Genomic DNA, 72089 nt, shown 5'->3' on the forward strand with positions numbered 1-72089 from the left:
GACTCATAGTGACCTCATGTACAAGAGAACAAAACACTGCCCGGTGTGCGCCATCTTCAAGATGTTATGCTTGAGCCCATTGTTGCAGCAACTGTGTCAATCCATCACCTTGAGGGACTTCTTCTTTTTCACTGACACTTTACTTTACCAAGCATGATGTCCTTCTCTGGGGACTGATCCCTTCTGATAACATGTCCAAAGTACATGATACCAAGTCTCGCCATACTTGTTTCTAAGGAGCATTCTGGCTGTACTTCGTCCAAGACAGATTTGTTCATTCTTCTGGCAGTCCACGGTATACAGTGAAGAGCTCAGTGGCTTTGGCATCTAAGGCTGAGCACCAATTCCAAAAAGGCTGCATCCTTCCCTTTCTCAGAGTCAGGATCTAGGGCATAGAGATTTACAGGGATCCTCACATTTGTTCTCACCCTGGGAGAGCCCCCAGCACACATCCTGCCCTCCCCAGGCCCAGCCAGAGCATGGATGGCGCTGCTCATGACGAGATAGGTCAGCACCTGTCCTCCCAACATCCTACACAACCTCTACTCTGTGTCCCTCTCCTGTTGGACACCCTTCTGTCTTATTCTGGCTCTGAGCTTATATCTAAGGAAACACTCACGCGGCTGCTCTTTGCTTTAGAGTTCCTTGCAGGGAAGTGTCATTCAGGATGAGCCCAGGACACCTGAGGCCATAGTTAAAGGTACAGAATCCTGAACCTGGTCTCCCCTTAGAGACACTATTATCATGTCACCTGTAGGACAAGTGACAGTGTCTGCGTCTGGGGCATCTCCAATGAGAAGCAATTTTTATGTCCAGTCCAGTCAGGAGTAGCCACCAATGGTGATGAAAGACAGCTGTTGGCCATAAATAAGGAGATCCTAATAAGCAGCCCAACAGCTGGGACAGAAAGTTTTCTATGTTCCCTGTGGAAGAATCTAAGTTCAGAATCAAAGTTCCATCAAGGGTGGAAGGGTAACTTGAAGGTAGGTCAAGGGCTCCCTTTACTTCATTTCCAATTGAATATTCTCCTCAATGCTCCATCATGTGTCCAAAATCATGCTGACCCCATGATTGGTTCATACAGAGCATCACTACTTGGGCAGGAGTCTGTTCTCCCCCAGGACCTCAAATCCACAACTCTTGCTTCTTGTGGCCACAGGTCATTTACTACTGATAATGAAGTCTTAAGTAGAAGCCTCTCTATGCTAGCTCTGAATCCTCTTGAGATTCCAAAAATGGGTAGGTCATAGCATCCATTCATAAATTCAATGTATGTAAAACATCTGTATTACAGACCCTTAATGTATTTGAGATTTTTTTTTTTTGGTTAAGTATTTTCCCACGTTTTAGGCCCTTATTCTTCAAATATAAAAAGCCTAGATTTAGTTTTTGAGTGACTGTTGTAAACAGATTTAATAGCATTTGAATAATGAAGTAATAACAAAATTGTTTCTGGTTATTTCATGGCCATTCTCCAGGAGGCGCTATGTCCCCGTCTACAGTGTTGGATCCACACCTCCTGCCTCCATTTTACTCCATCGGGTCTAGGATGGATCTGATTCCGTCATTGCTTAGGTTTAGTAAACGTTTCGGTCTCTTATAACCTAAAGGTATTCTGACTATCATCTGCTCAGACAGTATTAAAAAATATAGCAGTTCAAATTCATAGATAAATGTTCAGCCCTTCCTTCTGCCTGGCAACCTTTAAGTCTGATTGACCTGGCAAAAACTCCACCAAACTAAAAGACCCTCAAACTTCCTGGAGAAACTTTTCCTTTTGTCTCAAGACAAATCATTTTTCTGTATTGTTCTGCTAGGACAATTTGTAAATACTTGTAAAACAACTGGTTTCTATTTTTATTTAGATTTGTGTGGACTTGCATTTTCTTTGAAGAGACAACTTTAGGTAAGAGCTGAGACTACAGCCTTGATTTTGCATATTAAATAGAAAATGTAACAGGCAAAAAGTAGACAGCTAATAATTACTATTGAATTTTTACACAATTTACATGAGGACTTTGGAATCTGTTACGTACGTTTTCTATATGCTGTCAAATCACATCTGATTCTGTAGTGTTCTTAACATACATATATGTAAGTCGCTATCAGGTGTATTTCAGTAATGCTTTTTTCACCGTTATGATGTTTGTATAATGCTTTGAAACACATATGTATAACTCACTTACAATGTGAAGTTCTAAATAGAGAATTTCTTAATTTGGAAATAGAAACATATAGATTTGTACAATTTTCTCTAACCATTAACTGTAAGTTGTTAGAAAGTTGTTTTAACCTTGAAAATAAGATAATAGAGGTATGTGAAGTAGGTCATAAATAACTACCCTAAACTGGGCTGTGCACCTGCAATGGAATGTAACATTAATCAAATCTCTATAAATTAGCAAAATATAAATATATCACTAAACATGTCTTATAATTTTTAATGAATTAACTCAGTCTTGAAACATACGTAGTAAACAAGAATATCAATATGTCATACAACAATTCCCTAATTGGCAATAAAACATAATTTAAATCAACAAAAGATAAATATGTCATATAATAACAATTCTTTAACTGGCAATAAAACATACCAATTATACTTGAATATGACAGTACACAGGGTATATAAATTCATGGATTTCCACTCATTTTTGGAGAAGAAGACAGAAGCAAAAGGTGTCTCTGACTCTCCATATGAAGACTAAAAAGCCTGCTAAGATACTTCTCATCACAACCAACCTCAGGCCTTAGCTATGGGGACCACCTCTGAGTTCAAGGGGTGATCAAGTCTCCTCTCTAAGACCACTTGTTAAAGATAAAGGCCTGAAGTCTAAAGATTTGGACTCAAACATTTAAACTGTCATTGTAATTTTTAATTCTGATTTTCCAAGGCTTAACGAATGTCTTGAGGTCTTACTTGAGCGTCTTGCCATGACTACCTTGTGATAAACTAAATGAGTTTATGCATGACAAATCTCAACATTTCATTATTTTAATATCCTCCAGGACAGAATCACTCTGGGTTCTTTCTTTTTATCTCTTGATTTTCATTCACCCTGTACTTCCCCGGGGAGTCCCGGGTGGCACAAAAGTTAAGCACTTGAGTACTAACTGAAAGGTTGGCAGTTCTAATTTACCCAGAGACTCCTTGGAAGCAAGGCAAGGTCATCTCCTTCAGAAAGGCCACTGCCTTAAAAATTCCATGGAGCACAGTTCTACTCTGCTCATATAGGGCCTCCATGAGTTGGATTTGACTCTACTGCCACTGGTTTGGTTTTTGGTATTCTTCCCTGATCCTCTAGGTTTATCTAACACAATCATATACTGTAATTGAAGAGAGCAAAACTGATCTTGAATCATACAAAGAATAAAACAAAGAAAATTTATCTGAGTTGTGGTCTGGCATCAAGAGGGAAAATATTAAGATTATATACAAGTTATTTTTTATTTCTTTTCTCAGATATAGAGACCCCAATGGTCGTTATGTAAATTATACTTGTGCACTTCCAAATGTTTCCAAACTTGAGATAAGCAAATGGAAGATAATATGAAACACAAAATGCTAATAATGATTGACAGCTGTTTCACGTGCCTGTGCGACCTATCGTTTACTCTGCTGTAAATGCACGGGGTTTACACTTTTGTCAAACCACCAATGGAATTTTAAATGCATATACTCTGTTAGGATAACAGGGCATAAAAAAATGAGTAAAATTAGCTACTAGGTAAGAATTTTTATGTATATGTGAGTTCAGGGCTTGGATAAAACACACAGCATATGATTGATTGCAGCTTTGTCTGTTTTTATTTTTGCTAAACATTTAGCAAAACAAACAAAAAAAGGTGATTTCAGCCTCAGATGGTCTCAAGATCAGTTCTAGTTTGTTTAACAAACCTATGAAAATACATCCTTATGTTGGGGAAATAAACTTAAAAACAAAACTTACTCCTAACCCTGAAAAACTCCACAAAAATAAATGAGAAATAAGTTTTATGATTGAATAAGCATTAAACCATAATGTGATGCATCACAGGCAATTCACTAAAGAGATTTCACAGACAGAAAGGAATCTGACCCTTTCTGTGCCAAAGTGGAAGCAACCCATTACATTCATTTTTTCAAGGTAAAATTGCTAATTTTCTAGTACTTTACTTCAGGATGGCTGAGGTTATGCTGGGAGCCCTGGTAGTGGAGTGGTTAAGAGCTTGGCTGCTAACCAAAAGGTCATCAGTTTGAATCCACTAGCTGCTCCTTGGAGACTCTATGGGGCAGTTCTACTCTGTCCTATAGGGTCACTATGAGTCGTAATCGACTCAGTGGCAAGGGAAATGAGGTTATGTTAATCACCTTCCAGGAAACTGGGATGTAGGGGAGGATGACCTGAAATTACTCTTTAAAGAGGTGGCTGCCAGGTTTTTGAGTTAACACTTTAAGTTTGCATACTTTTCAAGAGACAGAAACAATTTACAATGACAAGTTGTTGTTGTTAGGTGCTGTTGAGTTGGTTCTGACTCATGGTGAACTTGTGTACAACAGAATGAAACACTGCCCTGTCATGCGCCATCCTCACAATCGTTGCTATGCTTGAGCCCATTGCTGAAGCCACTGTGTGAATCCATCTCACTGAGGGTCTTTTTTTTGCTGACCCTCTACTTTACCAAACATGATATCCTTCTCCCAGGACTAGTCTCTCCCGATAATGTGATGTAAGACAAAGTCTCCTTATCCTTGCTTCTAATGAGCATTATGGCTGTCCTTCTTCCAAGACAGATTTGTTCATTCGTCTAGCAGTCCATATTTTTGCCCAACACCATAATTCATAGGCATCAGTTCTTCCTTGGTCTTTCTTATTGATTGTCCAGCTTTCACATGCATATGAGGTGATTGAAAACACCTTGGCTTGGGTCTGGTGCACCTTAGTCCTCAAAGTGACATCTTTGCTTTTTAACACTTTAGTGAGATCTTTTGCAGCAGATTTGCCCAGGGCAATGCATCATTTGATTTCTTGACTGCTGTTTACATGGGTGTTGATTGTGGATCCAAGTAAAATGAAATCCTTGACAACTTCAATCTTTTCTCCGTTTATCATGATGTTGTGTATTGGCCCAGTTGTGAGGATTTTTGCTTTATGTTGAGGTGTAATCCATACTGATCTTCATCAGTAAGTGCTTCAAGTCCTCTTCACTTTCAGCGAGCAAGGTTGTGTCATCTGAATAACGCAGGTTGTTAACGAGACTTTCTCCAATCCTGATGCCGCATGCTTCTTCATATAGTCCAGCTCCTCAGATTATTTGCTCAGCATACAGATTGAATAAGTATGGTGAAAGGGTACAACCTGACACCCACCTTTCTTAACTGTAAACCACACAGTATCCCCTTGTTATGTTCGAACAGCTGCCTCCTGGTCTAAGTACCGGTTCCTCAGGTGCACAATTAAGTGTTCTGAAATTCCCATTATTTGCAATTTTGTTCATAATTTGTTATGATCCATGCATTTGAATGCTTTTGCATAGTCAATAAATCACAGGTAAACATCTTTCTGGTGTTCTCTGCTTTTAGCCATGATCCATCTGATATCAGCAATGATATCCTTTTTCTATGTCACCTTCTGAATCTGGCTTGAATTTAAGGCAGTTTCCTGTTGATGTACTGCTGCAGCCACTTGTGAATGATCTTCAGCAAAATTTTACTTGTGTGTGATATTAATGATACCGTTCGATAATTTCTGCTTTCTCTTGGATCACTTTTCTTTGGAAGAGGCATAAATATGGATCTCTTCCAGTTGGTTGGCCAGGTAGCTGTCTTCCAAACTTCTTGGCATTAAAAGTGAGTGCTTCCAGAGCTGCATTAGTTTGTTGAAACATCTTAGTTGGTATTCTGTCAGTTCATAGAGCCTTGTTTTTCACCAATGCCTTCAGTACAGCTTGGACTTCTTCTTTTAGTACCATCAGTTCTTGATCATAAGCTACTTCCTGAAATATATGAATGTCGACCAATTCTTTTTGGTACAGTAACTCTGTGTAGTCTTACCATCTTCTTTTGATTCTTCCTGCATCGTTTAATACTTTCCCCGTAGAATCCTTCGATATCGTAACTCAGTGCTTGAATCTTTTCTTCAAGTCTTTCAACTTGAGAAATGCTGAGCTTGTTTTTCCCTTTTGGTTTTCCAGGCCTTTGCACATTTCGTTATAATATTTTGCTTTTATGTCCTTTGTATTAATAACAAGTCACCTAAAGTGAATTCTGAAAGAACAGGTGGAGAGGTGAACCTCTTACTTTATTTTCAAAAGGGAGAATGGAAACCTCTTCTTCTTAATGTGTGTTTTTCCTTGCATTTGTCATCAACGACAAAAGTATTTTGGTAAAGATGATTGTGTCCACTGAGTGAGTTTTGAGAGACTTTGCAGGAAGTATCATTTGTTTTTCTGATATAAAAAAGAAAAGATTTTTATTCCTTGTTCACCAGCGCAATCTGTGATTACATTCCATATGGAAACCTATTGATTGTTTAATATTTGGTTGAAAGAGACCAGAAGAAATCCCCATTTCTCCTAAATATACCTAATAGGCATGTCGTCAGCCGGGATTTCTGAAGCTGAACATCATTGACTTGGACAGGATGATCTTGTTGTTAAAACAAAAATCATGTTAAGCCAATAACAGAAGTTGATTTAAGTTTATTTAATATTTGATTTGCAGGTCGGGGTAACATTTTGACTAAACCAAACCAAACCCACCGCCGTGAAGTTGATTTGCACTCATAGTGACCCCACAGGGTTTTGAAGGCTACAAATCTCTACGGAAGCAGACTGCCACATCTTTCTCTTGAAGTGCTGCAGGTGGTTTTGGACCACCGACCTTTTGGTTACCAGTCGATTACTTTAACCACTGTGCCATGACTAGAGAGTCAAAAATTTTCCAAAGATAAAAAAACTTCAAAAAATTCCATTACCTCACATTATCGACACTGCCATGGAAAAGGGCCAGAACAGTGTTTTTATAATAAGAATTTACCCCAAAACACAGCTTTCTCTCCAACCCTGGAGTTTCTGTTACCTGAAACTGACTGAATTCTTCAAAAGAGCACAAAGTCCAAGGCAAAAGGATCTTTACTAAGTAGCGAGACTTCTGTTTGACTTAAAGGTGACTTTTAGGAAATAATTCTGCTCTAGGCTCAAGGTTGTAAAAATCACCTCAGGGCAATGGCCTGGGTAGGTTACCCTAACTCCACGGACCTCAGAGATCTGGATTCCAGGAGAATTATAACTGATTCTAATTGTGCAAGTCTCTGTTTTGCCTTCTAAGATGCTTATTGGCATCCCTGACCTCCAGCCACTAGATGGCAGTAGTACCTACTGTAAACAAGCAAAAAAGTCTCCAGACATTGTCAATTATGTCTTCTGTGGGGCATAATGGTTTCTGGTTGAGAACACCTGGAAGCCACATAATGTGTTTCAGTTACCTAGAAAATATTATTTCATGGTGTAACATTCTACTTTTGCCTTAAATCAAAATAATATCGAATTAAAGAGGTATGGCAGGGTGAGAGGAGGGAAATTCTCTAATGAAAACCCATTGTGAGGCCATTTAGAACCAGAACTGAGCTCACTGTGTAAACACCAGGAGGCCAGAGATGATTAAAAGAGAAGAGTGGTGAGTCCTCTATAAATTTAGTACAAAATCATAATAATAATCTCAAGTTTTAGAAAATGTGGCTAGGAGATAGCAAGATGGAGACTGTAGATATCCATAACTAAACTGATACCGAGTGCCAACTGTATACATGGAAATATGTGTGTAATTTGTCACATGTTGACTCTGTATTTAGGAGTAATGGACATAGATGTAATTTTCAATACTCCACCTAAGGAAGTGGAATATTTCATTATTTTCATCAACCAAACTACAGCCTGGGATACCCTGAACAGCACTGTCCAGTGGAACGTTCTATGATGGAAATGATCTATATCTGTGCTGTCCAATGTGGCTATTGAGCATGTGAATTGTGACTGATGCTACATGCAGAAATTAGGAAGTTTTGATATATTGTGTTAAAAATATATTATTAAAATTTATATCGCTTTTTTGTTTTCATTTTTAATGCACTTATTAGGAAATTTGAAATTACAAATATGCCTTGCATTATGCTTTCATTGGAGTGTGCTGTTCGAGAAGATGGCAAATTGTGTAGCCCTTTACTCCTTAAGTGCTCAGCTACCAAGAAAGATTGGATGTTCAAATTCATCCTGACACACAGGAAGTAAAGCCTGGTGATCTCCTTCTGAAAAACCAGCCATGAAAACACTGTGGAGCACTCTGCAAAATATAGGATTGCCATAAGTTGGAATCCACTCAAAGGCTACTGTCTTTTTTTTAAAGAATTCTTAATTTTTTTAAATTGTACTTTAGATGAAGGTTTACAGAACAAATAATTTCTCATCAAATATTTAGTAAACATATTGTTTTATGACAATGGTTAACAACCCCACGACATGTCAACACTGTCCCTTCTCAAGCTTGGGTTACCCATTACCAGTTTTCCAGTCCCCTCCTGGCTTTTAGTCCTTGTCCCTGGACAGTCGTGCTCCATTAGTCTTGCTCCATTTTATGGGGCTGTCTAATCTTTGGCTGAACAGTGAACTTCGGGAGTGACTTCATTACTGAGCTGAAAGGGTTTCCGGGGGCGATACTGTTGGGTTTCTCCTGTCTCTGTCAGACCAGTAAGCCTAGTCTTTTTTTGTGAATTACAATTTTGTTGTACATTTTTCTTCAGCTCTGTCCAGGACCCTCTGTTGTGATCCCAGTCAGAGCAGTTAGTGGTGGCAGCAGGGCACCATCTAGTTGTACTGGACTCAGTCTGGTGGAGGCCGTGGTAGTTGTGGTGCATTAGTCCTTTGGACTAATCTTTTCCTCGTTTCTTGTTTTCTTCATTCTCCCTTGCTCCCTAAGGGGTGAGACCAGTGGAATATCCTAGATGGCCGCTCACAGGCTTTTAAGACCCCAGACGCTACTCACCAAGGTAGAACGTAGAACATTTTTCTTTATAAACTGTGTTATACCAACTGAGCTAGATGTTCCTGAGATGATGGTCTCCACAGCCCTCTGCCCAGCAATTCAGTCCTTCAGGGAGTTTGGATGTGTCTTTGGAGCTTCCATGACCTTTCCTTGTACAAGTTGTGCTGGCTTCCCCAGTATTGTGTACTGTCTTACCCTTCACCAAAGTTATCACTTATCTATTGTCTATTTAGTATGAAATATTGATTTTTATCTTTTTATGTTAATGTAAAAATGGCATGGCAGAAGTGTCTGACCCCCTGTAACTTCACAGGGTGAAGGAGAATCAAGATCAACAGCCCAATGCTGATTCCTATGAGGCAGAGGTCAGGCATACCTCCTCTCCATCTTTTTACTAATTCTGATGCCATTCTCTGCAGCCCACACTCCTTCCACACACTTATCTCCATTGGAAGGAATCAGTATTCCTTGGTGAAATGGCTGACACCAAGCCTGAATGTGGGTTGGTACAAGATGAGCCTGGGATATCTTCTTGTGTAAGAATATGAGAGATTTACAGGTTTGCTACTGGCCAAATCTGGGACAACATGAGCATGAAAATAAATAAAGATTGTATCAGAATGCAACCATTTTATAATATAGTATTTATTTAATAATAAGAACGAATAAATAAATAAATGGGGTCAATGGAAAGTAGTTGCCAACTAATCAAAGTTGAGGGCTGCCGTTAGGCAACCACCCTGGGGTTGGTTGATTCAGATGAAAGTTGTCAATAGAAGTCAAGGCTGGTTAGGGAAGTGTAATGAACAGCACAGCAGCAGCATCTCAATGTATCTCCCCACAAAATACTAATACATTAGAAAGATGCAATGGTAAATTTAATGTGGAGAAACTTGGCTGATGCCAACACAACTAGGTTATTGAGGTTAACCTGACAAGTGGTGGGACAGGTAGACACAGTGTGGTTCCTGGTATCCTGCACTGAGAGGAGCACAGCATCATCTCTGGGGTCTTCGTGAAAAAAAGCATGAACAAGGTCTAATCATAAGGAAACAACAGACAAAACCAGTGGGAGGATCTTCTATAGAATGTAGAAGTTTGAGAACCTGAAAGTCAAGGAGTGATGGAGGAAAAGTTTGAGAGTGGAGAATGAAGAGGTTTGAGAATTAAATGCAGCACATGTTTCTGAATGGGGATCCTGGACACGAAATGAAAATGAATTATTATGGGTCAATTCGAAAATTTGAATAGGGTCTGTGAATTGAGCTTTTATGTTTTATCAGTGTTGGTTGTCTGATTCGAAGGAGAGTAGAGTTGTTTTGTAGGTGTCTTTGTTGTAGAGATAATCACACTGGAGAATGTATGGATGATGTATATGTTTTCAAGCAGCTTGCTCTCAGGTAACCTAGAAAATGACTAACGATAATGGGATACTAGAGAACAAAGGTGATGGAGCAAATGAGGTAGCATGTTAAGAGCTGGGGCATCAGGGTAAGGAGGATGTGAGAGTCTTTGTACTATTCTTCCAATATTTCTATATAGTTCTAATTATTTCAAATTTTATTACTTAAAAATTAAGAGCGATTTGTTGACATGGCATTCCCTTGATTTTTAAAATGTGGTGGAAATGCTTACGTAAATTTTTACAATTTATTTTCCAAAATAAATTGGAATTATCTGTCTATGATCTGCACTCAACTTTCAGTTGTGTGTTCTAACTATCTTAATCACATTGCATTACCATTAAAAAAAAAACCCTTTTGTCCAATTTGCCAGAAAAATTGCAAGTGTAGTTAAGCTATTTTAAGAAAAAATTAAGTTGAGGCAATTCAAGAACAGGGCCTGCACTGCAAGAAGAGTAAAAGGAAGTCCTTCACAATGAAGGAAAATGACACCCAAGGTCACATTTTTACAATAAATATTAACAAACACTAGAAATGACAAACATGAATAAATATGTGATCTACATGTTATTTTAATTTATTAAATTCTGTAAGCACAGTTGACTCACAGAAGCAAAGTTAATATTATTTATTGTAGGTTATAGGCATATGTATATTTTCAATATATAAAAATAAAAGCATAAATCATGGGAGAAGATACAGGGAATATACTACTTAAGGTTCTGATATAGTCTGTGAAATGGAAGATAGTAATTCTAAATAGAATGTAATATGTTAGGTATGCATACCATGACGACTACTTCACCACTAATAAAAATTTTTTCTAGTTTAAAGTAATTAAATAAAAGTATAATAAATTAACATAAAGATCTAGACTAACCTAAAGGAAGACAAAAGGAGATAAAGAGGAAAAAAAAGTAAGATAGAAATAGAAACCAAAGTCTCCGGTTTCTGTCCTTTAATGATGAAAAGTAAAAATCCAAATGACAAATCTTATGGATGGCAGCTTCTCCAAACTCCCTAATTTGCCTTCATCCATTTAATCAATAAAATTGAGAGTCAACCAGTTAAAGAAAGTTTGCAAGTTTCCTTGAGGAGGATCCACTGGACACCATTGCTTTCCTGTATGACACCCCAGCATATTGCAAGAAATATGAGTGAAACAAAGACACAAAATACTGTACATTAACACATTCTCCATCTTCCAGGTATCTTTTCTACATCTATGAAATAAAATCTCCACCCACTCTTGAGTAAAAATTATCTAGATCAATATTGAATTCTGCACCAATATATGTCAGGCTTTAGCCATATCCACATTGAGATAAAATTTATGGAAACTCTTTATGAGGATACTCTTGTAAGAAAGGAGATTTCTTCTCTACAGTGGTACTGGTAGAGGGGAAACTAGTTTCCCCAAAAAGGTTGTGGGTCTTTATATTAGCTCATAATTTCATCAATAGACTGTCAGCTCCCCAATACAGCACAGGTATCAAATGGACCTCCTGTCTTAGTTATCTACTGCTGCTATAACAGATATACTACAAGTGGGTGGCTTAAACAAACAGAAGTTTATTTTCTCACAGTTTAGGAGGCTAGAATCACAAATTCTAGGGGAAGGCCTTCTATCTGTTGGCTCTGGGGGAAGGTCCTTGTTTCTTGACTCCTTAGTGATCTTCATGTGGTATGGCATCTACCTTCCCCATCTCTGCTTGCTTGCTTGCTTGCTTGTTTTAATCTCTTTTATAGGGTTGCTATGAGTCGGAATTGACTTGATGGCAATGGGTTTGGTTTTTGAATATCTCAAAAGAGATTGACTCAAGACACACCCTACCCTAATCCTGCCACATTAACATAGCAAAGACAACCCATTGCCAAATGGGATCATAACCACAGGCATAGAGATCAGGGTTTACAACACATATTTTTGGGGGACACAATTCAATCCGTAACACCAACTAAGATCATTGAGAAATTTTAAGTTAAAAATTGGTACTGAGTAAATGATCACTTAATACAAAGATTGTGGCTATACAGGAGCAGTGATTTACAAAAATTCAAGAGCAGAACCTAGGAGCTCTAGGATCCCTGAGGATCAGCAGTAAGGGACTGACAGTGGGAAAACATGAATCAAAAATATGAAGAGCATGTATCAAATACAGACGTAAATCTCCAAAAGTACTTACATAAAAAGTAAAAATAAAATTCAGTGTAGAGAAGATAACAAAGGTGACCACCAGCATCTGGATGGTGTGGGTGGCAGTGGTCTCAGAGAGACATTTGCGGGAGTGATTGGGGGTGTGAATATGCTGCACTCTCTGGTGGTGTCTCTGCAGGAGAAGCACCATGGAGACACTGGCCCAGAACATGAGGCCAATAAACATGGCCTCTGTAACAAACAACAAGGTGTTAATGCCTGCATTAAGTTGCAGGGATGAACAGAACCACTTGTTGTGGGTGTGAGTATCATTGTGCATTTCCTGTGGACCAGTGATTTTCACAGGAAGAAAGCTATTCATCAAGACACTGAACATCCAGCAGGTGTAACAAGAAGGACCAATGACCTTGCGTGTTCTCACTTGGATCATCACCCACCCTGATCTCATGGGGATGAGAGTGACAAGCTGATAGGTGCTCAGGACACAGGTGGAGCACAGACTGGTGCTGTGAGCAGTTCGGTGGTTGAAATAGACAAGTTTACACCCAAGACTTGTCAGGGGGTTCCTAAAATCAAAAGCCGCCATCTTTTAGGGAATCCCAGTAGAGAAGAGAACAAAGAAGTTGGCCATGGCCATGTGGGCAAGAATTGTGTGTGGGGGCCTCATCCTGTGGCCAAGCAAGATTGGAGAGACATTATGGAAGAAGAGAAGGACATTGGCCAGAGTCCCAACCACGATCAGGCAAAGAAAGAGATTTTTCAGAACCACTTTTCTAGTGGTTTTCAGGGTATGGTTTTGAAAAGACATGGCAAGGATGCCAGGGTGGCCTGGACAGAAAGCAGGACTATCGAAGTGCAGGTATCAGCAGTCTTCCTAGTTATCCAAACTCGGTAACTTATTCTCGGCCTTTTCTTTTCCTGAAGAGGTAGACATAGTTATATTCCACAGGAGGGGCTCAATCTAGAGAACACAAGTCTAATATCACTTTCACAATCATTATTTTGAATTTTTAAATTCACATTAAATTTTGACTCTCCTGCAGAATGTTAGGTCCATTCTCTCAGTAACTATATCTTGCTTGTTCCCCAATATGGTTGACACAGAACAGGTGGTAAATAAACATGTACCAAGTCAATGAATAAGTGAAAGACAAGGATTCACTGTACCACAGTTAGAATTCATGATCATCCTACCTGTCCTAATAATTCATTAGTCTAAGAAAATCAAACGGAATAATCACAAATAATGTGCAAATTAGAAGATCATGTAGCTTAATAAAATTGTGAAACAATCAATAGTTGTCATGGATTGAGTTATGTCCCCCCAAAAAATGTGTACATCAATTTGGCTGGGCCATGATCCTGGTATTGTGTGATTTTTCTATATGTGGTAAATCCTGCCTCTATGATGTTAATGAGGAAGGATGGGCGGCAGTTGTGTTAGTAAGGCAGGACTCAATCTACAAGATTGGATTGTGTCTTGAGGCAATCTCTTAGATATAAAAGAGAGAAGCTAGCAGAGAGACAGAGGGACCTCATACCACCAAGAAAGCAGTGCCAGGAGCAGAGTGAGTCCTTCGGACTGGTGATCCTTGCGTGGAGACTCTCCTAGTCCGGGAGAAGATTGTTGAGAAGGCCGACAGAAGAGAAAGCCTTCCCCTGGAGCTGACGCCCTAAATTTGGACTTTGAGCCTACTTTACTGTGAAGAAATAAATTCCTCTTTGTTAAAGCCATCCACTTGTGGTATTTCTAGCAGCACTAGATGACTAAGACAATAGTCAGTCTTGGTGAACTCATAATATTATTCATCAGAATGATTAGATACAAAATGTCTTTCAAAAACTCCATGGCCCACTGAATACGAAGAAATCAAACCAAACCCGTTGTCATCGAGTCGATTCCAACTCATAGCAACCCCATAGGACAGAGTAGAACTGCCTCATAGGGTTCCCAAGGAATGGCTGGTGGATTTGAACTGCTGACCTTTTGGTTAGCAGCTGAGCTCTTAACCACTGCGCCACCAGGGCTCCTGAATACACAAACCAAAAACCAAATTCACTGCTGTCCAGTTGATTCCTACTCATAGCCACCCTATAGGACAGAGTAGAACTGCCTCATTGGGTTTCCAAGGAGCACCTGGTGGATTCAAACTGCTGACCTTTTGGTTAGCAGCCAAACTCTTAACCACTACGCCACCAGGGTTTCCCCTGAATACACAAGGTAACGCTAAAATGTCCTAGGTACTCTATTCAGTATAGAAAAGATCCCCCGGGGCAAACTATTATAATTCTTCATAAACTCCCCTATCTTAACTTGTAATGGGGAGAAGTCAGATCTTGGTCTCCAGCCCTCCGGTTCACACCAAAAATTAAATACCTGATCATTAGGCCTAGTACATAGTCAGATTGTTTTAATTCTTCATTAGGTTTTGAGTGCCTACGTTTTGTCTGACTATTTGCTTGGTTCTTAATCTTACAAATAAGAATCAGGTTAGGTCTCTGAACTCAAAGTCACCCATAGCACAAATGGAGTCCCATTAAAGTTTGATCAGGATCCTTATGAGTGAGTAACAAGGTTCTGTGGGTACAGCACAAAGATTCACTTATCCTGGTAAGGGGTGATGTCTCCCTGGTGCCAAGGTCCTTAATTATTGCTGAGGATTCAAAAGGCATTGTGAGGTGCAGAAAGGAGAAATGATTTCAAAAGCAAAGCCCAGGGTTAACAAAATTCTCTCTTCTTTAGGAAAATTGGTCCCAACTCGTAAACTACTGTATATACAACACAGGAAGCAGCCCTGTGATGGGTTTAATATCATCCACTTTGCATTCACCAGATCTGAGTCCTCGTCCTAATTCCCACTCACGGCACTGGGACATTAGAACACGGACTGGACCTCTCAGAACCTTGGTCACCTCTTTTGTAACATGGGGAGAAAACCAGGACTTTGGTGAGAGGCAGCAGAGCAGGTTGTCACAAGTCCAACCTCTGGAGTCAGGTCATTTGGTATCAAGATCATCCTTTTAAAGCTCAGTATAACCTGAGGAATTTTACTAATTTCTCATTGAAAATTTCTAATTTTCTAATTACTAATTTTTCTAATTACTAATTTCTCATTGAAAATGTAAAGTGTGAATTAAAAGAGAGCATAATCATAAAGAGGTGTGAACATACAATTCAGATTTCATGTCAATTACTGATGACAGTGGCTGAAAGAAATTCTCATTTAGTAGAAGCAGAAAGTAGTGTTATTGTAGCCACCGTTTGTTTCCTTGTTTTGATGCCTTATCACACCATGTACATGAGGGAAGAAAAATAATGTAAAAATGAATGAATAGATCAGTCATATTTCAACAGTGACACTATTTTGTCAGACACAAAAATTAACTACAGTTCATCTCATTAACATTTTTTCTTTCCACTTTCTGCCTCAGGTTAAAGAAGGAAAGAGGGACCCTTGCCCCTCACATAGAGAGGTACAAATATGAGCAACACTCACACACAGAATGTGGAAAAACCACAGAAAGGACCCAGAATATCTTTGCAGTGATACTGACAAGATTGCATTATCCTGCAACAGCATTAGAGAAAGGAAAACTAGATATGTTATTAGACCATAGGCTAGCACTCCATGTATTTCTGTTCCTACATATTGTGTGTGTGTCAGTGAATCTTGTTTTATGTTTGGAATACTTGAGTCCTATCCCAAACACTGCACAGAATTTGTTCTCCTGTATTCATACTCAAGCCTCAGTATGTTAGATCTGAGACAATTAGCAGACTCTTTATTATAAGAGTGAAGAGCTCAGTGTCTTTGGCGCCTAAAGCTGGCAAAGATTCCAAAGAGAACACCTCTGTCTGTCTGTCTCAGAGTCAGGGTCTAGGGTAAAGGAATTTGCAGGAATCCCTACATTTCAACCCACCTGAGAGACTGCCCAGCACAACGCACCCTTGCCAGGCTCAGCCAGAGGATGGATGGCGCTGCTCGTAATAAGGCACATCAGCCCCTGTCCTGCCCAATGTCCTACACAACCTCCACTGTCCATCCATCTCTTGGGCACTCTCTATCCTATTCTTGCCCTGAGCTTAAACCTAACGAAGCACTCACCTGGCTGCTTTTTGCTCCAGAGCTCCGTGCAGGGAAGTGTCATTCAGGATGAGCCCAGGACACCTGAGGCCATAGTTATAGGTACATGGTTCCTGGACCTGGTCTCCCCACAGAGATTCCATTATCATGTCATCTGTAGGACAAGTGACAGTGTCTGCATGGGGACTCTGGGACATCTCCAACGAGGAGTAATTTTTATGTCCAGTCAAGTCAGCATAAGCCACCACTGGTGATTAAGTTCAATTCTTGGCCATTAATAAGAAGATGCTAATGAGCAGCCCAACAGCTGGGGCAGAAAGTTTTCTGTGCCCCCTATGGAACAATCTAAATTCAGGTTCAAACCTCCATCAAGAATGTAAGGCTAGCTTGAAGGTGGTTCAAGGGCTCCTTTTACAGTATTTCCTATTGGGCGATCTCCTCAATTCTCTTTCATGTTTCCCAAGTCACACTGACCCCGTGATTGTTTCCTATTGAGTATCACCATTTGATCTGGAGTCGGGTCTCTCCCAGGACTTTGAATCCACAACTCTTGCTGATTGTGGCAACTGGTCTTTAATTCTATACATATTTTTACTGTTTTTTTCCTTATTATTTAGAAAAGCACATGATCTGTCGGGTAAATCCAAAGATTTATTTAGTTTATAACCTCCATAACACATCAAGTTGGTGTTACAGAAAAAAAAAGGAAATATTTGGAAATCTAACAGAGTGTTGAGGAGATATTTACTGGAACAGAAATACAAATGTAAGGCCCAAAGAAGACAACCAGAACATATAATAATTGTAATTTGTAATAATTTAACCTATCACTTTTATGCTTATGATTCATGAAGTGTTCCATATTTTTCTGCTATAACTTTGTAGCATGTGTGCACCAAGAGAACACTTTTAAACTGTGAACACAAAGAAATATTTTAGAAAACTTTTTTGGTCTATGGTTTATTTTTCTAGCTCAGGATATACTAGAGGACCAGCCGTGCCCAGATCCATCACATCTGAGACAGTCAGGAAGCCTTGATCATTGTTAATTTGTATTTCTAGGAACGAAAAATGGGAGCAGAGCCCCACAGCAGAAATTTTGGTCCCAGTAAAGGTATGAGATCTATTGCTAATGTCACAAAAGAAAATATTTCCAATATCTATATCCAGGAAACTCCATACTCAGTGTAACCAGGATTCACCCAGAGGTTAGTTAGAGATAATCACACTAGCGGAGCAGACCTCCCCATTCCTTAAACCCACAGTCCAGAAGTCAACTTCTGAAAACAAGAAAAACAGCCCCTCGTGGACTAATAGATTCTCTGCAAACTCCAGATCCCATTCTTTGCCTGTTCCCATGTCCACCTTCCAGTAATGGCGGCCAGAGGCGAATTGAGGGGAGCCCAGGACACAGATGGAGTAGTTTAATCTGTCAGTTAGCTCTTTTCAACTGTTTGAAATACCCACATTCAGATAAAGAGATGGTCATAACATCCATTCATAAATTCTACATATGTAAAATGTCTCCACAACTGAACCCTCAAGAAATTCGAGATTTTTTTGGTTAAATATTTTCTTATTTATTTTGGTTTTTATTTTTCAAATATAAAAGGCCCAGGTTTTAATTTTTGGGTGACTATTGTAGATATAAGGAGCCCTGGTTGTCCAGTGGTTAAGCACTGGCTGCTAACCGAAACATCAGCAGTTAGAACCCACCAGATACTCCACGGGGGTAAGATATGGCGGTCTGCTTCTGTAAAGATTACAGGCTTGGGAACCCTATGGGACAGTTCTGCTCTGTCCTATAGGGTCGCTAGGAGTTGGAATCTACTTAACAGCAATAGCTTTTTTTTTTTTAAATTGTGCTTTAGGTGAACATTTACAGAGTAAGTTAGTTTCTCATTAAAAAATTAATAAACATATTGTTTTGTGACATTGGTTGCCAACCCTTCGATGTGTCAACACTCTCCCCTTCTTGACCTTGGGTTCCCCATTTCCATTTGTCCAGCTTTCCTGTCCCTTCCTGCCTTCTTGTCCTTGCCCCAGGACGCTGTGCCCATTTAGTCTTGTATACATGGTTGAACTACATGTTTGTTTTATAAGCCTGTCTAATCTTTGGCTGAAGGGTGAACCTCAAGAGTGACTTCAGTACTGAGTTAAAAGGGTGTCTGGGGGCCATACTCTCAGGTTTCTCCAGTCTCTGTCAGATCTGTAGGTCTGGTCTGTTTTTGAGAGTTTGAATTTTGTTCTACATTTTTCTCCAGCTCTGTCTGGGACTTTCTGTTGTGATCCCTGTCAGAGCAGTTGGTGATGGTAGCTCGGCATCATCTAGTTGCGGGGGACCCAGTCTGGTGGAGGCTGTGGTTGTAGTGTTACATTAGTCCTTTGGAGTAATCTTTCTCTTGTGTCTTTGGTTTTCTTCATTCTCCCTTGCTTCAGATGGGGTGGGATCAGTGGAGTATCTTAGATGGCCACTCACAAGCTTTTAAGGCCCCACACGCTACTCACCAAAGTAGGATGTAGAACATTTTCCTTATAAACTGTTATGCCAGTTGAGCTAGATATCCCCTGAGACCATAGTCCCCAGCCCTCATCCCAGTAACACAATCCTTATGGGAGTTTGGATGTGTCCAAGAAGCTTCTATGACTTTGCCTTTATCACACTGGGTTGGCTTCCCCAGTATTGTGTGCTGTTTTACCCTTCACGAAAGTCACCACTTATCTATTGTCTAGTTAGTGTTTCTCCCTCCCTACCCTTCCCCTCCCTCGTAACCATCAAAGATTGTTTCTTTCTGTGTGTAAACCTTTTAATGAGTTTTTATAATAGTGGTCTCGTACAGTCATTTGTCCTTTTGTGATTGACTTCACTCAGCATAATGCCCTCCAGATTCAACCATTTTGTGAGAAGTTTTGCAGATTCATTGTTGTTCTTTATCTTCGCATAGTATTCCATTGTGTGTATTTACCATAGTTTGTTTATCCATTCATCTGTTGATGGGCACTTAGGTTGTTTCTGTCTTTTTGCTATTGTGAACAGTGCTACAATGAACATGGATGTGCATATGTCTATTCGTGTGATGGTTCTTATTTCTCTAGGATGTATTCCTAAGAGTGGGATTGCTGGATTGTATGGTATTTCTATTTCTAGCTTTTTAAGGAAGTGCCATATGGTTTTCCAAAATGATTGTACTATTTTGCATTCTCACCAGCAATGCATAAGAGTTCCAATCTCCCCGCAGCCTCTCCAACATTTGCTATTTTCTATTTTTTTTTATTTGTGCCAGTAATGTCGGGATGAAATGGTAAATCTCATTATAGTTTTGATTCACATTTCTCTAATGGCTAGTGATTGCAAACATTTCCTCATGTGTCTGTTAGCTCCCTGAATGTCTTCTTTGGTGAAGTCTTTGTTCACATTTTTTAATTGGATTATATGTCTTTTTGTTGTGGAGGTGTTGGATCTTCCTATAGATTTGACAGATTACACCTTTGTCTGATATGTCATAGCCAATTTTTTTCTCAGTCTGTAGGTTCTCTCTTTATCCTTTTGGTGAAGTCTTTTGATGAGCATAAGTGTTTAAGTTTTAGAAGATCTCAATTATCTAGCTTATCTTCTGATGTTTGTGTATTGTTAGTTATGGTTTGTACCCTATTTATGCCATGTATTAGGGCCTCTAGCGTAGACACTATTTTTTCTTCGATGATCTTTATAGTTTTTGGTTTTATATTTATGTCTTTGATCCATTTTGAATTAGTTTTTGTGTGTGGTGTGAGACACGGGTGTTGTTTCATTTTTTTACAGATGGACATCCAGTTTTGCCAGCACCATTTGTTAAAAAGACCGTCTTTTCCCCATTTAAAGGAATTTGGCCCTTTGTCAAAGATCAAGTGACCACGGGTGGATGAATTTACACCTGGGTTCCCGATTGTGTTCCACTGGTTAACGTGTCTGTCATTGTACCACTACCAGGCTGTTTTGACTACCATAGCTATATAGTAGGTTCTGAGGTCAGGTAGTGTCAGGCTTCCTAATTTATTCTTCTTCTTCAATAGTGCTTTACTTATCTAGGGCTTATTTCCTTTCTATATAAAGTTAATGATTTTTATCTCAATAAAGAATGCTGTTGGTATTTGGATCTGGATTGCCTTGTATTTGTAGATTGCTTTGGGTAGAACTGACATTTTCACAATGCTGAGTTTACCTATCCACAAGGATGGTATATTTTTCAATTTATGTAGGTCTCTTTTAGTTTCTTGCAGTAGGGTTTTGTAGTTTTCTTTGTATGTGTCTTTTACATCCCTGGTTAGATTTATTCCTAAGTATTTTATTTTTTAGGGGCTATTATAAATGGTATTGCTTTCCTGATTTCCTAGTTCTCTTTATTGGTGTATAGGAATCCAAATGATTTTGGTATGTTTATCATGTATCCTGCTACTCTGCTGAACCTTTCTATTAGTTCCTGTAGTTTTCTTGTGGAGTCTTTTGGGTTCTCTATGTATAGTATCATATTATCTGAAAATAGGGGTACTTTTACTTCCTTACCAATTTGGATGTCTTTTATTTCTTTTTCATGCCTTATTGCTCTAGTTAGGACTTCCAGCAGAACCTTAAATAGGAGTGGCGATAAAGGGCATCCTTGTCTTATTCTTTTCTCAAGGGCAATGTTTTCAGCCTCTCTCCATTGAGAATGATCTTAGCTGTTGGTTTTGTATACCTGCTGCCATTGAGTCGATTCTGACTCACAATGACCCTATAGGACAGAGTAGAACTACCCCACAGGGTTTCCAAGGAGTGGATAGTAGCTATTGAATTGTTACACAATTCAGTGAATACTCTGCAATCAGTCTGGTTTCCTTCTTGTTTTCTCTCCATTTTCATTCCTTCGGTACTTCCCTGTTAAAAATAGTCAAAGCACAAAGAAATAAAAACATATAGGACTTTTTTGTGCCCTCTATGTGCTTTATTATATATACGCATATACATGGATACAGTCAAGTACCTGCATATACGTATACATATGCATACACCTATATATGCACACATATGGTCACATATACGTACCTATACACATATATGCCTGCATACGTGCGTATACACCGCACGTATAATTTTTGCTTTTGATTGCTGTTACTTAAAGCATAGAAGATCTATTCAAGTGCTGCGTTCATCTCATTTTCTACTACACTTACTCTTGTGAGATAGTACTTTGTGTCATTTAATGACACAAAATGACTTTGCCAACTCATATTCTTGTGCCACAGATATCATTTTACTTAATGTGAGCTCTCTTTTAGAGTTGAGTTTAGAGCCTGTAGGAGGCTTCCACTGCTAAAACTCTAAGAATGAGATATTACTGGAGAAGCATCACTGTGGTACAGAACGAGCCCCAGGAGCTGGGGTATTCATTGTGCCCCAAGTGCTCTATGTTCCCTCTGAAGAACAAGGTCAAGCCCAGTTTTCATCTGGGGAAGATAGTTTCCCAGATCCAATGGATAGAGTCCAGCTGAACACTGATCTTTGGATGAGTGTTGTGCTGATGCCCAAGGTAAGAAATACAAAGTGTACCCTCTTCCTACACAGAGATGCCAGAAATTGACAACATTGCCATGTCTTACTGAATAGTATGTGAACTGCCTAAATTCTGGCCCTTAAAATGACTCAGCACCCAGTACTCATTAACACATGGCAGCTATGGGCTCATGTAATTAGTTACTGGGCAGTGCCATTTGACCCACTCCTCACCACTTTCTTCTGATTTACTTCTGTCTATCCTCACCCCTTCACCTCAACTGCCTGCCCCCGGCCCATTTGTCTACATGGTTTCTGTCCTTGGGATGGAAGTCCAACACACTAAGACTGAGTTTCAGTATCTTTGTACATGGGCCTTCCCATTCTCTTTGGCCCAAGCTCCTTCCACATACTAGTCTCCGTTGGAAGAAATCTATATTCCTTGTTGAAATGGCTAATACCAGGCCTTTAGTGGGTTGGTACAAGATGAGCCTGGAACATCTTGTTGTATAAGAATTTGGAAGTTTTATTGATTTGTCACTGGTCAAATCTGGGACAACATGAGCAGGAAAATAATGACTGTATCAGAATGCAACTATTTTATAATATAGGTATTTATTTATGAATAAATAAATAAATGGGGACAAGGGAAAGTAGTTAACAACTAATGAAAGTTGAAATCTGCCATCAGGCAACCACCAGGGTGTTGGTTGATTTAGATGAAAGCTGTCAATAGAAGTTAAGGCTGGCTAGCGGAAGAGTAATGAGGACCAGTATATTAGCACCATCTCATAATAGCTCACTGTGAAATACTAATAAAGTAGAAAGAGGAAATTATGAATTTGACTTGGGAAGATTTGGCATAGCCACTTCACCAGATGATCAACGTGAACCTGATCAGTGGCGGCACATGTAGACAAAGTGTAGCCCCTGGTATCCCATACTGAGAGGAGCACAACATTGTTTCTAGGGTTTTCATGCCAAGCAACCATGAACTGGGTCTAATCATGAGGAAACATCAGACAAAACCAGTGGGAAGATCTCTAGAATGTAGAATGTTGAGAACGTGAAAGGCAAGGAGTGATGGAGGAAAAGTTTGAGAGTGGAGAATGAAGAGGTGTGACAATTAAATGCAGCACGTTTTCCTGAATGAAGATCCTGACCACGAAAGGAAAATGATACATTTTTGGGTCATTTAGAAAATTGAACGGGGTTTGTGAATTTAGCCATCATGTTAGAGCAATGTTGGTTTTCTGACTTGGATGGCAGTAGGGTTATTTTGTAAGAAAGAGTCTTTGTTGTAGGAAAAATCACACTAGAGAATTTAAGAAAGTTGTGTACCATGTCAAACATGTTCTAGAGTAGTTCAGACAAAGAGTGTTGATAAGGGGATAGTAGATAGAGAACACAGGCAATGGACCAAACGAGGTAACACATTAAGAGTTAGGGCATATGAATGAGGGGGTAGCGGTAGTGTTGGACCTTGTCTAACCTTGTCTAACTTCAGGGAGAATGAGTATCATCATCAACATCAGCCCAAAACTGATTCCTATGAGGTGAAAGTCAGACATACCTCCACTCTCCAGACTTTTTACCAATTCTGACAGCAGCTGTGATCGTTAAAGTTGTGTGTCAACTTGGCTGGGTCATGATTCTCGGTGGTGTGAGAGTTATGATGTAGTTTGGCAGTCGTGTGATGATGTGATCATTTCCATGATGAGATCTGACATAATGTGAACACCTCTATGATGGCATCTACTGTGATTGGCCAGTCAGTTGAAAGGGAGTTTCCTTGGAAGTGTGGCCTGCATGGAATATAAGTGGACTCTCTGGCAAGGTTCATGGGCTTTTGCTCACTCTGGATCCTGAAGTGGGCTCCTGTTGGTCTGACCTCCAGTTCTTGGGACTTGAACTAGCAGCTTACCTGCTGTCTTGTCTGCTGATCTTGGGATTCATAGGTCTTCACACCCCGTGAGCAAGAGCACTGCTTCTTCACCTGCCGATCTTGAGTTCGCCAGCCCCTGTGACTACATGAATCAAGGGAAGCCTCCAGCCTGATGCATGAATTTGGGATGTTCCAGCCTCTACAACCTTGTGAGCCATTTCCTTTATATAAATCTCTCTATATAGATATTTATACTCTTTAGTGGTTTTGCTTCTCTAGAGAACCCAGCCTAAGACACCAGCTTTCCTCCGGATGGTACTCTTTACTTCTTTGCTGGGTTTGATAATTCATTGCAATGGACACACAGAACTCACAGACTGTACTCACAGTTATATGGTTTATTACAGAAGTAACATCGGATCAGGATTAACTTGGAAGTAACAGGAACAGGAGAAATGTCAGGAAGCACACAGGCAAGGTCTGGAAGTCTCCCCCTTCTTTAGTGTAGGACAGCTTTCTCTCTCTCTCTCTTTCTCTCTCTTGGCTGGAAAAGCAAGCCTTCTCTCAGCCCCTGAGGATAGGCCCCCCCTTGGCCTCCTGAGGATAGGCTCTTCTCAGCCCCTGCCCTGCTCAGGAAAGTGTTAGAGCTCTTTTAGCTCCACTGACAAGTGCCTAGAGACATCTCACTCTGCCAGCAAACCTCCTGTCTGAAGATACTCAGCTCTCTCATTCCATGGATTGGAATGCCTACTGTGGCTGCCTTGCTCTGTGGGCCAGGAAGCCCACCATGCCATCTCACATCCATCTCCTGGTTCTGCTGCCACTGCTTCAGTGTTATAGCTCTCTCTGACTCCTGGGTCTGGGAGGTTCTCAACTCAGGAACCCTGGACCCAAAGGATGCACTCCACTCCAGGCTCTTCTTCTTGATAATAGTGAGGTCCACCTCATCCTCTGTGGGATGGGTGCTTATATAGGCAAGTGGCTCAATCCTACCAGGCAGATTTTTTGCACCCAATTTGCAGAATAACTGACTAATCCCCTCTCTGGACTAAATTGACCAATCCCCTCTCAAGTGGCCCCATCTGTTTGCATCATAACTGACATTTTCTGCTGGCAGGGACTGGCTTCTTCTCTCAGCAGAAGTAACAAGCTTCTTCAAAGGACTAGGGCTACTTAAGAAAGGCAAATGTAACAACGCCTCAGTGCTCAGGGAAAAATCCCCAAAGCTGTTTTCTTTTCCTCTGTTTGTAAAGAACCAAGGCAAAAGGCCACATAAAGAAACGCATTTCACCATGGGGTGGGTGGGTGGGTGGTATGGAACCACTTGTACTTTTCTTGCAATATTTCTATATATTTGAAATTATTTCAGTTCACTTATTTAAAAATTACTGATTACTTGTTGGTATTGCATTTCTTTGATTTTTAAAATCAAGTGGAAATATTTAACTATATTTTTACAATTTGCTTCTCCTAAATAAATTTAAACTACCCATGCTCATCCACTGATTTTCTACTGGGTTCTGGCTATTTTAATAATCACATTGTGTTACCATTTAAAAGATAAAGATATTTTGTCCAACTTTCAGGAAAAATGCAATTGAAGTTAAGATATTTTAACATAAATAAAATCTGAGGTAATTCAACAAAAGAGAGCCTGAACTGCAAGAAAGGCAAAAGAAAATCCTTCATTTTGAAGACAAATGATACTCAAGGTCAAAGTTTACACCGTAAGTATTTACAAGCACTAGAAATGGCAAATATGTGAATAAATGTGGAGTCTACATTTTCTTTTCATTTCTTAATTTCTGTAAAAAACCAATTGATTCATGAAAGCAAAATTAATGGTATTTATTGTAGGTTACAAGCACATATAGATGCAAAATATGTAGAACAAGTAGCATAATTCATTGGAGAAAGCATATGGAATTATATAAGGTTCTGATTTATTCTGTGATGTGGACGATAGTAACAGTAAACAGAATATGATATATGTCAGTGATGCATATTATGGTTGCTAATACAACCACTGTCATGGATTGAATTGTGTCCTCCAAAAATATCTGTCAACTTGGCTAGGTCATAATTCCCAGTGTTGTATGATTGTCTACCATATTGTCATTTGATGTGATTTCCCTATGTGTTGTAAATCCTATAACTATGATGTTAATGAGGTAGGTTAGTGGCAGCTGTGTTGATGAGATCTATAAGATTAGATAATGTCTTAAGCCAATCTCTTTTGAGACATAAAAGACAGAAGCGAGCAGAGAGACGGGGGACCTCATACTACCAAGAAAGCAATGCCTAGACAGAGAGCATCCTTTGGACCCGAGGTTCCTTCGCGGAGAACCTCCTAGACCAGGGGAAGATTGATGACAAAGACCTTCGTCCATAAAAGACAGAGAGAGAAAGTTTTCCCCTGGAGCTGACACCATGAATTTGGACCTCTAGTCTACTAGACTGAGAGAATAAACTTCTGTTGGTTAAAGCCATCCACTTGTGGTATATCTCTTATAGCAACACTAGATAACTAAGACAACGACTAATAGAAAAATTGTTATAGCTTAAGGTAATTAAATAAAAGCATAAAGAATAAAAAGGTTAAATAAAGAAAGAATTAATTTGGGGGTTCGCTGCAGCACTGTTCACAATAGCCAAAAGATAGAACAACCTAAATGTCTACCAACAGATGAATGAATAAACAAAATGTTGTACATATATATAATGGAATACTACTCAGCCATAAAGAGAAATGAAGGCTTGATGCACATCACAACATGAATGACTCTTATGCTGAGTGAAATAAGTCAGTCACAAAAAGAACAAACATTGTAGGATCCTACTTATTAAAAATATCTAGAATAGGCAAATATAACCACCAAAGATTATCAGTGGTTAACAGGGGTGGGTGGAGGAGAAAAGCAAGAGTCATTGCTTAGGGGGCACTGAATTTCTGTTAATGGTGGTGGAATAATTTGTAAAGAAAAGTGATAATAGTTGCATAACATGATAAACATAATAAATGTTACTGAATTGCACACGTGAAAATGTTGAGCAGGCAAATGTTTTGTTATATTCATAAATGTGAGTGTATATTTATGTGTTAAATATAAATGTATGTGTGTATATTATGTTAAAATTATATATATATATATATATATATATATATATAGATACCACAACTGAATGGAAGAGATCCGTATTTGTGCCCATTCCAAAGAAACGTGATCCAACAGAAAGGAGAAATTATCTAACAATATCATGAATATCGCCTGCAAGTAAAATTTTGCTGAAAATCATTCAAAAGTGGTTGCAACAGTTCATTGACAGGGAACTGCCTTAAATTCAAGCTGGATTCAGAACAGGACATGGAACCAGGGATATCACTGTTGATGTCAGATGGATCTTGGCCAAAGGCAGAGAATACCAGAAAGATGTTTACCTATGTTTTATTGACTATGCAAAGGCATTTGACTGTGTGGATCATAACAAATTATGGATAACATTGAGAAGAATGGAAATTCCAGAACACTTCACTGTACTCATGAGGAACCTGTACTTAGACCAAGAGGCAGTCCTTCGATCTGATCAAGGGGATACTGCGTGTTTTAAAATCAGGAAATTTGTACATCAGGGTTGTATCCTTTCGCCATAATTACTCAATCTGTATACTAAGCAAATAATCCAAGAAACTGGACTATATGAAGAAAAATGGAGCATTAGGATTGGAGGAAGACTCATCAACAACCTTCGATATGCAGATGACACAATCTTGCTTATGGAAAGCAAAGAGGACTTGAAGCACTTACTGGTAAAAATCAAAGACTACAGCCTTCACTACGGATTACATCTCAACATAAAAATGCAAAAATCCTTGCAACTGGACCAATAAGCAACATTATAATAAATGGAGAAAAGATTGAAGTTGTCAAAGATTTTGTTTTACCTAGATTCACAATCAAAGCCCACTGAAGCAGTAGTCAGGCAATCAAAGGACGTATTTCATTGGACAAATCTGCCACAAAAGACTTCTTTAAGGTGTTAAAAAGCAAAGATGTCACTTTAAGGACTAAGGTGAATGACACAGGAAGCATCAAAAGAAGATGGAAGAAATACGTAGAGTCACTGTGCCAAAAAGAATTGGTTAACGTTCAACCATTTCAGGAGGTAGCATATGATCAAGAACTGACGGTCCTTGCTTGACTGGCTTGCAATAAAGTCTACTTTCTCTTTCTCAGATGCCTGCTTTCTCTCAATTGACTGGAGGGGTCGCACCAGGAATGACCCACCCTTATTAGGTTATAGTTACGTGCTGTCCAGTAGTTTTCAACTCATAGTGACCAAGTGTGATGGATTAGAACTTCCCTGTAGGGTTTCCTTGGCTGTTATCTTTAGGAAAGCATATAGCCAGGTCTTTCTCCTAAGGAGCTTCTGTGTGGGTTTGAACAGCCAGCCTTCCCATTAGCAGCTGAGTGCTTAACCATTTTAGCCACCTGAGCTCCTTCCGATTTAAAAGTTGATAAAGTACAATCTGATAGAGTAGATCAATAGAGTCCCTGGTGGCACTAACAGTTAAGTACTTGACTACTAACTGAAAGGTTGGCAGTTGGAGTCCACCCAGAGGTATCTGTGAAGAAAGGTCTGGTGATCTACTTCTGAAACATCACAGCCATTGAAAACCCTATGGAGCACGGTTCTACTCTGTGAAATTGTTTGTTTTTAATTTTAATTTTTTTTAGAGTAAGTCAAGCTATGATTTGATGAAGGAAATTGAAGACTGTCATTCCTCATCCTGGATGTTGAAAATCTAAGTTCCCCCGAGTGTTCCTACAGCAGAGGGCCCAGTGACCCCAAGTGCACACAGTGGGCCTGGCATGGAGTTGGCCTCAGACAAAACTTGCTGAATTAACAAATTACTCCATTTCCCGGCCTTGCTCTCTCCTATCTGTCCTTTGAAGGAGTCTGATAGTAAATGGAAACTGTGTAAGACTGCACCCACCTCTCCTCTACTAGGTTCTCTTCTGGCTCCAACTGCTTCCACTGGGAGCTCAGTCCTGGATAGAAGTCCACCAATGTGGACCTTTTATATAGAGGGTCCCTCCTCCAACTATTCACATAGGCCCACACCTCTTTTATCCAATTATTGTGTGATTCAATTATGGCAGAAATAAGATTTTTCCTGATGACGTAGAGGGGTTACCAAGAACAAAAGAGATAATTTTATCTTGAGGGGAATTTATCATTAATATGGAAAGATATTATCATCCAGATTGTTGTTGTTAGTTGTCATCTAGTTAGCTCCTACTCAGAGTGACCTTAAGTACAAGAGAAGGAAATGTTGTCCTCTCTATGTTGCCCTCTCTAGAAGGTCTAGATTAGATCTTGAATACTATGTCTATTGGTTTGGATCTAGAATGGAGTCTTTTAAAACAAAATATTTGTCATCAAAATTAATTCTCATTACTGGGGAAGTCAGCACAACTTGACCAAGGCAAAGTCACAAAAGCTTCATAGACACATTCAGACTCCCTGAGGAACTGAGTTACTGGGCTGAGGGCTGGGGATCATGGTCTCGGGGGACGTCTAGCTCAATTGGCATAACATAGTTTATAAAGAAAATGCTCTACGTCCTACTTTGGTGAGTAGTGTCTAGGGTCTAAGATACATCTACTGGTCCCACCCTGTCCGGAGCTAAGGAGAATGAAGAAAAGCAAAGATACAAGGGAAAGATTAGTCTAAAGGACTAGTGGAACACAACTATCACAGCCTCCACGAGACTGAGACCAGCACAACTAGATGGGGCCTGGCTACCACCACTGACTGCTCTGACAGGGATCACAATAGAGAGTCCCAGACAGAGCTGGAGAAAAATGTAGAACAAAACTCAAACTCACAAAAAAAAGACCAGACTTACTGGTCTGACAGAGACTAGAGAAACCCAGAGAGTATTGCCCCTGGACACCATTATAACTCAGTACTGAAGTCACTCCTGAAGTTTACTCGTCAGCAAAAGATTAGATAGGCGTATAAAACAAAGATGTCTCCTTGAAAACTAAGGTGCACCTGACCCAAGCCATGGAGTTTTCAATCGCCTCTTATGCATGTGAAAGCTGGATAATGAATAAGGAAGACCAAAGAAAAACTGATGTCTTAGAATTACGGTGTGGGCGAAGAATGTTGAATATATCATGGATTGCCAGAAGAACCAACAAATCTGTCTTGGAAGAAGTACAGCCAGAATGCTCCTTAAAAGCAAGGATGGGGAAACTACGTCTCACATACTTTGGACACGTTATCAAGAGGGATCAGATCCTGGAGAATGACATCATGCCTGGTAAAGTAGAGAGTCAGCAGAAAAGAGGAAGACCCTGTATGAGATGTATTGATACAGTGGCTGCAACAAGGGGCTTAAGCATGACAAAGATTGTGAGGATAACGCAGGACCGGGCAGTGTTTTGTTCTGTTGTACATAGGGTGGCTATGAGTGAACCAACTCAGTGGCACCTAACAACAAGAACAACAACAATAAAACCATCAATAACACGTACTTCAACCATGTTTATGAAACTAAACGGGCACACTAACCCAAAGGCAAAGACAAGAAGGCAGGAAAGAACGGGAAAACTGGATGAATTAGAAATGGGGAACCCGAGGTAGAGAAGGGAAGAGGGTTGACACATCTCAGGGTTGGCAACCAATGTCACAAAACAGTTTGTATATTAATTGTTTAAAGAGAAAAAAATTTGCTCTGTAAACTTTCACCTAAACCACAATTAAAAAAAAATTATCCAAAACAATGTTTTCTAGGTTACTAGGAAAAAAAAAAAAAAGGAATTCTCATGAAAGAAGTTAGTTTGAAATAGTTTTTGCTCACAGAAGTAAAACCTCCTCATATTTAGATCAAGGAAAGAAATTAAAACTAGTCAGAAGTCTTTCAAAAAGCATACTTACTAGTCAACAGTCACTTCTCCAAAAGGGCTTTTTCTCCAAAATTGTTAAGATCTACTTTTAGAGGTTTGATAACTAAGCTTCAAACTGTTTCCCGTCAATCAGTCAGCCAGTGAAGGCCCTGTTTTTTTTTTTTTTAAATGATAGCATCAAAACTGAAAGTTATTTTTATAATTTATTTCCCTTACATCACAATTAATAAACAAACAAGATACACGGTTTTAAAAAATAAAAATATGTATCATATTTTTTGAAGACTCATAGGTCATAATAAAATACCAGCTCGACTAAGGGGAGAAAAAAAAAAACAAACCAGAGAACACAAATTATCAAAATCAGAAATGAAAGCATGCTTCTTAATACACATCCTAGGCATCAGACAAAAGAACAGGTGAATACTGAACTACTTCATGCCGATGAATTTCACAACTTAGATGAAATGGCCAATTTCATAAAAAAAAAAAAAAAAAGAAATTTCTAAGACGGATAACTGAATGAAGTAGGAATTTGAATAGCCCTATTTTCTGAAGAGGGTGTAGATGACATTTAGGTGATTAGATTAAATTGTCTTTCATTTATTTCTCTGATTGACTTTCATTACTATGGTCATCATTTCCTGGTTTTTGCTGGAAACTCTTATCATTTCAAATTAAAACATCCCCTCTGTTGTCTCCTTAAGGCAAACGGAAAACACATAACTCTAAGAATTGGGAGCAGTATTTTCTTAGAAGTACTTTCGCATTGCATTTTCCCACTGATTTGGAGCTACAAGAATGATATATATATGTGTGTGTGTATATACAAAAAGTCTTTATTTATTATCTTGTGGTTTTTTTTAAATTTAATTTACTTATAACTTTTACTATATTCACACATTTTTGTGAATGTTCTCATGTTTGTATTTTCATTGACTCTTACGCATGGAAGATTGATCCCTAAAGGGTATTCCATTTATTTATTTGAAGTTGATCATGAACAGAGGTTATATTCTCTTTGGTACCACCTGGTGGCCTCAGAGGTGGAAAAGACCAACCCCAGTGAGCTGATTTTGCTTCTACTAGGTTGTCCCTGATACCCTGGTGGCGCAGTGTTTAAAGTGCTTGGCTGCTAACTGAAAAGTCAGCGGTTGGAACCCACCAGCCGCTCTCTGTTCCACAAAGATTTACAGCTTGGAAACCCTATGTGGCAGCTGTACTCAACTCAACAGCAACATGTTTGATTTTGGGTTTGGGGGTTCTCCCTGGAGCCCCTGGGTGGTCCAAACAGTTAAGCAGGACCTAGCAATCTACTTCCAAAAAGTCGCTGTCATAAATGACCTATGGAATAGTTATGAAACACATGGGGTCACCATGAGATGGAGAAACTCCACAGCAAATGGTTAAGTTCCCCCCAAATAGCTTTACACACACATTTTACTGTGAATAAGTGTTGTTTTCCCTAATAGTTAGAAAATCATATAATGCATTTTCCCATATCCAAATGTTTATTTAACTCACAAACTCCTTAATACATTAGTTGAACTTAAAGAAATAAAAATTCATCACAGGACAGATACTCAGGGAACCCTGATCACCATTACTTGGGTTTGAAGGGGCAAAAAATGGGCGCAGAGTCTCCACAGCAGAAATCTTGGTGAATGTGAAGACATGGGATCCATCACTCATGTTAAAAAAGGACAGGCTTCCCATGTCCATATCCAGGAAAATGCCCACTCGGCGTAAGTTGGGGTCCACGCAGAGTTCTAAGGCAGGTGTGATGCTGGCAAAGAAGTAGCCCCCCTTTCTCAAACCCACTGTCCAGAATCCACATTCTGTAGACAGCTGAATCTTTCCTTGTCGACGAGCAGATTCTCTGCAAATGCCCAGATCCCATTCTTGGCTTGTTCCCACATCCACCTCCCAGTAATGGCGGCTGGAGGTGAACCGAGTGGTGCCCAGGACACACAAGGCATAGTCGAACCTCTCCACGTGCTCTGTCAGATGGTGCTTGAAATGCCCACAGCAGACTGTCCTGAGGTCAGCAGAAATGATGAGGAGGTTACTGGCTGTGTCCACATCCAAGGTCATGTCCACTGTGGAGAGTAAAATAAGTAGATCAGGAAATGGACAATGGGCCCACTCCTCACTTCTGCTGCAAAAGGCAAATAACTGATTCACTTGAGTTTCTTTTTTCCATTCTTCTTCCTTAAACAAGAACTTTTTCTGGGGAAATTTACTTGGCCTCTCTGACTAGTTCAAATTATCCTATATAACTGTTGCAGCAAATATGGGACTCTTTTTCATATTGGAGTGTCCCGGGGTGTGCAAACGGTGAATGTGCTCAGCTGCTAACTGAAAGATTGGAGGTTTGAGTCCACTCAGAGGTGCCTTGGAAGAAAGGCCTGGCGATCTACTTCTGAAAAATAGGCCATTGCAAAACCTGTGTAGCACAGAACTACTGACACACATGGGGTCACCATGAGTTGGAGTGGACTCCATAGCAACTGATTTGGTTTTTGGTTTTAGTGGGTGAGTGGGGGGAGGGTTGTAAGATTCCTTACCTTGGAACTTCAGCATCTTTGGGTCCATCTTCAGAATCTTTTTCAGCTGGGGCTCCAGTTCCATGATCTTGGAGACCAGCTTCCCCAGCTGGAGATTGGGCCTGATGTCGCTCTTCTGAGACGCCACAGGGCAGGCGGGGCACAGCACGCCCTCGCCATGGGGCTCCTTCTGCAGGGAGTTGGTGCACTGGAGGCAGCAGACGTATCCACATTTCAGGTACATGGGGTTCTCGTTATAGGCTGGGCACAGGGGACATCTGCTTGCTTCTTTAAAGTGCTCAGCCATGTTCACTGCGAGAGGGAAAATGAAAATGGTAAGTGAATTTCCAGAGTCCCTGGGTGGTGCAAACGATTAATGCCCTTGGCTGCCAACCAAAAGGTTAGAGACTCAAGTTCACCCAGAGGCACCTTTGAAGAAAGGCCTGTTGATTTCTGAAAAATCAGCCATTGAAACCCTATGGGACACAGTCCTACTCTGATACACATGGGGTCACCATGAGTTGGAGTTGACTCGATGGTAACAGGTAATGGTAAGTGAATTTCCAAGAGACGAATGACTACTAGTTCTGACAAGTGACAACTTAGACATGCATAGAGTGATCGTGTTCTAACTGAGGTCATCCCTAGAACAAGGCAATGAGAGTACAAGTATAAAAGTTACAGGGCTCCTATTTCAGAAATTTGATTTTCTCACCAGAAGGAAGTCACAAATCATTATTGTGCTTTGAATTGAGTGGAGGAAGGGCCTGTGCTCATGGAGACCCTTCACCTCTCAAGACTCAGCCTGGTCGTGTTGCACAGAAACATCTAGAACATCTGAAGCAGTAAAAAACCAAAAACCAAACCCATTGCGGTCGAGTTGATTCCGACTTATAGCAACCCTATAGGGCAGGGTAGAACTGCCCCATAGAGTTTCCAAGGAGCGACTGGTGGATTTCAACTGCTGACCTTTTGGTTAGCAGCCGAGCTCTTAACCACTGTGCTACCAGGGCTCCAAAGCCAAACTGGTTGCTGTCAAGTTGATTCTGACTCAGAGTGACCTTGTAGGACAGAGTAGAGCTGCCCCATAGGGCTTCCAAGGAGCAGCTGGTGGATTCTAACTGCTGACCTATCAGTTAGCAGCCAAGCTCTTAATCACTGTGTCTCCAGGGCTCCTAAAATCAAAGAATGCCTGAACACGGACTTGAACCCTGGACCCTCAGATTAAAAGTCTGATGCTCTACCAAATGAGCTACACAGGCCCCTAAAAGCAAACCACTGAAGAGGGCTGTAATTTCACTATCTCCTAAAGTGACCCAAGTTACAGCTTGATATCCAAAAACAAATATGTTATTTCTGGGACTGAATACCAAATTGACTGCTTACCAATTTTACAGCTGCAGGATCCAGTGAGATTAATTTTAAACATAGTGCTTGGAATTGAGTTGGCACTCAGACGACACTTGTTAAATTAACAGCTACTAAATCCCTCTTATGCTTCTATACCACGACTGCAATTTCTAGACACCTGAAAAATAAAAAGAATATACACGAGATTAGACTCACCTCTCCTGCCCTGGATTCTTCTCTGGCTCCAGCTGCTTCCACCAGTAGCTCAGCTCTTGTGGGAAGCAGACACAAAAGAGCCTTTTATAGGGAAGGTTCCTCCTCCTTATTCACATTCTGCCTTGCCTCTTTAATCCAATTAAATGCTGATTAAATTCTTGCAGGCTATGATATCATTACTGGTAATGTAGTCAGGGTTTGTATTAAACTAAGTGAAATCTTTAATCCTGAGAGTATTTTTTTTTCTTAAATATGAATGTAAGATTACATTACTATCATTTTAAATTAAATGAGACCAAACTAGCTAATTTTACAAGCTTATTTTATATATTTTTCCAGCAGTTGTCAGCACTATGGTTCCTCTGGTATATGTTATTCCCTTAAAGCTTTGCTAAAAATCCTGAATGAGGTTAGTCAGTATGATTGGATTTTTGTTTTAATAACAAGATGTAAACTCATTTTATGTTCATTGCAATCAGCTATAATCAGTGTTGCTATCTGGTGGATGAACCTTTAGGTAGCCTTTATTTACTTCAATTTGTTCATCTCTGTTCCAGAAAAATGTTGATAATTCATAGGAATAACTTACAAGTGTGAAAAACGAGCCATTCATGTCTTCACCTATATTAGGCACTTTACAAAGTATCAGGACGAAGCCCAGGGTACATCGTGAGCTATTTCCTCAAGTAGTTGATGCTCTCAAGTAGAGCTTGCTACTGGTTCCACTCAAAAAAAAAAAAAAAAAAGTGATTTCTTCCTTTTGCATCATTCCTGATCTTTCCCTTTTAAATCTTCTTTTCCTTTCTCCAAGATTCTAAAGATCCCAGATCAAACGGATCCAACAATGGACTCAAACATACCAATGATCATGAAGATGGTGCAGGAGCAGGCAACATTTCGTTTTGTTGTACATGGGGCTGCCATGAGTCAGAGATGACTGGATAGCAACCAACAACAGCAACAAACAAACATATGAAACAGGATTTCATCTAGCAGCTATATCGATTGACTTTATTTTGATATTGATGTGTAAAGAAGCCTACATATTTTTTTATAATCCCACTACTGTAATACAGCCAGCATGTTCCTTAGAAGCAAGGATGGCGAGACTAAGTCTCACATACTTTGGACATGTTATCAGTAGGGATCAGTCCCTGGAGAGGGATAGCATGCTTGGTAAAGAAGAAGGTATGCAAAAAAAAAAAAAAGGAACACCCTCATCGAGATGGAGTCACATAGTGGCTGCAACAATGGACTCAAAGCATAACAACGATTTTGAGGTTGTCGCAGGACGGGGCAGTATTTCTTTCTGTTGTGCATAGGATTGCTATGAGTCGGAACCGACTGGACTTTGCACCTAACAACAATGTAATACTATCGAATAATCTGATTTAGCCTTAAAATGAAGGCATTTTTCTTGTCATCTATTTCAGAGAAATGAGTCCTAAAATGAACCAGGAGGGGGAGAGGAGAAACCCTGACATAAGATTTCATCTAATTTTTGAGTGGTAACAAGGTGATATTTTGTCCCATTAAACAGAATATAAAAGAGCCCTGGTGATCTGCTCCAGTTGAGATTGAAACCAAAAGCAAACCCGTTGCCACCGAGTCGATTCCGACTGATAGTGACCCTACAGGACAGAGTAGAACTGCCCCATAGGGTTTCCAAGGAGCCGCTAGTGGATTCGAACGGCCGACCTTTGGTGAGCAGATGAGCTCTTAACCATTACCCACCAGGGTCCTTTTCAGGACACTGGGCGCTCCCCCTGGCCTGGGGGCAGAGTCTGGGGGAGAGGGGAGGACAGGCCTCCGGACACCCGAGGACCCGCCGCCCTGAACCACAACCGCCAGGCGACCCTCTAAGGTCTTTAAATCTCTGCGCAGGGACCCGCTAGTACTTGGACAAGGTAGTGGGCGAGGCGGGGGGTGGGGGCGGGGGGCTCAGCCGTCGCTTGGACGCAGACCCCAAGCCGCAGCCTCCCGCGGAACGCAGGACCACGGCTCTGCCCGCCGGTGAAGGGGAAAAGCTCCCGCCCTTCGCCCTCGCCGCCGGGACCCGTGGTCGGGACTGCTGCCACCCCTACCGGCTCCTCCCAACCGCCCCTCTCTCTTTTCCCATCCCGACACGGGATAGGCAACGCTCGGGACCGGCCCCAGTTCCCTGCACCCGCGTGGACCAGGCCCCCAACCATGGAGGGCGCAGGGCGACGGGGGGACGACGAAGATCGCGGGCGGGCAGGGGGAGGCAGGAGGGGGGGCCCTAAGGTGCCAAGGAGGTCAACAGGGGAGGCGGAAAGGGGGGAGAGAAGGTGGTCGAGCGGTGGCTGCGGGGCTGAGGCGAATTGAGGATGAGGAGTGTCCCCAGGCCCAGGGTGGGTTCCGGGAGGCGGCGGGCAGCGGGCAACCCCCGACCACCACCACCACCCCTAACTCCGCAGGCTCCGCGGTGGTGAGGAAGGCATAGTAAGGAAGCTGGGCCTGCCTTGCCACGAGCATCCAGAGACAAGCCTGGGACCCCTGGAGGGCGGGTGAGCCGCCAGGGGGACACAGGAGCACGAAAGACGGGGTGCAGCCCCGTCGAGAATACTATGGGGCAGTTCTACTGTGTCACATGGGGTTGCCCTGAGATGGAATCGACTCAAATGCACCAGACAACAAGTAGAATATACACTGTCAGTATAAGCTCTCTACTTCAACAGTGCACTTCTCACTCCCTTCCGTAACACTAAGAGGCGTGGTCCTGTATGATTAATGGCGAGGAGGGAAGGTGTGATGGTTAATGTTACACGTCAGTTTGATTAGGTTATGATTCTCAGTGGTTTGGCAAGTAGTGGACAGATTGCTCTTCCGTAAATAATGCAATGTAATCATTTCCGTGATGCCGTACGCGATCAGCCAATCAGTTGTAAGGGGAGTTTCCTCTGGGGTGTGGCCTGCATTCAATATATATACTGATGTTCTGGCAAAGGTCGGGTATTTTGCTCTGGATCCTGCATCTGACCTCTGATCTCCTTCCTTGGGACTTTAGCCAGCAGGCCGCCCTCTGACCTGCTGCCGGAATAGACAGCTTCCACAGCCCTGTGAGCCAGCAGCCTTCCCTAAGAGCTGCAGATTTGGAATTCATCCGCCGCTGCAACTGTGTGAGTGCTGCCTGTGGGAGCTGCTAGAGGCCAGAGGAGAATCCAGGAAAAAGAGGTAAGTCCAATATTCAACAAATTCTTTTAATACTTCTCAGATTTCTAAAATTGCAGCTGTTAGTTGCCATTGACTCATTCCGACTCATGGCAACCCCTTGTGTGTCAGAGTAGAACTGTGCTCCATAGGATTTCCAGGCTGTGACCTTCAGAATCGGATTGCCAGGACTTTCTTTTGTATTGCTTCTAGGTGGGTTTGAAACACCAACCTTTCAGTTAGTTATTAGTTGCTGTAAAGTCAGTTGGGACTGCTAGCAACCCCATGTACAACAGAACGAAACACTGCCCAGTCTGTGCCATTCTTACAGTCATTGCTATGTTTGAGCCCATTGTTGCAGCCACTGTGTCAACCCATCTTGTTGAGGGTCTTCCTCTTTTTTGTTGACCGTCTACTTTACCAAGCATGATGTCCTTCTCTAGGGACTGGTCACTCATGACAGCATGTCCAAAGTAAGTGAGATGTAACCTTGACATTCTTGCTTCTAAGGAGCATTCTGGCTGCATTACTTCCAAGACAGATTTGTTTGTTCCTTTGGCCGTCCATGGTATATTCATTATTCAAAGATATCAATTCTTCTTCGGTCTTCCTTACTCATTGTCCAGCTTTCACATGCATGTGAGGTGATTGAAATCATCATGGCTTGGGACAGGCCCACCTTAGTCTTCAAGGTGACATCTTTGCTTTATAACACTTTAAAGGGGTCTTTTGCAGCAGATTTGCCCAATGCAATGTCTCATTGGATTTCTTGACCGCTGCTTCCATGGGTGTTGATTATGGATCCAAGTAAAATGAAATCCTTGACAATTTCAATCTTTTCTACATTGATCATGATGTTGTTTATTGGCCCAGTTGTGAGGATTTTTGCTTTCTTTATGTTGAGGTGTAATCCATACTGAAGGCTATAGTCTTTGATCTTCATCAGTAAATGCTTTAAGTCCTCTTCACTTTCAGCAAGCAAGGTTGTGTCATCTGCATGAGTCTTCCTCCAATCCTGATGCCATGTTCTTTGTATAGTCCAGCTTCTTGGATTATTTGGTCAGCATATAGATTAAGCATGGTGAAAGGATACAACCCTGAGGTACACCCTTCCTGACTTTAAACCAGACAGTATCTCCTTGCTGTGTTCAAAAGACTGCCTCCTGATCTGTGTACAGGTTCCTCATGAGCACAATTAAGTGCTCTGGAGTTCTTATTCTTCACAATGTTATCCATAATTTGTTGTGATCCACACAGTTGAATGCCTTTGCATAGTCAATAAAACATATGTAAACATCTTTCTGGTATTCTCTGCTTTCAGCTAGGATCCTTCTGACATCAGCGATGATATCCCTGGCTCCACATCCTCTTCTGAATTGGGCTTGAATTTCTGGCAGCTCCCTGTCATTGTACTGCTGCAACCACTTTTGAATGATCTTCAGCAAAATTTTGTGTGTGATATTAATGATATTGCTTGATAATTTCCACTTTCTTTTGGATCATCTTTCTTTGAAATAGGCATAAATATGGATCTCTTCCAGTCAGTTGGCCAGGTAGCTGTATTCCAAATTTCTCGGCGTAGATGAGTGACCATTTCTAGTGCTGCATCTGTTGAAACATCACAATTGGTATTCCATCAATTCCTGAAGCCTTATTTTTTGCCAATGCCTTCAGTGCCTTCAATGTCTTCCTTCAGTAACATTGGTTCCTGATCATGTGCTGCTTCCTGAAATGGATGAATGTTGACCAATTCTTTTTAGTAGAGTAACTGTGTGTATTCCTTCCGTCTTCTTTTTATGCTTCCTGTGTCGTTCAATATTTTTCCTGTAGAACCCTTCAATATTTCAACTCGAGGCCTGAATTTTTTCTGCAGTTTTTTTAGCTTGTGAAATGCCAAATGTGTTCCTCTATTTGGTTTTCTAACTCCAGGTCTTTTCACATGTCATTGTAATACTTTTCTTTGTCTTCTCAAGTGACTCTTTGAAATCTTGTGTTCAGCTCTTTCACCTCATCATTTCTTCTGTTTGCTTTAGCTACTTGGCATTCCACAGCAAGTTTTAGAGTTATCTTCTGACATCCATTTTGGTATTTTCTTTCTTTCCTGTCTTTTTGATGACCTCTTGCTTTCTTCATGTATGATGTCCTTGATGTCATTCTACAACTCATCTGGTCTTCGGTCGTTAGTGTTCAACTCATTAAATCTATCCTGAGATGGCCTCTAAATTCAGGTGGGGTATACTCAAGGTCATAATTTGAGTCTCATGGACTTGTTCTAATTTTCTTCTGCTTTAACTTGAACTTGCATATGAGCTACTGATGGTCTGTTCCATGGTCGGGATAGTCAGTTAGTAGTCTAGAGCTTAATAGTTTGTGCCACCCAGGAACTCCTTAAAATTGCAGTAAAGAGGCAGCAAATAAGGTAATAAGGTAATTTATTCTATCAGCAAATCCTTGGATGACAAGTTGAGGTGCAGCAAATTACTATAACACGGCACTTTTGGCCAGTGTTTTTGACTCCCACACAATGATTGGGTGGGACTATGCAAATAAGGTGCTTGTGGCCCACCAAGGGGACCGGACAGCTTGCTGCTAATGCAAATAAGGTATATGCAACCTGTGATGATTAACTTGGTTGGGCCATGATTTTCAGTGGTTTGGCAGTTACATCATTACACAACTGCCACATTACATCCTCCATTTTGTGATCTTATGTAATTATCCTCCATTTTGTGATGTGTTGTAAATCCTAGCCTCTATGCCTGTGGTTATAGGTCCCAGTTGGGAGCGAGTTGTCTGTGATGTTAATGAGGCAGGATTAGGATGAGATGTATCTTGAGTCACCACCTTATTAGAGGGTGTGACTCAAGTCACCACCCTTACTCCAGTCACCACCCTTACCACCTTTATTCAAGTCACATCTTTGCTCAAGTAAAGGGAGTTTCCTTGAGGGTATGGTTTGCATCCAACATACACATGAATGCTGTGGCAAAGCTCTCTCTTTTGCTCTGGATGCTGCATCAGGCTCATCATCATGTGACTTCTGATTCTTGGAACTTGAGCCAGTAGCCTATCATCTGACCTGATTCTCTAGCTTTCACAGCTTTGCGAGCCATCAGCCTGTGGACAGTTGGCCTGCCGATTTGGGCTTGTCAGTCCCTGCAACCCGTGAGTAAGGAGACGCCTCTAGCCTGATGCCTGGCCCAAAGGTTTAGAACTTGCCAGCCTCCTGGCCCAAAGATTTAGAACTTGCCAGCCTCTACAACCTCATGAGCCATTTCATTGACACTGTTATTTCTCTGAGATGTTACAGCAAATTATGGAACCCAAAGATGGGAGGGAGAGTACTGAGGGAAGGAGGAGTGGTTGATGTTAGAGATGATGGAGTAGTACAGCAGTTTGGAAAAGTCGGACATTTGGGACATCTTTAACCTCCGCCTCACAGGAACCAGTTTTGTGCTGGTCCTTATAATAGAAATTAGTCATTCACAAGTACATGCCTGCCACAATGTCCCAAATTTATTCATATTTTGTCTCTCCACTCTGGCATTGTTGTATGGTTGTTAGCTGCCGTCTTGTTAGCCCCCAATGCACGGTAATTCTATATACAATGAGGTTGGACTATTGTGGTCCATAGGGTTTTCACTGGCTGATTTTCTAAGTCTGTCTTAGTCTGGAAGCTCCACTGAAACCTGTTCAGATCATAACAACATGCAAGCCTCCACTGATAGGTGGGTAGTGGTTGGGTATGAGGTGCATTGGCCAGGAATCAAACCTGGCTCTCCAGCATGGAAGGCGAGAATTCACCATGGCCCCCCAACTCTAGGATTATTGAGCACAAATTTGATCTCTGCACCCAGGGTGAAGAAGTGGCTGTCTTAGTTATCTAGTGCTGCTATAAGAGAAATACTACAAGTGGATGGCTTTAACAAACAGAAATTTATTCTCTCACAGTTTAGGAGACTGGAAGTCTGAATTCAGGGCACGAGCTCTAGGAGAATGCTTCCACTTTCTATTGGCTCTGGGGAAATTCCTTGTCTCTTTTCAACATCTGTGGGCTCAGCATCCCTTGGAGATCTCCATGTGTCTTGGCATCAATCTTTGCCTAGGACCAGGAGGTTCTCAGCACAGTGACCCTGGGTCCAAAGGACTCGCTCTGCTCTTGTTCTTTCCTAGTGGTACTGAGGTCCCTTTTCTCTGCTAGCTTCTCTCTTCTTTTATTTCTTATGAGATAAAAGGTGTGACTCAAGCAAGGGTGGTGCACCCCACCCTAATCCTCATTAACATAACCTAAGCCTGTCTCATTAACATAACGATAACTCACTGCCAAATGGGCATAAACACAGTCATAGAGGCTAGGATTTACAACACATAATTACATCAGATCACAAAATGGAGGACAAGCATAGAATACTGGGAATTATGACCCAGCCAAGTTGACACAGATTTTTGGGAGACACAGTTAAATCCATGATGGTGACATATTTTTATATTTTTCTTGATCAAATTATAGCCTCTCTTTCTCTCAGTCAGGGTTTTTCAATCCTGGCACTATTGACATTTCGGGCAGGATAATTTTTAGTTGTGGAGGCCATCATGTGTATTGTAGAATGTTTAGCAGCATCGCTGGTATCTACCCACTAGATGCTAGTAGTATCCCCCAATTATGACAAGCAAAAAATGTCTCCAGACATTGCCAAATGTCTCATGGGGGACAAAATTGTCACCAGATGAGAATGAATACTCTTGTTATTAGTTGCCATGAAGTGGGCTCCTACTCATGGTGACCTTATGTATAACAGAATGAACCATTGCCTGGCCCCATGCAATCTTCATGATCATTGGTAGCCAGTGCTCTAGAAGATAGCAAATTGAAAGCTCCCCTTGATTTCTTTAACTTGTCATTTCCTGCTATTGGTTCGCGATGCAGCCATGTTGGGCTGGTAGGTATTGGTGTAGCATCTATGTGAGTCTGCATCTTTACCCCAACTCTACTTAAAGTCCAGTGATGGCCATTGTTTCTCACTCCAACCAGCCCTCCAAATCTCTGAACATCTGGATCATGTGCCCTTTATAATTGTATTCCCAGTACCCACCACTAGGGATGGAGACAACTTGATTCCTAGAAATACTTTGCGTGTAAATCACAAGAGCTTTCCAGAAAATAATAGACATTGAAATCATAAAGTCTTCCATGACTGTGCCCATCTTTTCCCAGGCAGTCACTATGGCTGAACTATTTCAAGGGGCAGGCCGATGTCCTGTCTGCCAGGACTATTTTGAGAAACCTGTGCACTTGAAATGTGGATACACTTGCTGCCTCCACTGCATCACTGTCCTTGAGAAGGAGCCCCAGGGGGAGATTTTGTCAGGTCCCAAATGCCTTCAAGTTTGTCTGAAGAGCGAGATCAGGCCCAGGTGGCAGCTGGGAAAGCTCGTCTCCAAGATCAAGGAACTAGAGCCCCAGCTGAGAGCCACTCTGCAGATGAACCCGAGGATGCTCAAGTTCCAAGGTAAATGTGGGCACAGTAATAGCCATAGTTACAGCTAGCTCTCCATTCAATGTGAAGGTTACCTGAACTAAGTGAAGATTATCTGACTAAAGGGGTCCCTGGGTGGACAATATCACATGCTCTGTGTACTGTCTTTTGCCTGGGCTAAATGTAATCACAGAGTTGTTGTTTTGGGGTGCTGTGAAGTCAAGTTTTGACTCCTAGCAACCCCATTTAACAGAGTAGAACTTCCCCATAGGGTTTCCCAGGCTGTGTAATCTTTACAGAAAGGAGGCCTGGTCGTGGAATGGTTAAGTACCCAGCTGCTAACTGAGGGGTCAGTGGTTTGTACTCACCTATGGCTCCACGGGAGGAAAGATCTGGTGATCTGTTCCCATAAAGATTACAGCCAGAACACCCTAGGGAGCAGTTCTACTCTGTCATATAGGGTTGCTATGAGCCGGAATCAACTTGACGACACACAACAACAATCTTTATGGAAGCTGGTTGCTAGGTCTTTCTCTCGTGGAGCCACTGGGTGAGTTTGACCACCAACCTCTAGGTTAGGAGTTAAGCGCAACCAGACCATCTTCAATGCTTAACTTGGGTAATTTGTTCTAGACAGGAAGGTCAGGAAACTGTTCCCTGGACACTTCTAGAGGAAGAGTAGAATTAAAGTAGTTGAGAAAAATGAGAGATACATATGCAGTGGAAATGAAGAATGGGCCTATAATCTGTCCATTTGCTGAGTTACTTTTCTGTTCATAGTGGACATGACCTTGGATGTCGACACAGCCAGTGAATTCCTTATCATTTCTGATGACCTGAGGAGCGTCCGATGTGAGCGTATCAGACAGAATCGGCAAAAGCACACTGAGAGATTCAACAAAGCACTAGGTGTCCTGGGTTCCCTGAAGTTCACCTCTGGCCGCCATTACTGGGAGGTGGATGTGGGAACAAGCCAAGAATGGCATCTGGGCGTTTGCAGAGAGTCCGTTGACCGAAAAGGACCCATTGTACTGAATTCAGAACTTGGATTCTGGACTGTGAGTTTGAGAAAGGGAGTGATCTCTGCCAGCACTGTGCCTCGCACCATCTTCTGGATGAAACTGAAATTATACCAAGTGGGCATTTTCCTGGATGTGGACTTTGGAAACCTATCCTTTTTCAACATGAGTGATGGATCCCATGTCTTCACATTCACCAGTATTTCTGCTATGGAAATGCTGTGTCCATTCTTTGGTCTTTCAAAACCAAATAATGGAGGTCCACAATCCCTGACTATTTGTACCCTGAAGAATCCAGGCATCGAAATTCTTCAAGAAAAGCCTGGAAAAGACATATAAACCTGTTCAAGAAAAAACTTATATAGAAAAATTCTGTGTGCTTGTAGATGAGGAATATTCTGTTGTGTATACACCTTGTGAGGAACCCTGGTGGTGCAGTAGTTAAATGCTGGGCTGAAAACTGAAAGGTTGGTGGTTTGAACCCACCAGCCACTCTGCAGGAGAAAGATGTGGCAGTCTGCTTCCATAAAGATTTACAGCCTTGGACACCCTATGGGGCATTTCCACTCTGTTCTATATGGTTACTATACATTAGAATTGTACTGGATACCTTGTAAAATTTTAAAACAATTCTACACTCAAAGATACCATAAACAATAAATAAAAAGCCCAAAGCTTGGGAAGATTTGTGCTTTCATAAAATGGACAAATCATTTGTATATATACACACACAAAGTCCTTGGGTGGTGCAAGTGGTTTGCCCTCTCTCAACTTCTAAACTAAAGGTTTGTTGTTCGAACCCATGCAGCCACACCATAGAAGAAGGTCTGGTGATCCACTTCCATAAAGATTACAGCCAGGAAGACCCTGCTTCATGGGGTTACCATAAGTCTGAATGTACTGGACAACAACTGGTTTGGTTTTTGGTTTGGACACACACAAATATATAAAGCCAAGTAAAATCTTCAAGGAAAAGAATAGGCAGTTCACAAAAGGGAAACCAAATGGCAAAAATACAAAACGCTATTGTCACCATCATCATCTCTGTTATGGATTGAATTATGTCCCCTAAAAATGTGCGTCAACTTGGCTAGGCCATGATTCCCAGTATTGAGTGGTTGTCCTCCATTTTGTGATCTGATGTAATTTTCCTATGTGTTATAAATCCTAATCTCTGCCTGTGGTTAATGAGGCAAGATTAGGTTATGTTAAAGAGGATTAGGGTGGAATGAGACACCCTTACTCAGGTCACAGCCCTGATCCGATATAGGGTAAGTTTCCTTGCATCACCTTTTATCTTACAAGAGATAAAAGGAGAGAGAAGCAAACAGAGAGACAGGGACCTCATAGCACCAAGAAAGAAGCACTGGGAGTGGAGTGTGGCCTTTGGACCCTGGGTACCTGGGCAGAGAAGCTCCTAGATCAAGGGAAGATTGATGACAAGGACCTTCCCCCAGAACTGACAGAGAAAGCCTTCCCTAGGAGCTGGTGCCCTGAATTCGAACTCTAACCTGCTAGACTTCGAGAAAACAAATTTCTGTTTGTCAAAGCCATCCACTTGTGGTATTTCTGTTATAGCAGCACCGGATAACTAAAATAATCTATATCATCATCATCATTTTCATCCCTACCACCAGTATCATCATCATCACCATCATCACCATGATCATCTTCATTATTACTATCATCATCATCATCTCAATCATTATCACAACCATCATTGAAATTATCACTATTATTCTCTCATTTTACAGAGCAGGAATATACAGTGAAGTCAAGACACTTGACTATGGCCGCACAATGAGCATAGAAACAGTGGAGGATGACCTGGTGCTCTAGCTCAAGTGCTTAATCACTCTTTAACCTTCTATGCCAGATTCTGTTGCAGGTATCTGGAAAGTTTTTTATTGTTGTTAGGTGTTATCCAGTCGACTGACTCATAGCAACCGCATGTATAACAGAATGAAACATTGCCCAGTCCTGCACCATCCTTTCATTCTTTGGTATGTTTGAACGCATTGTTGCAGTCACTGTGTCAAACCTTCTCATTAAGGGTCTCCCGGTTTTTCACAGACTTTCTGTTTTACCAAGTGTGTTGTCCTTCTCCAGGGATTGGTCCCTCCTGATAACATGTCCAGAATAAGTGAGATAAAGTCTCACCATCCTGGCTTCTAAGGAGCATTCTGGCTGTACTTCCTCCAAGACAGGTTTGTTCATTCTTCTGGCAGTCCGTGATATATTCAATATTCTTTGCCAACACTATAATTCAAGTGTGTCAATTCTTCCATTTTCCTTTTTATCATCAAGCTTCCCCATGAATATGCAGCAATTAAAAATACCATGGATTGGGTCAGAGGCTTCTTAGTCATCAAAGTGACATCTTTGCTTTTTAAGATTTGAAAGAGGTCTTTTGCAGCAGATTTGCCCAGTGCAATACAACCTTTGATTTTTTAACGGCTGCTTCCATGGATATTGATTGTTGATCCAAGACTTTCACATCATGCATTTGACTGATGTTGGAGATAGTAGAGATAATGGTAACAGTGGAAGGTGGGGGATAGTGATTAAAGAAGGACCAGAGCTCACACAGGATTCAATGATGAGGATAATGGTTTGTTAATTGTTCTTGTTGTTAGTTGCCATCAAGTTGATTCTGATTCATGGCAACCCCACGTGTGCAGAGTAGAACTGCTCCACAGGGTTCTCAAGGCTGTGACCTTTCATAAGCAGATCACCAGGCCTGTAATCTGTGGCACCTCTGGGTGGATTCAAACCACCAGCCTATCTGGTAGTAGTCCAGGACTTAACCATCTCGGCCACCCATGGATATGCATGATCAGAGTAATGGGGTGTTAATTATTGTTGTTAGCTGCAGTCAAGTCAGCTCCAACCATTGGCGACTCCAAACACAACAGAACAAAATGCTACCCTGTTCTTGCTAGCTTCATGATCACTGGCATGCTTGAGTCCATTGGTGCCTTCCAACCTAGAGGGCTTCTTTTCCAGCACTATGTCAGACAATGTTCTGTTGTGATCCATAAGGTTTTCATTGCTAATTTTTGGAAGCAGATATCTAGGCCTTTCTTCCTCTTCTGTTTTAGTCTGGAAGCTCGGTGAAACCTGTCCACCAGGGGTGACACTACTGATATTTGAAATACTGGTGGCCTATCTTCCAGCATCATAGCAACATGGAAGCCATCACAGTGTGACAAACTAATAGATGGATTGAAGGGGGTGTTAATCCAAAAAACCAAACCAAACCCATTGCCTTTAAGTCGATTCCAACTCATAGCAACCCTATAGGACAGAGTAGAACTGCCCCATAGGGTTTCCAAGGAGAGCCTGGTGGAATCAAGCTACCCACATTTTGGTTAAAAGCCAAGCTCTTAATCACTTTGCCACCAGGGCTCCAGGGTGTTAATAGACACCTGTATATTGTAATTTTTGTTCTTCATATCTGGAGCTGTTTATTCATAGATACTTATTGATTTTCTTATAAATGAATGATCCATTTTAGGTGCTGCTATGGAAAAGGGAAGAACACACTTGGCATTTCTCAAGCTGAAAGAACTGAAGAAAAAATTCAAATCTCAAGTTGCAATATTGAAGGATTCTGTGGGGGAAGATATTAAATGATGCAGGCAGCATCCAAAGAAGATGCAAGGAATACACAGAGACACGTTACCAAAAAGAATTGGTCGACTTTCATCCATTTCAGGAGGCAGCATATGATCAGCAACCAATGGTACTGAAGGAAGAGATCTAAGCTGCGCTGAAAGCGTTGGCAAAAAACAAAGCTGCAGGAATTGATGGAATATCAGCTGAGATGTTTCAACAAACAGATGCAGCTCTACAAGTGCTCACTTGCCTATGCCAAAAAATTTGGAAGACAGCTACCTGGCCAACTGATTGGAAGAGATCCATATTTATGCCTTTTCCCAAGAAAAGTGATCCAACCAAATGCAGAAATTATCAAACAGTATCATTAATATCACATGCAAGTAAAATTTTGCTGAAGATCATTCAAAAGTAATTGCAGGAGTACATTGACAGGGAACTGCCAGAAATTCAAGCCGGATTCAGAAGAGAATGTGGAACCAGGGATATCACTGCTGATGTCAGATGGATCCTGGCTGAAAGAAGAGAATACCAGCAAGATTTTACCTGTATTTCATTGACTATGTGAGGATCATAACAAATTATGGATAACATTGCGAAGAATGGGAACTCCAGAGCACTTAATTGTGTTCATGAGGAACTTGTACATAGATCAAGAGGCAGTCGTTTGAACAAAACAAGGGGATACTGTGTGGTTTAAAGTCAGGAAAGGTGTGGCTCAGGGTTTTATCCTTTCAGCATACTTAATCTATATGCAGAGCAAATAATCTGAGGAGCTGGACTATATGAAGAAGAATGGGGTATCGGGATTGGAGGAAGACTCGTTAACAACCTGCGTTATGCAGATGACACAACCTTCTTTGCTGAAAGTGAAGAAGACTTGAAGCACTTACGGATGAAGATCAAAGACTACAGCCTTTAGTATGGATTGCACCTCAACGTAAAGAAAACAAAAATCCTTACAACTGGACCAGTAAGCAACATCATGATAAGGGGAGAAAATATTGAAGTCAAGGATTTCATTTTACTTGGATCCACAATCAACACCCATGGAAGCAGCAGTCAAGAAATCAAAGGATGCATTGCAGTGGGCAAATCCGCTGCAAAAGACTTCTTTAAAGTGTTAAAAAGCAAAGACGTCACCTTGAAGACTAAGGTGTGTGTCATAGATTGAATTGTGCCCCCCCAAAACATCTGTCAACTTGGCTAGCTCATGATTCCCCGTATTGTATGATGGTATACCATTTTGTCATCTGATGTGATTTCCCTATGTGTTGTAGATTCTATTACTATCACTATGATGTAACAAGACAGATTAGTGGCAGTTATATTGATGAGATCTACAAGATTAGGTAGTGTTTTAAACTGGTCTCTTTTGAGATATAAAAGAGAGAAGTGAGCAGAGAGACAGGGGGGCTTCATACCACCAAGAAGGCAATGCTGGGACCAGAGCGCATCATTTATACCTGAGGTTCCTGTGCAGAGAAGCTCCTTGACCAGGGAAAGATTGATAACAAGGACCTTCCTCCAGAGCCGACAGAGAGCGAAAGCTTTCCCCTGGAGCTGGTGCCTTGAATTCAGACTAGTAGCCTACTAGACTGTGAGAGAATAAATTTCTCTTTGTTAAAACTATCCACTTGTGGTATTTCTGTTATAAAAGCACTAGATGACTAAGACAGTGTGCCTGACCCAAGCCATGGTGTTTTCAGTCACCTCATATGCATGCGAAAGCTGGACAATGAATAAGGAAGACCAAAGAATTGACAACTTTGAATTATGGTGTTGGCAAAGAATATTGAATATACCACCAATGGCCAAAAGAATAAACAAATCTGTCTTGGCAGAAGTACAGCCAGAATGCTCCTTAGAAGCAAGGATGGCAAGACTTCATCTCACATACTTTGGACATGTTATCAGGAGGGACCAGTCCCTGGAGAAGGACATCATGCTTGGTAAAGAAGAAGGTCAGCGAAAAAGAGGAAGACACTCAACGAGATGGGTTGACACAGTAGCTGCAACAATGGGCTCAAGCGTGACAATGATGTGAGAACGGTGCAGGACTGGGCAGTGTTTCATTCTGTTGTACATACCATCGCTACAAGTCAGAACTAACTTGAAAGCACCTGATAACAACAACATGAAAGCTGAGAAGCTTGGGAAGCTTACAGTGTAGGGGAAGTCAGATCTTCAGATTATTAGAATGGTTTCCACAACCAGTCTCCAAATTAGCCATCATTGGTAACAGGTGTCCCTGAGTGGTACAAAGGGTTAATGCACCTGGCTGCTAACTGAAAGGTTGGAGGTGAATCCACCCAGAGGAACCTCAGAAGAAAGACCTGCCAGTCTACTTGTGAAACATCAGCCACTGAAAACCCTGTGGAGCTCAGTTCTACTCTGACACACATGGGGTTGCCATGAGGCAGAGTCAACTTGAAGGCAACTGTTGTTTTTTTTTTGTTTTTGTTTTTTGCTTTTGGTAGCAGGTGAAGATTGTTCACAGAAGTCTTTGGAGACCTTATGTTATCAGCCACATTGAATACTCTGTGGTCGGCAGCTCCCAGCAATGCCTGCAGGAAGATCGTTTACACCTGAGGTAGAAAAACCAAGGCTAAGCAGTTTTACACCACCTGCTTTGTCCAATCATCAAGAGCCTTGCCAGTCAGTGTAAAGAAAGGAACTCTACACCAATCAAAGAGCAGGCAGGACCTTTTATCCCTTGTTTCCATAGCTGTTCTTTGGTGGGTACCAGCCAGGAGGACCAGAGGCGGGATTAGGTGAGCAAGTCTTCTCACTGAACTTTTTCTTTCTTCTTTCATTTTCCCCTCATTGCTTATGATGGGCCTGCAATGCGTAAAAAACAAAGAAGAGGAGAATCAGAAATGAACATGTTTTGTCTCTGTGTTTTGGCAAGGATTTAATTTCGCAGAGGGATTATGTATCCAGTACTTCTATTCTTTCCCCCTTGGTGTTTCCCAACTCTAGATTAGGCAAGAGGATGGGACTCCCCCAGGATGAATTGAGGCTCCCAGAATTTTTCTACTGAGAGTCTTGGTGACGCCAAGTGTTAAGCACTTGGCTGCTAATTGAAATGTCTGAGGTTCAAACCCCCCAGCCTCTCCGAGGGAGAAAAGACCCGTTGATCTGCTCCCGTAAAGATTACAGCCTCTGAAACCCTGTGGGGCAGCTCTACTCTGTCCTATAGGGTTTCTATGAACCAGAATCAATTGTCTTGACAGAACACAGCAAAACTTTTTCCTAAGTGGCCTTGGGTGGTACAGATAGTTAAGCACTCAACTACTAGCTGAAAGGTTGGCAGTTTGAACTTGCCCAGAAGTGTCTTGGACAAAGCCTTAGCGAGCTTCCGAAAGATCACAGCCTTGAAAACTCTACGAAGCACAATTCTAGTTGACACACAATGGATTGCCCTGAGTCAGAATTGACTCAATGGCAACTAACAACAACAAATTTTTTCTAAAATTGAATATGAGACATGAGAATTGGAGAGGACCTGAGGTATTGGAGAACTGAGGAGAAATTATGAAAATACCAAAAGTCAAAGGGAAGGGGCTGTTTTTCAGAGTTGGTGGGTCTGTTGATTCTGTGGTATGAGAGTCATGTCACCTGGGGAGATGAATGAAAAACACAATTGTTGGTAATGAGAAATCCCAAAAGGGAAAAAAAGCAAATAGGAAGAGTGAAGTTTGAGAACTGGTACTATGGTGATTTGATCGACTGGCTTTTGGTAATCATTTACCATCCAGAAGTTCTAGGATGTCATAATTTTATACTAAGTTATATGTAAATAACTTTGGTGCTAATGTTTGTTTTGTGTGATCACAGGAGTAGTGTTAGAGGGAGAGAAACCAAGCCAAACCAGTTGCTGTGGAGTTGATTCTGACTCTTGAAGACCCCATGTGTGTTAGTGAACTGTACTCCATGGGGTTTTCTTGGCTGTGAGCTTTTGGAAGCAGATCGCCAAGCCTTTCTTCTGAGGTGCCTCTAGGTGGGTTTGAATTACCAACCTTTTGGTTAGTAGTTTAACTGTTTGTACCACCCAGGGACTCCTAGAGAGAGCCAGGTGATATAATCTGTAAAGAATGAGGCAGATTATACACCAGTGACTACAACACCAAAGGGGTAATGGGTGGTGGAGCCTGAAGGAAATAATCAAAGTCTGTGAAGCGTTAGGGAGTGGTAATGGGGGTACCCACCCACTGCTGTGTCCTGTAGTGTGAGGGACAGGGTTGACTGAACAGTCTGTACTCGAGAAGCCTACAAGAAACTCAGCATCTTCAGAGGAAGGTCTTAGAGCAGGAGCCCTGGTGGTGTAACTGTTAAGCATTCAGCTGCTAACTCAAAGCCTGGCGGTTCGAACTCACCCAGTGGCTTTGCGGGAGAAACACCTGGCGATCTGCTCACCTAAAGATCCCAGCCAAGAAAACCCTATGGGCAGGGCCAGATTAGCCAATAAGCAAGGTACGCACACACCCAATTGTGCCTTCTCACCAATCTGCAGTGCACAGTTTCACCTGTGCCCACCACAGCACCGATGTGGTGAAACCCATGTGAATTGCTCACCACTGATTAGCCCTTGCATACCTTGCTCAAAGCCGGTGCTTACTGGTTAATCTGACCCTGCCTATGGGGCAGTTCTACTTTGTCATATTGGGTCACTGTGAGTCAGAATCACCTCGACAGCACCCAACAACAACAGTCTCAAGGCAAAGAGTGTAGGTGAGGCTGTAGGAACTGGTGGGGAGGGAAGGCAATGGCCTCTTACAGGCCTTCTTTATTCCTGCTGACGGAAGCTGAGAAGCCTGTGAAGGGATGGTCTGCTAGAGTATACAGGGCTCCTCTTTGTCCCCACTAGAGGAGGGTTGGTCTTATTCCCAGCAGCTGGGACTCCCCACAGATATCATTCAATGGAGCGTGAAAGACTCTATACTAAAAAAGCAAGCCAAACCAGTTGCCATTGAGTCGACTTTGACTCATAGCAACCCCATGTGTGTCAGAGGAGAGCTGCGCTCTATAGGGTTTTCAATGGCTGTGACCTTTTGTAAGTAGATCACCAGGCCTTTCTTTTCAGGCACCTCTGGGTAGATTCCCCAGTTCTTAACCATTTGAGCCACCCAGAGACTCCTAAAAGACTCTATAGTTGGTCCTTATAATGGATCCTACAGTTACTTAGTCCTTGGGTGGTACAAGTGGTTAATGTGTTCAGCTGCTAACTGAAAGATTGGAAGTACACATCTACCGAGAGGTGCCTCAGAAGACAGGCCTGGAGGTGTCAGAGTAGAACTCTGCTCCACAGGGTTTCCAATGGCTAATTTTTTGGAAGCAGATCACCAGGCCTTTCTTCCAAGGCAGATGTGAGTTCAAACCACCAACTTTTTGGCTAGTGGTTGAGTGTTTAACTGTTTGTACCACCCAACCAAACCCAAACCAGATCTGTTGCTGTCAAGTTGTTTCTGACTCCTAGCAAACCTGTATGACAAAGTAGAACTGCCCCATAGGCTTTCTGAGGCTATAATCTTTATGGAGATAGATTGCCATATCTTTCTCCCATGGAACAGCTGGTGACTTAGAACCACTAACCTATCCATTAGCAGACAAATGCTTGACTACTGCACCACCAGGGCTCCTTTGTCATAATCACCTACCCTAAATTCTTTGCAGATTTTTTCTTTGTGCCGTCAGTTTATATTCATTTTTGCCAATAAGTATTCTCACAAATTGATTTTCATCCTTTTGTGGACAGAAAATGATATTCAGTGCATTATTTGGAAGGTGTGCCCATGGCAGTTATGAAATAATTTGGACATCACACCTTCTTGTTAGTAAACTGCTTTTATTTCTGGGAGTCTAGACCTGCATTAAGGAGCTCTGGTAGCAAAATAGTTTAAAAGCACTTGGCTGCTAACCAAAATGTTGGCAGTTTGAAACCGCCAGCTACAGTGCTGGAGAAAAGACCTGGCGATCTGCTCCAATAAAGCCTAGAAAACGCTATGGGGCGGTTCTACTCCTTCACATGGCGTCACTATAAGTTGGAATTGACTGGAGGTCATCCAACAACAACAGACATGCTTTAAGAAACCGTGGTATTGCAGTGGTTGGTACTCGGCTGCTAACCTAAAGGTCTGTGATTTGAACCCACCAGCAGCTCCATGACAGAGAAGACCTGGGGATCTGCTCCCGTAAAGATTACAGCCTAGAAAACCCTATGGGGCCGTTCTATTCTGCCTTATAGGATTGGTATGAATCAGAATTGACTTCAAGGCATAGAACAACAGCAATACAGACCTTTTAGTTTTGATGCTGTCATTTTAAAAAGCAACAACAACAAAAAACAAGAGCCTTCGTTGCCTGACTGATTGGCAGGAAACAGTTTGGGAGTTTATTTACCAAACCTCTAAAAGTGAATGTTCACAATTTTGGAGAAAAAGCCCTTTTGGAGAAGTGACTGTTGACTGCTAAGTGTGATTTTTGAAAGACTTCTGAGTAGTTTTCATTTATTTCCTTGATCTAAAAATGAGGTTTTACTTTTGTGGGCAAAAAGTATTTCAAACTAGCTTCTTTCATGAGAATAAATTTTTATTTTCTAGTAACCTAGGGGAAAACATTGTGTGATGTTTTAAGATTGTGTGTCAATTTGGCTGGGCCATGATTCTCAGTGTTTTGGCAGTTGTATAATGTTGTGATCACTTCCCTGTTGAGATATGATACGTGATCACCCCCATGATGGGATCTGCTGTGGTACCGGTAGGGGTGGGGGCTGGGCCTATGGCAGCCCACGGCGCCCCTCAGCCTTCATCTCTCTGCCCTCTGCCACCTGGCTCTTCCTGCTGGCCTTGCTGGGGCTTTTGCTTGTTCTGGATCCTGCAGCTGGCTGCTGTTCGTCTGGCCTCTGGTTCTTGGGACTTGAGCTGGCAGCTTGCCTGTGGATCTTGCCTGGCAATCTTGAGATTCATCGATCTTCGCAGACTGTAAGCAACAGCCCTGCTCTTTGTCCTGCTGATTTTGGGTTCACCCAGCCCCTGTGGCTGCATGAGTCAGGAGAAGCCTTTTTCCTGCCCCGTGGACTTGGGATGTTACAGTCTCTAAAAACCATGTGAGCCACTTCCTTGATATAAGTCTCTTTATATGTATATTTATATGCTTTACTGGTTTTGCGTCTCTAGACAACGCAGCCTAAGACATATTGTTTTCGATAATCTTTCTTTTTTTTTTTAATCATACTTTAGGTGAAAGTTTACAGAGGAAATTAGTTTCTTGTTAAACAATTAATAGGCAAATTGTTTTGTGATATTGGCTGCCTACCCTGCGATATGTCAACACTCTCCCCTAATCGATCTCAGGTTCCCCATTTCCATTTGTCCAGTTTTCCTGTTGCTTCCTGCCTTCTCATCTTTGCTTTTGGGCTGATGTGCCCATTTAGTCTCATATACATGGTTGAACTACATGTGTTATTGGCTGTTTTATATGCCTCTCTAATCTTTAGCTGAAGGGTGAACTTCAGGAGTGACTTCAATACTGACTTAAAAGGGTGTCTGGGGGGCAGTACTCTCTGGGTTTCTCTAGTCTCTGTCAGACCAGTAAGTCTGATCTTTTTTTGTGAGTTTGAATTTTGTTCTATATTTTTCTCCAGCTCTGTCTGGGACCCTCTTGTGATCCCTGTCAGAGCAGTCAGTGGTGGTAGCCAGGCACCATCTAGTTGTGCTGGACTCAGTCTGGTGGAGGCTGTGGTAGCTGTGTTCCACTAGTCCTTTGGACTAATCTTCCCCTTGTGTCTTTGCTTTTCTTCATTCTCCTTAGCTCCAGACAGGGTGGGACCAAGAGATGTATCTTAGATGGCTGCTCGAAAGCTTTTAAGACCCTAGATGCTACTCACCAAAGTAGGATGTAGAACATTTTCTTTATAAACTATGTTATGCCAACTGAGCTGGATGTCCCCTGAGACCATGGTCCCAAGCCCTCAGCCCAGTAATTTGGTCCCTCAGGGAGTTTGGATGTGTCTATGAAGCTTCTACGACTTTGCCTTGGTCAAGCTGTGCCGACTTGCCAGTAATGAGAATTAATTTTGATGACAAACGTTTTGTTTTAAAAGTTTCCATTCTATATCCAAGCCAATAGACATAGTATTCAAGATCTAATCTAGACCTTCTAGACTGGGCAACATTTCCTTCTGTTGTATGTAAGTTCACTCTGATTGGGAGCTAACTAGATGGCAACTAACAAAACAATCTAGATGATAATATCTTTCCACAATAATTTTATCTTGAGAGTAATTTATTACCTCTTTTGCTCATGGTAAACTCTCTATGTCATCAGAAAAATCTTATTGCTGCCATAATTGAATCAAACTGTAATTGCATTAAAGAGATGTGGCTGTGTGAATAGTGGGAAGAGGGACCATCTGTATAGAAGCCCCAAGGTGGTGGACTTCAATCCAGGACTGAGCTCCCAGTGGAAGCAGTTGGAGCCAGAGGAGAACCCCGTAGAGGAGAGGTGAGTGCAGTCTTACAGTTTCCTTTTTACTGTCAGATTCCTTCAAAGGGAAGACAGGAGAGAGCAAGATTGAGAAAAGGAGTAATTTGTTAATTCAGCAAGGGTTGTCTGAAGCCAACTCCATGCCAGGCCAAGTGTGTGCACTTGGGAACACTGGGCCCTCTGCTCTAGGAACACTTGGGGGAACTTAGATTTTCAACATCCGGGATGAGGAATGACAGTTTTCAATGTCCTTCATCAAATCATATCTTGACTTAATTAAAAAAAAAACAAAAAAACGTTCACACACAAAATGTAACAATCTTTGTTGGTTACCAGGGATGGGAGGGGGGTGGGAATACTAAATAGATAATAGATAAGTGGTATCTTGGGTGAAGGGTGAGACAGTACACAATACAGGAGAAACTAGCACAACTTGTACAAGGAAAGGTCATGGAAGCCCCATAGACACATCCAAACGCCCTGAATTGCTGGGCGGAGGGCTCTGGGGACCATGGTCTCGGGGAACATCTAGCTCAATTGGCATGACACAGCTTATAAAGACAATGCTCTACATTCTACCTTGGTGAGTAGTGTCTGGGGTCTTAAAAGCCTGTGAGCAGCCATCTAAGATACTCCACTGGCCTCATCCCTTCGGCAGCAAGGGAGAATGAAGAGAACAAGATACAAGGAAAAGATTAGTTCGAAGGACTAATTGTCCACAGCTACCAAGGCCTCCACTGCACTGAGTCCAGTACAGCTACATGATGCCCGGCTACCACCACTGACTGCTCTGACCATGATCACAACAGAGGGTTCTGGACAGAGCTGGAGAAGGATGTAGAACATAATTCTAACTCACAGAAAAAAGACCAGATTTACTGGCCTAAAGGAGGCTGGAGAATCCTGAGAGTATGGCCCCCAGACACCCTTTTAGCTCAGTGGTGAAGTTACCTCCGAGGTTCACTGTTCAGCCTGGGAGTGGACAGCCCCATAAAACCAAATGAGACTAACGAGGTACAGGAGTCCAGTGACAAGGGCCAGGAAGCAGAAGGGGACAAGGAAGCTGGTGATAGGGAACCCAAGGCTGAGTAAGGATATTGTTGATGTGTTGTGAGATTGTTAACCATTGTCATAGGGCAACATTTGTAGTAACTGTTAAATGAGAAACTATTTTGTTCTGTAAGCCTTCATCTTAAGTGAGAATAACAGCACAATTGGAAGAGCATAGTCAATGTCACTGAACAGTGCATGTAGAAATTTTTGAAATGGTCTATCTTTGGCTATGTGTATTTTCACCAAAAAAAAGAGGTTGAGAAGTTAAAGGGTTGATATGTTATGGGGTTGTTAACTAATATCATAAAATAGCATGTGTACTTCTGTTTCATGAGAAACTATCTGTTCTGTAAGCCTTCACCTGAAGTACAATAAAAAAAAATAATAGGACTAGACATCCAAAATAAAAAAAAAAAACAACCATTTCACAGAGTAGAGCTGTGCTCCATAGGGTTTTCAATGGCTGTGATGTTTCACAAGTAGATCACCAGAACTTTTGTCACAGGCAATTCTGGGTGGACTCCAACTGCCAACCTTTCAGTTAGTAGTCAAGTACTTAATTGTTAGTGCCACCACGGACTCCATTGATCTACTCTATCAGATTGTACTTTATCAACTTTTAAATTGGAAGGAGCTCTGGTGGCTAAAATGGTTAAGCACTCAGCTGCTAATGGAAAGATTGGTAATTCAAACCCAAACAGAAGCTTCTTAGGAGAAAGACCTGGCTATATGCTTTCCTGAAGATAACAGCCAAGGAAACCCTACAGAGAAGTTCTAATCGATCACTCTGGGTCACTATGAGTTGAAAACTACTGGACAGCACGTAACCTCAACAACTGGTAAATTGAGGTCTTCCCATTTAATATTCAACCTCTCAGCTCCTGCTATGGGTTGTTTTTGGAGCCATGTTGGATCAGCTGGGGAAGCTGGAGATTCTTTGAATGAAAAACCCACTTTCCAATAGAAATATCATATGACTCACATGTGCAATTATACATTTTCTAGCAGAGACATTTTTTTTTTAAAGAAGTAAAACTAGTCAAAAAAACAATATCCAAAAGATTATCATCTGAATATGGAATTTTAAACTGTTAAAAATGAGGCTGTTTTTCTTACTTGATCTTCCAAATACAGTGTGTATTTTACACTCATAGCACATCTCAAGAAAGACATGCCCCTTTCAGGTACTCAACAGCCACATGTGGCTGGTGGCCACCATATTTAGACAGAGCAGGTAGAGAACTTTACACTATCTCGACTCAAACTCAGATGATGAATCATGTTCTTCGTTCCAACTAGCATTTCAAATTGAGATGATCAGGGCCATGAGTCTGTGTATTTTTGTCCTTGTTTCCTAGTACTAGAGATTACACACAGTAGGAACACAATTTCTCTCTATGCATATAAAGATGAAAGAGCACCAATTCATTCATCTCACGGAATCTTCACTGTAATGTACTTTTTCCCCCCAGCAGCAGCTATGGCTGAAAGCTTTCGAGAAGCAAGCAGATGTCCTGTCTGTCTGACCTATTTAGAGAAACCCGTGTTCTTGAAATGTGGATACATTTGCTGCCTCCACTGCCTCAATTCACTGCAGACAGAGCCCAATGGGGAGGGTGTATTGTGCCCTAACTGCCCCGTGGTCACCCAGAAGAATGATATCAGGAGACATTATCAGCTGGGGAACCTGGTGTCCAAGATCAAGGAACTGGAGCCCCACCTAAGGGCTATCCTATACCTGAACCCAAGGATTGTCAAATTCCAAGGTAAGTGTCATTGATTGAATTATGTCCCCCCAAAATATGTATTGCATAACCCTAACCCCTATACTTGTGAAAGGAGCCCTGGTGGTACACTGGTTAAGTGCTTGTGTTGCTATGAGTTGTAATCAACTGGATGGCAGTGAGTTTTGGTTAACCTGTGAATATAATCCCATTTGGAATAGAGTTTTCTTTGTTGGTTAATGAGGCCATATCAGTGTAGGGTGTGCCTTAAACCTAATTACTTTTGAGATAAAGTAGAGCAGGCACAGAGGCAAGCAAGCACAGATAGGGGAAAGATAGAGGCAAACTGGAGATTGCCAAGGAACAGAAACTGAGACAAAAATTTTCTCCCAAAGCTGAGAGAGAGAGGAAAACTTTCCTTAGAGCTTGTGGCCAGAATTTTGGATTTCTAGCCTCCTGAACTGTGAGAAAATAAATTTCTGTTCACTAAAGCCACTCACTTGTGCTATTTTTTGTTACTGCAGCCCTAAGAAAGAAAGATAGTAAGGAATTTTTTCTACTTTCTCCTTCCTCACCAATGGCCCAGGAAACAACTGTGCAAAAGGCTCTCCACTAAATATGGGCATTAGCTTCATTCTAGCATCTCAAACTTTTATGACCCCTCAGCAACAGTTATTGTGACTCCTGAGTATACAGTAGAATTACCTGGAGATTTTTAATAAAATAAAATATTTAGCTCATGCCCTAGGTTTGTACTGGTATCTGTTGGTGGCTATTGACTATGAAATGTGCCTAGAGCTACAGTGTCTAAGTGATATTTTGGATATATGGAGTGAATTATAGGTTTTCCATATTATTATTACTTGTTTCTTATTACTTTCTATGGTAAGCCTATAAGAAAATATACAATTACACATGTGGCTCCCTTTGTGTTTCTCTTTGGAAGCCCTGGCCCAGCAGCTGGCTTCTCACACTCAGATGTACGTTAAATGACCTGAGGCTCTTGTTAAAATGCAGATCTTGGGTGTATAGAACTAGGTGGCGTGGGAAACTGGATTTCTGTTCTGAGCCCTGCCCTATGTGAGTCTGATCCTGTCTCTGGCTCCCAGGCCCAGGAATCTGTGAGGTTCAAAAGCCCCCAGGTGACTCTAATCCACTGGAGTCTCTGGGTGGCATGAATGGTTAAGTGCTCAGCTACTGACAAAGGGTTGGTGCTTTGAATCTACCCAGAGGTGCCCAGGAAGAAAGGCCTGGTGAGCTACTTCTGAAAGCTCACAGCCATTGAAAACCCTATGGAACACAGTTCTACTCTGACACATATGGGGTCATCATAAGTCAGAATCAACTTGATGACAACTGGGGGACTCTAATCCATAGTGAGTGCCAGCAACCATGGTGATGAATGGATTTATCCTGGTGCTCTGGGCCCCAGGAGAAATCTATTCATCAATGTGATTGCTGAAAGGATAGGCGGCTGTTGATCCTGGAGGTTTCTGACTACTTGCTGCCCCTGGACCCAAACACTGCAACCTGTGCTTCCCACACTGACCTTGGCCACAGGAAGTCCGTGTCACAGCTTCTTCAAGGGTTATGTTTGTGATTCCATCTAGAGAAAGGTATGTGGCTAAAGTAAATCATCTGAGGTCAGCTTCATGTGTGTAAACATCAAACCAACTGCCAATGAGTCGACTCTGTCTTTTGGTGACCCTATATGATTCAGAGTAGAAGTGTACTCCAAAGGATTTTCAATGACTATGATCTTTCAGAATGACCTTTAACCAGGCCTTTCTTCCTAGGCGTCACTGGGAAGATTTGATCCACAATCCCTTCAGGTTGTAGCCAAGTGGTTAACAATTTGAGCCAGCAAGGGACTCCGAGCTGCATGCGTTGTTGTTTTTAGGTGCTTTCAAATAGATTCCAACTATGAATGCCCATGTGTGTTAAAGTAGACCTGTGTTCCATAGGGCTTTCAATGGCTGTGATCTTTTAGGAATAGACCTCCAGGCCTTTCTAATGATGCACCTTTGAATAGGTTTTAACCACTAACCTTTTTGGTGGTAGATTAGCCAAGCGCTTAACTGTTCGTGCCACCCAGAACCACCTAGCTGCGTGTATAATGGTGCTAAAGTCAGGATGCCAGAACAGACCCACCAGATTATGGAATCCAGGCTCCTTTAGTGCACCAGGTCGTTGCTCATTCTCTCTCTCTTCCCTGTGTCTGTGCAATGGGTCATATAACTAGCAATGCCTAGGTAGGTTTGACTACAATGAGTGTGCTTTGATACATATCCCAGTCCACAATATCAGTTGTGAGAAAAATTACTGTATTTTTGTGAGGGAGTTTACTTTTGTTCCTTGCAAACTCTCATTTGGGGTGATGAGTTCTGTCCCAGACAATGACAGCTCTCCTGGTGTCAGACACCCCAGCATCTTCCACTGAGCGAAGTCGTAGGGAGGTGAGTGGAGCAATTGGTCCTTGGTCCAGAAAGAGGGTTCTCTTTTGAGGCTCCAATGGCTCCATTCACAGGTCATGTTAGGATATGTAGCTCTACGCCCAGATCCTGACAATTAGGTCTACTTGGAGAGGTTGGAGCTCTGGTGGTGCAGTGGTTAAGAGCTTGGCTGCTAACCAAAAAGTCGACAGTTTGACTCCACCAGCCGCTCCTTGGAAACCCTATGGGGCAGTTCTACTCTGTCCTACAGAGTTGCTATGCATCGGAATCAACTCGATGGCAACGGGTTTGTTTGTTTTTTTTGTTTTTGGAGAGGTTGGAAAGGTCTCTGCGTGGGGCAAGAGACATGCCCTCATCTACTAAAGATTGATGGGTCAAACCCACCCAGTGGTGCCACAGAAGAAAGTCCTGGCAATCTGCTTCCATAGAGATTACAGCCAAGAAAACCCTATAGAGCAGTTCTACTATGATATACATGGGTTTGCCATTGTTGTTGTTGCTGTTGTTAGGTGCTGTCAAGTTAGTTCTGACTCATAGCGGCCCTGTGTACAACAGAACAAAACACTGCCTGGTTCTTCTGGCAGTCCATGGTATACTTGATATTCTTCCCCAGCACCATAATATAAAGACATCAATTCTTCTGTCTTCATTATTCATTGTCCAGTTTTCACATGTATACAAGACGACTGAAAACCCCGTGGCTTGGGTCAGGCACACCTTACTCCTTAAAGTGACATCTTTGCTTTTCAACACTTTAAAGAGGTCTTTTGTAGCAGACTTGACAAGTTCAATGCATCATTTGATTTCTTGACTGCTGCTTCCATCGGTATTGATTGCGGATCCAAGTAAAATGACACCCTTGACAACTTTAATCTTTTCTCCATTTATCATGATGTTGCTTATTGGTCCAATTTTAGTGATTTTTGTTTTCTTTATGTTGAGGTGTAATTCATACTGAAGGCTGTAGTCTTTGATCTTCATCAGTGAGTCCTCTTCACTTTCAGCAAGCAAGATGTGTCATCTGTATAGCATAGGTTGTTAATGAGTCTTCCTCCAATACTTATGCCCAATTCTTCTTCATATAGTCCAGATTCTCAGATCATTTGCTCATCATACAGACTGAATAATTGTAGTGAAAGGATACAACCCTGACGGACAGCTTTCCTGACTTTAAACCACATAGTATCCTCTTGTTCTGTTTGAAAGACTGCCTCTTGATCTATGTACAGGGTCCTAATGAGCACAATTAAGTGTTCTGGAATTTCCATTCTTAGCAATGTTATCCATAATTTGTTATGATCCACACAGTCGAATGCCTTTGCATAGTCAATAAAACACAGGTCAACATCTTTCTGGTATTCTCTGCTTTCAGCCAGGATCCATCTGACATCAGCAATGATATCCCCGGTTCTACATTCTCATCTGAATCTGGCTTGAATTTCTGGCAGTTCCCCGTCGATGCACTGCTGCAACTGCTTTTGAATGATCTTCAGCCAAATTTTACTTGCTGGTGATATTAATGATACGTTCGATAATTTCCACATTCGATTGGATCACCTTTCATTGGAATAGGCATAAATATGGATCTCTTCCAGTCAGTTGGCCAGGTAGCTGTCTTTCAAATTTCTTGGCATAGACTGGTGACCACTTCCAGTGCTGCATCTGTTTGTTGGAACATCTTAATTAGTATTCCGTTAATTCCTGGAGTCTTGTTTTTCACTGATGTTCAGTGCAGCTTGAACTTCTTCATTCAGTGTCATTGGTTCCTGATCATATGCTACCTCCTGAAATGATTGAATGTTGACCAGTTCTTTTTGGTACAGTGACTTTGTGTATTCCTTCCATCTCGTTTTGATGCTTCCTGCATCGTTCAGTATTTTACCCATAGAATCTTCACTATTGCCAATTTGAGGCTTGAATTTTTTCTTCAGTTCTTTCAGCTTAAGAGATGCCGAGCACATTCTTGCATTTTGGTTCTCTAACTCCAGTTCTTTGCACATTTCATTATAATACTTTGTCTTCTTGAGCTGCCCTTTGAAATCTTCTGTTCAGCTCTTTGACTTCATCACTTCTCCCATTCGCGTTAGCTACTCGATGTTCAAGAGCAAGTTTCAAGTCTCTTCTGAAATCCATTTTGGTCTTTTGTTTCTTTCCTGTCTTTTTAATGACCTCTTTCTTTCTTCATGTATGATGTCCTTAATGTCATTCCACAGCTGGTCTGGTCTTCCATCATTAGTGTTCAAAGTGTCAAATTTATTCTTGAGATGATCTCTAAATTCGGGTAGGATATACTCAGGGTTGTACTTTAACTCTCATGAACTTGTTCTGCTTTTCTTCAGCATCAAATTGAACTTGCATATGAGCAATTAATGGTCTGTTCCACAGTTGACCCCTGGCCTTGTTCTGACTGATGATACTGAGCTTTTGCATTGTCTCTTTCCACAGATGTAGTTGATTTGATTCTGGTGTACTCCATCTGGTGAGGTCCACATGTATAGTTGGGTTTTATGTTGTTGATAAAAGGTATTAGCAATGAAGAAGTCATTGGTCTTGCAAAATTCTATCATGCAACCTCCAGCAACTTTTCTATCACCATGGCCATATTTTCCAACTATCTATACTTTTTTTTTGTTTCCAATTTTCGCATTCCAACCACCAGTAATTATCAATGCCTTGTGATTTCATGTTTGATCAATTTCAGACTGTAGGAATTGTAAAAATCTTCAATTTCTTCATCTTTGGTCTTAGTGGTTGGTATGTAAATTCGAATAATAATCGTATTAACTGGTCTTCCTTGTAGGCGTATGGATATTATCCTATGACTGACAGTGTTGTACTTCAGGATAGATCTTGAAATGTTCTTTTTGATGATGAATGCAATGCCATTCCCCTTCAATTTGTCATTCTCGGCATGGTAGAACATACGTTTATCTGATACAAAATTGCCAATACCAGTCCATTTCAGCTCACTAATACCTAGGATATCGATGTTTGTGTTCTGTCTCATTTTAAACGATTTCCATTTTCCGAGATTCATGCTTCATACATTCCACATTCTGATTATTAATGGCTATTTACAGCTGTTTCTTATTTTGAGTCATGCCACATCAGCAAATGAAGGTCTTGAAAGCTTGACTCCATCCATGTCATTAAGGTCAACTCTACTTTGAGGAGGCAGCTCTTTCCCAGTTGTATTTTAAGTGCCTTCCAATCAGAGGGACTCATCTTCCAGCATTGTATCAGACATTGTTCCTCTTCTATTCATAAGAGTTTCACTGGCTAATTTTTTTCAGAAGGTTTGCCATTAGTCAGAATCAAGAGTGGTTTGTTTTGTTTTGTTTTGTTTTTTTTGGAGATGTTGGAAATCCACTAAGTCATTTTTCTCCAAGTTTCCCTGCCTCTCTGAATACTAAACAACCAAACCAGACCACTTTCCATTGAGTCAGTTCAGACTCATGGTAACTCCACAAGGTTTTCAATGGTTGTGACCTTTCTGAAGCTGATAGCCAGCCCTCTCTTGCGAGGCACCTCTGGGTGCATTCAAACCATCAACTTCAGTTAGTAGTTGAGACCTTAACCATTTTATGCCACCCAGTGAAAATTCTGAGTCTAAATTGCTACCAAGATCCAAGCATATCTCTCCTCGTATCCAAGGGAAACCCTCCCTCTATCTTAATGTCTATAAGATATGGAATGTTCTGCCTAGCCAACAAGAATAAATAGGGAAGGGAATGGCAAAGGAAAAAACAAAGTTTTTAGTATTTTTCTGCAATAAGTAAAATATTGTTCCTTCATTCAAATTATAAGATGACTATGATTGTGAAAGATTTATATTCATATGTATATTAAATTTGAGGATTAAACCATAGGCATGATCTTGGCTTGTATGTATCTTACACATTAAAGTGAAGAAAAACCTTTCATCGAATCTACACATAAATTACTGTCAATGGAATTCCTAGTATGAATAAGAGACATGTGTTGATGCAAAACCTACATATGATCATTTGACTTTATCAGGAAGAACAAGGAGTTTTCCCTGAAAATGTTTCATTTAGGGAAGGAGAGCGGAATTAAAGAAGCTTTAGTGAATGCAATAGTTGGGCTTCTATAGAAGTGAATAATAGAAAGTGTGTATAGTATGTGTATTTCCTGAGCTTCTTATTTTTCTCTCCACAGTGGACATGACCTTTGATGTGGACACAGCCAATAACCTCCTCATCATTTCTGAGGACCTGAGGAGTGTCCGATGTGGGCATGTCAAACAGAAGCTGAAAGAACACGCTGAGAGATTCAGCCAATCTATCTGCGTCCTGGGCTCCTCTTGGTTCACCTCTGGCCGCCATTACTGGGAGGTAGATGTGGGAACAAGCCAAGAATGGGATCTGGGCATTTGCAGAGAATCCATTAACCGACAAGGGATGGTCTACATGTCTGCCTGTCTTGGGTTCTGGATTCTGAGTTGGAGGAAGGGCTGGTACTTCTCAGCCAGCACGATGCCTCCAACACCCCTCATGGTGAGCATGCCATTACTCCGAGTGGGCATTTTCCTGGATTTGGACATTGGAAACCTTTCCTTTTGTAACATTAGTGATGGATCCCATATCTTCACATTCACCAAGATTTCTGCATCTGAGCCCCTGCGCCCTTTCTTTTGTCCTTCAGTTCCAAGGAGTGGTGATGACAGCTCCCTAAAGATCTGTTCTGTGATGGTTCCAAGCCTTCTATCAAAACCCAGTGTAGACCAATGCACCAAGATGACAAAAAACGTTGATTGAGAAGGACTTTGTACCAATAGCTCTGATCTTTTCTACTGGATATACATTGGACAACATAATAGTATGGAAATAGGCAACATTTTATAAATCATGAACACAATTTAATTAGAGAATAAACGTCATTTTAATACTAAATATTGTCATGGTGGTCCTCTTTTGGTATTATGTTTATACACCCTCTCATCACTTATTGACAGGGTTAGGTTCCAAAGACCAGATCATTATGTGAAATTGGCATTATGGGAAAATGGAGGATGACCACATCATTATATAACTGTCAAATTACATCATTATGTAACTGTCAAACCACTGAAATTCACAGCTGAGCCAGACTGACACATAACCTTAATCATCACAGCCAGCGTTACTCTCACCTTGCACCTTGGTGTTTGTTGCTCTAAGATCTACTTCGTTAATGTGCAAATTAGTGGGTAGTAGATTCTTTACTACTGTCGTAAATGTGAAATATGGATAAATAGTCAATAATTGAGGAGAAGGTGTATTTCTGTTCTTATGGCTATGTTCAAGGTCCCTGAGTGGGCCAAATGGTTTATATTCTCTGAAACCATTCATTGGTACTGTGGAAGAAAGACCTGGCAATCTGCTTCTGTAACGATTACAGCCGAGAAAACCCTATGGAGCTCAGTAATACACTATAACAAGTGGGGTTGCCATGAGTCAGAATGGACTCAAAGGCATGGATTTGGTTTCGATTTTATAACTGTGTTCTAAGGTCCCAGATTTATTTTCTATTTTTTTTCTTATTTCTGTAGGATCCACATATCTTCCTATGGAGGTTATGAATTAAATAACACATTTGTATGTGACTAAACGCATTATGTGATTTTTCAAAGTGATAACAACAATGTAGAAGGTATTATTTCTGTTAAGTGCCATGTTAGGTTTTGATTCATAGAGACATTATGTACAACAGAATGAAACACTGCCTGATCCTGCGCCATCCTCACAACCAAAGCTATGTTTGAGTCCATTGTCGTGTTGCAGCACAGTAAAAATGTACGTGTTTAAACTAGAGACAGATACATAAATGCCAAAGCCAGTACAATATCCAGAGATGAACAGAAAACTTCACAATCACTACATAGATTACCTAACATTTTTTGGACCTGTGGTTGTCAAGGGCAACAATGATACTTCACCAGCTGTTAAGTTTAAAGAATTTTGATGCCATCCTTCTATAAAAACAAAACAAGTTGCAATTGAGCCAGTTCCAACTCACGGCAATCCCATGTGGGCATAGTGAACTTCTCCACAGTATTTTCAACATTGTGACCTTTCATAAGTAGATCGCTAGGCCTGTCTTCTGAGGCACCTCTGAGTGGGTTCGAACAGCCAAACTTTTGGTTAGTGGTCCAGCATGTTAACCCTTTACACTACCCGGGGATTCCAAAAACTACTTGCTATGGAGTCACTTCCAAGTCATAGAAACCCCATGTGTTTCAGAGTAGAACTGCTCCATAGGGTTTTCATGGTTGGCCCCTTTGGATGGGTTCAAACTTCCAAATTTTCGGTTAGTAGCCCAGCACTTAACTGTTTGCCCCACCCTGGCTGTCTCTCTCTCTCTCGCTCTCTCTCTTTTTCTCTCTCTCTCTCTCTCTTTTTCTCTCTCTCTCTCTCTTTCTCTCTCTCTCTCTCTATATATATATATATATATATACACACACACACATATGTATATATACACATATATATACAAACATACACACATATATATACATATATATATACACACACACACATATATATGTACACACATATATATACAGATAGTATATGTGCTGCAACACAATACACATTTTTTCATTTTCAAAATCTGCCTAGACCGAATTTCTCAACAAGTTAGGATCTGGGGAATTACTGAGATGTAGATAGTTTTGACCACTGGGATATTTCCTACACTGAGTATAGATCTGCTCCTCTAGGTATTCAGAAGGCTACTGATTTTTTTTAGGAGGTATTTTATATCAAGTCACACTGCTGAAGAATGTCATGAGTTCTCAAAAGATGACACTTGATTATGTTGCAATTGTATTAAAATTACAGAAACTTCAAAATTGAACATGGAGTTGCCTTTTTCCATCTCATTTTCCTAGGTTAATATATAGTGATGGGCATCAAGATCCATGACTCTTAACAGTTGTCTTTGACTCCTTCACTTATTCATTGACTCACTAGTTGTTAACCGAAATAGGTGACAAACAAATAAATGAACAAGAAAGACATTGCTCCTGAGTTCATGGACCTTAATCTTAGTCAAGAGTCAAATATAAAGTAAATAATAATAAATAGAAAATAATAATCGTGAAATTAGTGTCAGTGATATGTTCTTCAGATGCAGTCCTCCTGTGGAGTATGAATTTGTCTTCCTTTTCAGGAGAAGAAAAAGCTGAGAATATTTCCCAGAGGTTGGACAAGTAGGAAGATGGATGATCTCCTCACCCACAGTTCTACCTTTCAGTGCATGTCATTTAAGAACCACATTTTAGAAAGAGTGAGCAAGTGACACTGAAAATCATTCAGATCAGGGGTGGAACTGTGGCCAGTGTCATTCTCTGCTTCCCTACTGTCTCTCCAATCTTGCTTGACCACAGGCTGAAGTACACATATGTGATTCTTGCCCATATAGCTGTGACCAACTCCTTGATTCTTCTCTCAACTGGGATTTCCCACATGATGACTGTTTTTGATGTGAAGAATCCCTTGTCCAATCATGGGTATAAACTTGTCTATTTTATCAATTGAGTGGCTCAAAACACCACCCTGTGTTCCACCTGTGTCCTAAGCACATATTAGGCTATCACTCTCAACCCCATGAGAGAAAGGTGGAGGGCACTCAGAGGAGGAGCCTCCAAGATCATTGGTCCTTCTTGTTGCACCTGCTGGATGTTCAGTGTCTTGTTAAGTATCTATATTCCTGTGAAAATCACTGGTCCAAAGGACAAGTACAATGATACACCCAACACAGGTGGTTTTGCTCGTCCTTGGGTCACCGTGCAAGCATTGTCACCATGTGGCCCATACCCAATGCCATATTTATTAGCCTCATGGTCTAGGCCAGTGGCTCCATGGAGCTTCTGTGAAGACATCACCAGAGAGTGCAGCGTATTCATACCTCCAACCATTCCCACAAACGTCCCCCTGACACCAGAGCCACCCATACCATCCTGATACTAGTGGTCACTTTTGTCACCTTTTACACACTAAATTCTATTTTTGGTTTTTATATGAATACTTTTTTAGGTACCCGTCTATGGTTGATACATGCTTCTCATATTTTTTAATGTTTTCCCACAGTCAGCCCCTTACTGCTGATCCTCAGGGATCCTAGAACACCTAGGTTCTGTACATAATTTGTTAGAAATCACTATGGAGAGGCTAATATGTAGAAGACAGCTACTAATAGCCATAATTACACTATTCAATGATCATTTACTGAGAACCAATATTTAACGTGAAATTCCACAATGATATTAGGAGGTCAATTTGATACTAGGGCTGCACTGGGGGCTCTGACAGTGTATAGAAAAAATCATGAGCTCAGAAAAGATCCACGACATTATTGGGGAGATGAGTTTCTCTCTCTACTGGTCTGTCATGCGTCTCTCAATTTGTCATACTGTGGTGGCTTACATGTTGCTGTGATGCTGAAAGCTATGCCACTTGTATTCAAATACCAGCAGGGTCACCCATGGTGGACAGCTTTCAGCTGAGTTTCCAGACTAGGACAGACTAGGAAGAAGGACTTGCTGGTCTACTTCTGAAAAAAATTAGCCAGTGAAAAACTTACGAATAGCAGCGGAACACTGTCTGATATAGTGCCGGAAGATGAGTCCCTCCAGGTTGGAAGGCACTCAAAATATGACGAGGGAAGAGCTGCCTCCTCAAAGTAGTGTCGACCTTAATGACGTGGATGGAGTCAAGCTTTCAGGACCTTCATTTGCTGACGTGGCACAACTCAAAATGAGGAGAAACAGCTTGCAAACATCCATTAATAATAGGAACGTGGAATGGACGAAGTATGAATCTAAGAAAATTGAAAGTTGTCAAAAATTAAAGGAACATATAAACATTGACATACTAGACATTAGTGGGCTGAAATGTACTGGTACTGGCCATTTTGATTAAATTATATGGTCTACTATGCCTAGAATGACAAATTGAAGAGGAATGGCGTTGCCTTCACCGTCAAAAAGAACATTTCAAGATCTATCCTGAACTACCACGCTGTCAGTGATAGCATAATATCCATACTCCTACAAGGAAGATTAGTTAATATGACCGTTATTCAAATTTATGCACCAACCACTAAGGCCAGAGATGAAGAAATTAAGGTTTTTTATCAACTTCTGCAGTCTGAAATTGAACAAATGTGCAATTAAGATGCATTGATAATTACCGGTTATTGAATGTGAAAGTTGGAAACGAAGGATTTGTAGTGGGAAAATATGGCCTTTTGATAGAAATGATGCTGGAGATTGCATGATAGAATTTCACATGACCAACAACTTCTTCATTGAAAATACCTTTTTTCAAGAACATGAACGATTACTACACACGTGGACCTCGCCAGACGGAAAACACAGGAATCAAATCAACTACATCTGTGGAAAGAGACAATGGAAAAGCTCTGTATCATCAGTCAGAACAAGGCCAGGGGCCAGCTGCCAAACAGACCATCAATTGCTCATATGCAAGTTCAAGTTGAACCTGAAGAAAATTAGAACAAGTCCACGAGGGCAAAAGTACGACCTTGGGTATATCCCACCTGAATTTAGAGATCATCTCAAGAATGGATTTGATGCATTGAACACTAATGATGGAAGACAAGAAGAGCTGTGGAATGACATCAAGGACATCATACATAAAGAAAGCAAGAGGTCAATAAAAAGATAGGAAAAAAAGAAAACACCAAAATGGATGTCAGAAGAGACTCTGAAACTTGCTCTTGAATGTCGAGTAACCACAGTAAAAGGAATAAATGATGAAATGATGAAGTAAAGGAGCTGAACAGAAGATTTCAAAGGGCAGCTGGAAAAGACAAAATGAAGTATTAAAACTACATGTGCAAAGAACTGGAGTTAGAAAACCAAAAGCGAAGAACATGCTCAGCATTTCTCAAGCTGAAAGAAGTGAAGAAAAAATTCAAGCCTTGATGTGCAATATTGAAGGATTCTATGGGCAAAATACTAAACAATGCAGA

At 41.2% G+C, this 72089-nt stretch overlaps 3 protein-coding genes and 1 non-coding gene across 4 annotated transcripts; 2 read left to right on the top strand and 2 right to left on the bottom strand.

Annotated features, from left to right (window-relative positions):
* Positions 1-32515: 32515 nt before the first annotated feature.
* On the bottom strand, positions 32516-33841 carry LOC101342266 (ret finger protein-like 3). The gene is made up of 2 exons (XM_004381910.3): positions 33544-33841; positions 32516-33075 (listed from the first exon to the last, which is right to left on the bottom strand). The coding sequence occupies exons 1-2, from the start codon at positions 33827-33829 to the stop codon at positions 32516-32518; spliced, it is 846 nt and encodes a 281-aa protein (XP_004381967.1). The 5' UTR covers positions 33830-33841.
* An 870-nt stretch (positions 33842-34711) lies between these two features.
* Positions 34712-34784, bottom strand: TRNAK-UUU (transfer RNA lysine (anticodon UUU)). The gene has a single exon. It is a non-coding gene; the product is annotated as a tRNA-Lys (tRNA).
* Positions 34785-43480: 8696 nt separating this feature from the next.
* Positions 43481-45094, top strand: LOC101342516 (ret finger protein-like 1). Its single transcript, XM_004381911.3, has 2 exons — positions 43481-43769; positions 44517-45094. The coding sequence occupies exons 1-2, from the start codon at positions 43484-43486 to the stop codon at positions 45092-45094; spliced, it is 864 nt and encodes a 287-aa protein (XP_004381968.1). The 5' UTR covers positions 43481-43483.
* A 14299-nt stretch (positions 45095-59393) lies between these two features.
* Positions 59394-66868, top strand: LOC101342772 (ret finger protein-like 4A). The gene is made up of 2 exons (XM_004381912.1): positions 59394-59679; positions 66270-66868. The coding sequence occupies exons 1-2, from the start codon at positions 59394-59396 to the stop codon at positions 66866-66868; spliced, it is 885 nt and encodes a 294-aa protein (XP_004381969.1).
* Positions 66869-72089: the final 5221 nt, after the last annotated feature.

Source organism: Trichechus manatus, unplaced genomic scaffold, assembly GCF_000243295.1.
Source record: "Trichechus manatus latirostris isolate Lorelei unplaced genomic scaffold, TriManLat1.0 scaffold00087, whole genome shotgun sequence".
Taxonomy (NCBI): domain Eukaryota; kingdom Metazoa; phylum Chordata; class Mammalia; order Sirenia; family Trichechidae; genus Trichechus; species Trichechus manatus.

Bases quoted from the DNA above. Each gene is read 5' to 3' on its own strand.
- LOC101342266 (XM_004381910.3), bottom strand. From the start codon at position 33,829: ATGGCTGAGCACTTTAAAGAAGCAAGCAGATGTCCCCTGTGCCCAGCC. The intron at 33,076-33,543 runs GTAAGGAATCTT...TACTCTCCACAG, and splicing joins AAAGATGCTGAAGTTCCAAG to TGGACATGACCTTGGATGTG.
- LOC101342516 (XM_004381911.3), top strand. From the start codon at position 43,484: ATGGCTGAACTATTTCAAGGGGCAGGCCGATGTCCTGTCTGCCAGGAC. The intron at 43,770-44,516 runs GTAAATGTGGGC...TTCTGTTCATAG, and splicing joins GAGGATGCTCAAGTTCCAAG to TGGACATGACCTTGGATGTC.
- LOC101342772 (XM_004381912.1), top strand. From the start codon at position 59,394: ATGGCTGAAAGCTTTCGAGAAGCAAGCAGATGTCCTGTCTGTCTGACC. The intron at 59,680-66,269 runs GTAAGTGTCATT...TTCTCTCCACAG, and splicing joins AAGGATTGTCAAATTCCAAG to TGGACATGACCTTTGATGTG.